The sequence below is a fragment of the Pituophis catenifer genome, unplaced genomic scaffold (assembly GCF_029215685.1).
Source record: "Pituophis catenifer annectens isolate HBS135680 unplaced genomic scaffold, rPitCat1.0.hap2 SCAF_7, whole genome shotgun sequence".
Taxonomy (NCBI): domain Eukaryota; kingdom Metazoa; phylum Chordata; class Lepidosauria; order Squamata; family Colubridae; genus Pituophis; species Pituophis catenifer.
Window position 1 is genome coordinate 7088663 of NW_027256887.1, and position 53555 is coordinate 7142217.

At 43.8% G+C, this 53555-nt stretch overlaps 1 protein-coding gene across 1 annotated transcript; it reads right to left on the reverse strand.

Annotated features, from left to right (window-relative positions):
- Window positions 1-298: 298 nt before the first annotated feature.
- Window positions 299-47624, reverse strand: DYRK4 (dual specificity tyrosine phosphorylation regulated kinase 4). Its single transcript, XM_070946933.1, has 18 exons — window positions 47353-47624; window positions 44815-44917; window positions 37758-37842; window positions 35242-35333; window positions 34431-34553; window positions 32557-32631; window positions 30864-31013; window positions 28545-28668; window positions 26299-26462; window positions 23179-23315; window positions 21419-21559; window positions 19477-19615; window positions 16992-17079; window positions 12293-12465; window positions 10978-11038; window positions 8462-8591; window positions 3622-3803; window positions 299-898 (listed from the first exon to the last, which is right to left on the reverse strand). Exons 1-18 carry the CDS (start codon window positions 47622-47624, stop codon window positions 639-641), a joined length of 2499 nt encoding a protein of 832 aa, XP_070803034.1. The 3' UTR covers window positions 299-638.
- Window positions 47625-53555: the final 5931 nt, after the last annotated feature.

Genomic DNA, 53555 nt, shown 5'->3' on the forward strand with positions numbered 1-53555 from the left:
ATCGAACTCACAGCCTCCTGATTGTGAGGCGAGAGCTCCACCTCTAGGCCAGTGCACCACTCCTTTAGATATGTCCTAATCTTTAACTTTATATGGGACTCCACTCCTTTGCAAAAAAAACAGCCAGACACATTATTTTGCTTGAAATGTTATTTGGTTTTTTGTTTTTTTTTAGTTAAACCATTTTACAGATGATATTTATCTTGAATTTGTAGCGCTATTTCTTCTTCACATTTATTAAACCTTTTTCTATTCGTCTACAAATCTATTCATGCCTTTGGTATGCGATTTTCGCTCCCTGATAAATTTTCAGCTCGCTTTAATGAACAAACCACGATTTATTGCTTGAATACACAAATTACTATATTTTCATAGCATGATCTTTTCTTTTCTTTTCTTTTCTTTTTTTTTTTTGGAGCCTGACAAGTTCCTTAGGAGTCCATGATTCAATATCCGGCACATGTGAATTCAGTTTATTAGAAACCGGGAGACCGGAGGTCTATAGTCCCATCTAAGGCCCAACACCGCCAATAAAAGTGCACAGACCACGATTAGAGAGAGAGAGATGCATTAAATTTCTGTTCTTGAACACGTTACAGCAAAATATTTATCTAGAAACTGTACGGAAAGAGAATCAATCACTGCTTGTACTTAATGGGTGGCAAGATGCTTATATTTTTTCGCAAGACCTTCCCTGGCCTGTGATCTCTTTTAGCCACTTTATCATTCAGAGGTTCTGTTTCCTTTGCTGGAGTATCTGGTTTAACTGACTCTTGATTTTCCTCTTTATTTATTTCTTCGGACAATGCAACGGGAGAAAGTTTTTGATGTGAAACCGGTAATTTTTCAGGTGGGTCGGATTTTACTTCTGTGCTGGACTGTTGCCGAGCGATGTCATCTGCGGAACAGGGAAAGCGCCAAATATTATTGTTGGGTTTGAAAACTAAAACCAGAGATCAGCAAATAGACATGCGAGTTGGCCGCTATCCAAGCTTTCAGATACAGGTAATCCTCGACTTACGACTACAGCTGGGAGCACGACTCCTATTGTTAAGCAAGGCAGTTGTTTAAGTGAGCAGGGCCTGATTTTATTACCGTATTTTTCGGACTATAAGATGCACTTTTTGGTCTCACAAAAGGGGGTGAAAATGTCTGTGCGTCTTATAGATCGAATATTGCTGAAGCCCCGCACACCCACCGGTCATTTTTTTTTGCCTCCGTATGCCTCATTTTCGGCTTTTTGGTCCATTTTTTGGAAAAAACGGGCCAAAAAAAGCCTCAAAAATGGGCCGAAAACAGCCTCAAAAATGAGCAAAAAAAGGCCTCAAAACATGCTGAAAAAAGCCTCGAAAATGGGCCAAAAAAGCCTCAAAAACAGGCCAAAAAAAGCAAAAAACAAAAACCCAAACAAATGGGCCGAAAAAAGCCTAAAAAATGGGCTGAAAAAAGCCTCAAAAACGGGCTGGAAAAAGCCTTGAAAATGGGCCGAAAAAAGCCTTGAAAATGGGCCCAAAAAAGCCTCAAAAATGAGCAAAAAAAGGCCTAAAAACATGCTGAAAAAAGCCTCGAAAATGGGCCAAAAAAGCCTCAAAAACAGGCCAAAAAAAGCAAAAAACAAAAACAAAAACCCAAACAAATGGGCCGAAAAAAGCCTCAAAAACAGGCCGAAAAAAGCCTCAAAAATGGGATGAAAGAAACCCTGAAAATGGACCGAAAAAAGGCTGGAAAAGGGCCAAAAAAAAAAAGGCACCAAAAAAGGGCTGAAAATAGGGCGCATGGAGGCCAAAAACTTTTTATTGTTTGTTTTCTTCTTCTAAATTTATAGAAGTCAGGTACATCTTATAGTCCAAAAAATACAGTAATTTTTTTCTGCCATGGTTGTTAAGTGAATCACAGGGTCGTTAAGCCAATGGGGATGCTGCAATGGCCATAAGTGTGAAAAATGGTCATAAGTCGCTTTTTCAGTGCTGCTGTAACTTCAAACGGTCACTAAATGAATGGTCATAAGTCGAGGACTACCTGTAATATTATTTTACTGGCACTCGCCTGCCCATCACAAGAGGATGAAAGCAAGCAACAGAATTGTGACAAACTCCGGTCTACAGCCATTCTCTGAGGACCATTTTTTAAATTCATTTTTTTTCTTTTCTCACTTTGAGTTTAGAGGGAATATCGTCCCTTTGGTTTGGTTTTTATTGATTTTAAATCTAACCTGCTATGCTTCCTGCCACCCAGAGAGAAGCCATAGAATCATAGAACTGTGGAGCTGGAGGGAACCAAAGGGATCATCTAGTCCAGCCCTCTGCAATGTGCAAAAAAAAAAAAAAAAAATCAATTAAACCACACCCCAAAGGCTGCTTCTTAAAAACTAAAAAGAAAGAAGTAGAGAACCCACCGATTGTGCCACTGCTGTACACATCACCAGGAAAATTTTTCCTTTATACAGGTAGTCCTCAACTTACGACCACAATTGAGCCCCAAAGTTCTGCTGTGAAGCGAGACATTTTTAAGGGAGTTTCGCCTCATCTGATGACCTTTCTCGCCACCGTTGTTAAGTGAATGACTGCAGTGGATAAGTTAGTAACCTGGTTGTTATGTGAATCTGGCTTCCCCCGTTGGCTTTGTTTGTGAGAAAGTCACAAAATGGTCATAACTATGAACCAGCTGTCAAGCGTCAGAATTTGGATCACGTGATCATGGGGAATCCTGCAAAGGTCGTAAGTGTGAAAAACGGTCATAAGTCACTTTTTTCAGTTGTAACTTCGAAGGGTGACTAAACGAACTGTTGTATGTCAAGGACTGCTTATACTGCATTTTAACTAATGCCACATCATAGCTCCTAAGCGAGTCACACCAGATTTTATGACTTTGGCCGCAGTCGTTGAGCGAATCACGCAGCTGTTAAGCGAATCCAGCTTCCCCTATTGATTTAGCTTGTCAAAAGTCTCCGGGGAAGTGGCGATTATGTGAGCCCAGAATGCTGTATCTGTTGTAAAATAAATGTGTTGTTGCCAGATGCCCAAATTTTGAGCAAGTGACTGTAGGGCAGTGGTGGGATTCAACCGGTTCGCACCACTTCGGCCGAACCGGTTATTAAATTGCTGGCTGGCCCCTCCCCTTCCCTCCCTGCCTCTTCCAGAAGTCCCCCCGGGACCGATGTTTGCTCCCAGGAGGCTGCAGGGAGGCCTACTAGGCCCAAAACAGGGTGCAGGGGGATGCAGCGCGGCCCCGTGGCCTGTTTTTGCTCCCAGGTGGCTGCAAGGAGGCCTACTAGGCCCAAAATGGTGGGGAGGTGTCCCCCCACGGCCCGTTTTTGCTCCTAGGGGGGTGCAGGAGACCGAGTGCTGCCTATCACACCCCCTGGCCACACCTACCATGGCCACGCCCACCCAGCCAGTCATTAGGGCAGAGAACCAGTTGTTAAATTATTTGAATCCCACCACTGCCTGGGGGGGGCTGTCGTAAGTGTGAGGACTGGTCCTCAGTCACCCTTTTTTTTAAAGCACTGTTCTAACTTCATACGGTCGCCGAATGGAACGATTGTAAGTCGAGGAGTACATGTAGAGCTTTGGTTATTATTATTTTTTTTAAAAAGGAAAGCAAGAATTAAAACTAAACAACCTCCTTTTTCTATCTGTGTATTTTTATGAGCGTTTTCCTTTTTCTTCTCCGGAGTGTAGAAAGTTGTCTCGCTCAGCTTCGTAGCCGTCTTGGGCTTCTGTTTCAGTCTGGGCGGCCACGGTTCTTCCATCCAAGTGTGGTGGATGGCTTCTTCCGGAATCATGCGCGAAGAAGGTTTCCATCTTGATATGAAGAGAGGATAATAATAAAAAAACAGATTAAGGCTAGACTAAAAAAGGCTAAAATAAAATAAAATAGACTAATAAAAGGGACGCGGTGGCTCAGTGGCTAAGACACTGAGCTTGTCGATCAGAAGGTCGGCAGTTCAGCGGTTCGAATCCCTAGTGCCACGTCACGGGGTGAGCTCCCGTGACTTGTCCCAGCTTCTGCCAACCTAGCAGTTCGAAAGTACGTAAAAAATGCAAGAAGAAAAACAGGGACCACCTTTGGTGGGAAGGTAACAGCGTTCCGTGCGCCTCTGGCATTGAGTCACACCGGCCACATGACCACGGAGACGTCTTAACTGAAATGGTATAGGTCCCTTCCAGATTCCTATTCTATTCTATTCTATTCTATTCTATTCTATTCTATTCTATTCTATTCTATTCTATTCTATTCTATTCCATTCCATTCCATTCCATTCCATATTTTCTATTCTATTCTATTCTATTCTATTCTATTCTATTCTATTCTATTCTATTCTATTCTATTCCATTCCATTCCATTCCATATTTTCTATTCTATTCCATTCCATTCCATTCCATTCCATATTTTCTATTCTATTCTATTCTATTTCTATTCTATTCTGTTTTCTCCTGTCCTATCCTATCCTATCCTATCTGACCCTACCCTACCCTACCCTACCCTACTCTACTCTACTCTACTCTAATCATGCACAACATCCTATGTTCAATGACGGGTCTGCATGGACGCAAAACAGGCAGTCCTCAACTGACAACAGTTCCCTTAGTGACCGTTCAAAGTTATAACGGCATTGAAAAGGGTTACTTACGGCTGTTGCAGTATTCCTACAGACCCATGATCAAAATTTGCACCCTTGGCCACTGACTCGTATTTATGACAATTGCAGCGTCCCAGGGTGACGTGATCGCCTTTTGCGACCGTCTGACAAGCAACGTCAATGGAGAAACCAGATTCACTTAACCACCAGGTTATTAACTCAACAACTGCAGGGATTCACTTGACGGGTGTGTCTCGCTTGACGACAGAAATTTTGGGATCAATTATGGCCATAAATCAAGGACTGCCTGTACTGAAGGAAGCAACTTCTAATCTGTGTCGGAAACTGGCTATTATTAATCCGGACAGTAAAGAGATTCTTATAGCCCTGTGATGGTGAACCTATGGCACGCGTGCCACAGATGGCACACGGAGCCATATCTGTAGGCACGCGAGCGTTGTCCTAGCTCAGCTCCAGCACGCACGCACATGCTGGCCAGCTGATTTTCGGGCCTTCCCGGCCCACCGGAAGTCAGGAAATGGGCTGTTTCCAGCCTCCGGAGGGCCTCTGAGGGGATGGGGAAGGCCGTTTTCAACCTCCCCAGGCTCCTAGAAAGTCACTGGAGCCTGAGGAGGGCGAAAAATGGGCCTACCGGGCCCACCGTGCCATTGCATGCCAAAAGCGGGGGGAGCACTGGGGGGGGGTCATGCGCACATGCGTGGGGGGGGCCGGGGCATTGAATTTTGGGCGTGGGCATGCGTGTCCCCCCGCTTTTGGTACGCAACGGCAAAAAGGTTAGTCATCACTGTTACAGCCTCTTCCTTATTTGGCCTTATTATGACATAAGACCTCATGTGATCAAAATTCAGATGCTGGGCGACTGGTTCATACTTATGACGGTTGCTGTGTCCCAAAGTCATGTGATTCCCCTTTGGCGACTTTCTGACAAGCAAAGTCAATGGGGAAGCCGGATTCACTAAACAATGGTGTTACCAACTTAACAACTGGCTTCGCTTAACAACTGTAACAAGAAAGATTGTAGAATGGGGTGCTTAGTAACAGAAATTTTGGGCACAGTTGTGGTCATATGTCAAGGACTACTTCGGGAGGGTCCGAATGAAGATCCGAGTATCTATTTAATACAGGTAGTTCTTGGCCTACAACCACAATTGGGACCAACATTTCCGTTGCTGAGCAAAGCAACTGCTAAGTGAGACATGCCCGATTTTGCAATCTTCTTTTACCTGGTTGTTAAGTGAATCTTTGCAGTTGTTAAATGAGTCACATGGTCATTAACCAAATCTAGCTTTCCCTGCTGACTCTGCTTATCAGAAGCCCACTGGGAAGGTTGCAAAAGGTGACCGCATGATTTCAGGATGCTGCAACCCTCATAAATATACGTTGGTTGCTAAGCACCCAAATTGTGATCGCAGATGCTGTCATAAGTACAAGGTATGGTCATGTCACTTTTTCCAGTGATGTAATCTTGAATGGTCACTAAATGAATAGTTGCACCTCAAGGACCATTGTGTAAAAAGAAGAGGTAGAGCTTAAAAAGCTAAAAATAAAGGAGTCCCAGCGGATTTTACTCTGCTACCCTGTTTTCCCCAAAATAAGACATCCCCTGATAATAAGCCCAATCGGGCTTTTGAGCGCATGGCAATAAGGCCAAGTGCTTATTTCAGGATTCAAAAAAATATAAGACAGGGTCTTATTTTCGGGGAAACATGGGTAGTCGTTGCCAACTCTAGGGAGCGCTGCTCATTTCCATTTCAAGGCCATTGAGCCAGCACTGACTGGACATATTTCCGCAGTCATGTGGCCAGGATGACATCATGGAATGCTGTTACCTTCCCACCAAAGTGGTACCTATTTATCTACTTGCATTTGCATGCTTTCAAACTGCTAGGTTGGGAGAAGCTGGAGCGAGGACGGGAGTTCACCCTGTCGCATGGCTCTCGGGTCTCGAACCTGGGCTGCCGGTTTTCCAGCTGACAAGCTCAGGGTCTTAGCCGCTGAGCCACTGCGCTGCCAGTAAAGCTTGGGTGACAAGGAATTCCAAGGGGAAAAAATACTTTTGCCATTTGTGTGTTCCAACCAGTTTGATTCCATCTTCCCATTTTATAGCTCTTTTGTGAACTTGACTCACAATGAATTTACAGTGGCGGCTTACAGATGTTTAATCTTAACAGCAAAGACCCTGCATAACATTTGGAAGCCACTAAGGGCACACTTTGCTTTAAGCAAGATCCTAACCAGACCTCCTTGCTTATTTTGTCATAATTGTGGTCACTGCAGACATCCATGATTGTGTGAGAACATGGAATATTATAAGAAAATTCTTCAAAATCCACAGGAAAGTTTTATTACAAAAGATGAAAGACTATTTAATGCACTTTCCAATTACTCATCAAATGCAACATGGAATCATTTCTACTAAGTGCCCGAGCCCACTGTAACAACCAAAAAGGCACTAAGAGTTGTTAACCTAATCTTGCGTAGCTTCTTCTCTGGTAATGTTGTACTACTAACTAGAGCATACAAAACATTTGCTAGACCAATTCTTGAATACAGCTCATCTGTCTGGAACCCGCACTGCATATCGGACATAAATACAATCGAGAGAGTCCAGAGATATTTTATGAGAAGAGTCCTCCATTCCTCTAACCGCAATAAAATACCTTATGCCACCAGACTCCAAATTTTGGGCTTGTTGTGGCTCCGACCCCCGAGCCCATCTTATCGGAGGAAGAAGGCTCCGAACATGAAGGAGAGGAGCCGGCCAGGCCTCCCTCTCCAGGCCCCTCCTCTCTGGCAATGCCAGAGGGAGAGGAGATTGACCAGGAGCCAGGTGTTTCCGATGACAGCGATGAGGGTGATAAGTCGTTCCTGGATCCACGCCAACGAAGGCGAGATAAATGTTTGCAGAAGATGAGGAGGCGTGCCAGGGATTAAGTTGAGTCAGTGGACCACACCCCACAGGCTATATAAGAGAGTGTGGTGGCCATTTAGACTCTGTGACGGACAAAGCTAACTTCTGGCTAGTCACTTTGTACAACGCCTAATCTGCTGAAGGTTTCATGTTTGAGCTGGACTGTTTTGAAAACTGTGTGTATTCGTTGGTGTTATCTGGTGGAGGAACACTCCCTCTTCTTGTAGTAAAGCACTTGGCAGACGGTTATCGTATTGCTGCCAAGTTCCTGATAACGAACCTTGTGTGTGCTGAGTACTTCTTTAACCCCCGGCTGGCTGTTTGTGTGTGTGTGGGGATGGGGACAGAACAGGGCTTAGACAACTTAGAACTACGTCGACTTTAGTCTGACCTAAGCATAGTACATAAAATTATCTGCCACAATGTCCTTCCTGTCAATGGCTACTTCAGCTTCAACCACAATAATACATGAGCAAACAATAGATACAAATTCAAGGTAAACCACTCCAAACCTGATTGTAGAAAATATGACTTCAGTAACAGATTGGTCAATGCCTGGAATGCACTCCCTGACTCTGTAGTTTCTTCCCCAAACCCCCAAAACTTTAATCTTAAACTGTCTACTGTTGACCTCACCCCATTCCTAAGAGGTCTGTAAGGAGGGTGCATAAGTGCACCAGCGTGCCTACCGTCCCTGTCCTAATATTCCTTTTTACTTACTCTTGTCATGTATTCAAATTATGTTTATACTTTTACCTGTTATCTTATATGTGCTTGACAAATAAACCTACGATTATGATTATAATTGACCAAATGGGGAATTAAGCTACCCAAGAATAACTTCTCTACAATTCTCCGTTTCTCTACAGCTATTTCTTTTTTAAAAGCATGGGAAAAATAAAAGCAAGGATTTAGCAAAATAATCTTGTTTCAAAAAATAATCTCACACAAGGCACTTCTTGAGAAAATCCAGAAAGGAGCCAACATGCGTTTTCAAGACGGTGCTTAGATCTTTGGAATTTGGGTTCCTTATTTTCCCTCTGGTGTTTGTGACGCTTTTCGGAACACCGTTGGAATCTACGAAAGAGGGAAACAGATTTTTACAACCGTGGGTACATTTCCACGTCAGCTGAGATTGTGAAACGGAGAGGCGTTTGCACGAACTGTCAGTCTACACCAGGGGTCAGCAACCTGCGGCTCTGGAGCCACATGTGGCTCTTTCATCCCTCTGCTGTGGCTCCTTGTCACCGTTCGGCTCCACAATTGATCGGGCTTTTGGTTAGGATAGATAGAGGAAAAAGGACACCACACTAGGAGGAGACTCTATGGTGGGGGAACCAGACTTCCAGTCGGCAGAGGAAAAAGGACGCCGCGCTAGGAGGAGACTCTATGGTAGGGGAACCCGACTTCCGGTCAGCTCCAGAATTGAACGCGAGCTTCTGGTTAGGACCTTTGTGGTTCTTTGAGTGTTTAAAGTTGCTGACCCCCTGGTCTACACAGAATAAAATTACACATATTCAGAGACAGCCAATGTTGCAGTCTTGCACACTACTTGTTTGTCTGAAATTGTCTGTAGAGCTAGAAGTTTCATTTTATGGCCAGCCAGCCAAGTAGGAATTCTTAATTACAAAATTAATTGGCTGTAGGCATAGAGGGTGGGTTCCATTTTTTACGCAGTGCATGCTACATTCAAAAAAGGGGCATCAGATTTTTTTCTACAAACACAATGTCCCTTGTAGCAGCATCCATCCATATGAAGGACTAGGGGAGACATGATGGCAGTGTTCCAATATCTCAGGGGCTGCCACAAAGAAGAGGGAGTCAAACTATTCTTCAAAGCACCTGAGGGTAGAACAAGAAGCAATGGGTGGAAACTAATCAAGGAGAGAAGCAACCTGGAACTAAAGGAGAAATTTCCTGACAATTAGAACAATTAATAAGTGGAACAACTTGCCTCCAGAAGTTGTGAATGCCCCAACACTGGAAGTTTTTAAGAAGAGGTTGGATAACCATTTGTCTGAAGAGGTGTAGGGTTTCCTGCCTGGGCAGGGGGTTGGACTAGAAGACCTCCAAGGTCCCTTCCAACTCTGTTATTCTATATTTTTCTTTTCTATTCTATTCTATTCTATTCTATTCTATTCTATTCTATTCTATTCTATTCTATTCTATTCCATTCCATTCCATTCCATTCCATTCCATTCTTATTCTATTCCATTCCATATTTTCTATTCTATTGTATTCTATTGTATTCTATTCTATTCTATTCCATTCCATTCCATTCCATTCTTATTCTATTCCATTCCATATTTTCTATTCTATTCTATTCTATTCTATTCTATTCTATTCTATTCTATTCTATTCTATTCTATTCTATTCTAATTATTCCATTCCATTCCATTCCATTCCATTCCATTCCATTCCATTCCATTCCATTCCATTCTTATTCCATTCCATTCCATTCCATTCCATTCCATTCCATTCCATTCTATTCTATTCTATTCTATTCTATTCTATTCTATTCTATTCTATTCTATTCTATTCATATTTTTCTGCCTTGGATCCACAGCAGGGCTTTCTGGCTGGCGCCAGCTCAAGCACTGTTGTTCAGTGCATCTGTTGCACTTCACTGTGTGACAGTGATAAGTGAACATGTGGGATCCAAAATAGCCCATTTGTGTAAAATAGCACCAGCACTTAGATTTACCATGTTTCCCCGAAAATAAGACCCTGTCTTATATATTTTTTGAACCCTGAAATAAGTGCTTGGCCTTATTGCCATGCGCTCAAAAGCCCGATTGGGCTTATTATCAGGGGATGTCTTATTTTGAGGGAAACAAGGTACATACCGCTTCACAGTGCTTTTACAGCCCTCTCTAAGCAGTTTACAGAGTCAGCATCTTGCCCCCAACAATGTGGGTCCTCATTTTACCAACCTCACAAAGGCCGAGTCAATCGTGAGCTCCATCAGGATCGAACGCCTGGCAGTGGGCAGGGTTAGCCTGCAATACTGCATTCTAACCACTGAGCAACCATGGCTCTTACAATTTATATATTTTATACATCTTATATTATATTTATAGCACCAGCACTTAGACTTATATACCGTTTCACAACGCTAAGCAATTTACAGAGTCAGCCTATTGTGCCCCCAACAATCTGGGGTCTCATTTTACCGGCCTCAGAAGGATGGAAGGCTGAGTCAACCTTGAACTGGTCAGGATCGAACTCATGGCTGTGGGCAGAGTTAGACTGCAATACTGCATTCCAACCACTGCATCACCACGGCTCTTCCCGTGATGAAGATGGGGGGGGGGTGTATTTCATCCTCCTATTAAATATTAAGTGGATAAATGCTTAAATCAGAGCCACATTCTCTCTGCATAAAGCAGTCCTCAAAATAGAGACTTTTTTCCTCATCATTACAGCCACTTAAGTGAATTGTTCAGTAATGATCAATGCTTACCAAAGAACGTTCGTTTTCTTGATGCAGTTTGTATGAAATCGGATGGTGGAAGTCCTAAGATCTTTAAAATGAAAGAAAAAAACAGAGACAGATAGAAACAGAGAGAAGAAAGACAGAGAGGGAGAGGGAGGGAGAGAGAGAGAGAGAGAGAGTGAGTTTACAATTTTTCTGTAAACCAATCAGTAGTTAATATAGTTGAAGTCCAAAGCTGAGCTGTGGATTGAGTGACCATTTCAGGACTTGGCTCAGAGTATCGTATTTTTCGGAGTATAAGATGCACCTTCGTTTTTGGGGAGGAAAATAGGAAAAAAAGCTGATTGGCAGGTGGATCGGCCTCCCGGAATACCCCCAATAAGCTGTTCCCAGAGGTGAATTTTAGTAACAGGTTCCTTGGTTGTGAGCTCTTTTTTTTGCTTTTTCTTCTGCCTCTGAAACTTCTGAAACTCTGTTTCAGAAAAAAAAAAAATCCTGCCTCTGAAAGCCTCCAAAACAGAGCTTCAGAAAAAAAGCCTCTGAAGCTCTGTTTGGGGGCTTTTTTTCTGAAACTCTGTTTGGAGGCTTTTTTCTGAAGCTCTGTTTGGAGGCTTTTTTCTGAAGCTCTGTTTGGGGGCTTTATTCTGAAGTTTTGTTTCTGATGCTTTTTTCAGCTTCTGAAACCTCTGTTTGAGAAGCTGGGTGGGGCTACATTCGGAGTATAAGACGCACCCAGACTTTCACCCTCTTTTTTGGGGGGGGAAAGGTGCGTCTTATACACTGAAAAATACGGTAAGTGACTGGATTTAAGGCCGCTCTATTTAACACTGTGCTAGGTTGTGACAAGGGATATTGCACTACTATAAATCCAGGTGAAACTACGTGGTCGAAGAGAACAGCGCTGCAATACTGCAGTCTAAGCACTTCGCCTGAATGATTTAGACAGCAATAACACCAGGGGTGAAATCCAGCAGGTTCTGACAGGTTCTGGAGAACCCGCAGCAGAAATTTTGAGCAGTTCGGAGAACCAGTAGCGGAAATTTTGAGTAGTTCGGAGAACCGGTAAATACCACCTCTGGCTGGCCCCAGAGTGGTGTGGGAATGGAGATTTTGCAATATCCTTCCCCTGCCATGCCCACCAAGCCACACCATACCCACCAAGCCACACCCATAGAACTGGTAGTAAAAAATTTGGATTTCACTACTGAATAGCACTTAGACTTATATACCACTACATAGTGCTTTTACAGCCCTCTCTAAGCGGTTTACAGAGTCAGCACACTGCCTCCAACAATCTGGGTCCTCATTTTACCGACCTTGTTAGTGATGTAACAGAAGGTACCTCCATAATGCAGGCAAGCTGCTCCACTTCATTTTCCCCCGGGAAAAGGGGGTACCCCGTGTAGAGCTCAACCATGATGCAACCCAAGCTCCACATATCGATTGAGGTTGTATACGGGTGGCCCAGGATGACTTCTGGAGAACGGTAAAACCGGCTTTGGACGTAAGTGTACACTAAAGCAAATAAGAAAGGGAGAATGGACACCGGAGGAAAAAATTATGAGAAAGGGTAGCTCAATCACCATCAAAAATGTTTCTTTCCCCCGCCACAGCATTTCTCTGATTTTCTCCACGACCTGACAATCTTTACTCCGGAAGTCACTATTTGTGCTAATAGATCTAATGTTTTGCTTGTTATTTTGAAGCAGTTGCTTCCATGGCTTATTCCTGCAATACTAACCTCCACCCCCATTCTACATCTGAATCTGTACCTCTGTCTTGACTGGTTCCCCATCCTCCACATTTGCTTTGGAGGACGCTGGTCTGTTCTGACCCAGCTCCCCAAACACGACCAACCCTCTGTATTTAAATCAATGATTCCTTTATTAGGAGCGCCAGCTGCCCCAGGACAAAGTTTCTCTCTCAACGCAGGCTAACAAGTCTGTCCGGCAGGGAGATGAATAGTTGTCTGCCACATCTATTCGTCTCCGCTCCCTGCCTTTTATCCCCAGAGCTAAGGTTGGGTTCCTTTAGCAGCAGCGGCTCATCTGTCCCAAGGACCAGCCCATAGATTTCCACTACTCTCCTCTCCTCTGCCTTCTGCACATCCATGCATCAGGCACTGCACCCAGCTGTTCCTCCTCTTCCTCATCAGCCACTTCCAGACCAGGGGGCTGTTGACTCTCCATCTGAGGGCTGATGGACAGCCCAGGCTCCGCATCTCTCTCTCTCTCTCTCTCTCTCTCTCTCTCTCTCTCTCTCTCTCTCTCTCTCTCTCTCTCTCTCTCTCTCTCTGCCAGCTCCATTCCCTCTTCCCCCTCGGAGCTCTCAGGTTGCCTTGATGCTGATCCTGACTCCCATGCTTCCTCCTCATCTGATTCGGCTGCTGGAGGGGCCGGCGGCTGACAGGCCACAATATTGCCAAAGATTTCTGACCTTGTTAGAAACACCCAATGCTTCTTCTGAGCCCCAAACTGGTGATATAAGCCAGGGATCCCCAACTCTCCAGGACGTGACCCATCTCTGGGCCTTAAGCCATTTAAAACCCGGGCTGCAGAAGTGGCAGATGAGCATGTGTACACACCCCCACTTGCGCAAACAGTGAGCGCATGCATGCATGTTCCATTTGCATGAGTGGGGGGCACGCATGCCCGTTGCTCACACAAATGAAGCTGCACGTGCTTACTCGCCACTCACGCGGAATCAACCCTTCTCCTATCCCCGCCAATCCACAAAGCCAAAAAGGTTGGGGAACTCTGATCTAAACTCTGATCCAGACAATGAATCTGTAGGAGGCGAGAAGGCAGAGCTGGGGGTGGTGGTGGTGGTGGAGTTAAGCATGTCATAAATTTAGAATCTTTACGTCGCCACAAATGGTCCAAATCTTGAATTCCACTGACCCTTATCTGGTAACAGTTTAGTACTGAACTTCAGTTGACTAGATTCTTGTGTAGAGGCGTGAACGATACATCTTCTGAATTGCAACTGACTAAATTAATGTCAGGGGCAAAAGGATCGCGACCATGTGTTAAGTTGCAGTTCAGTGGATTTATTGCTCAAGCCTATAAAACGAGAATCTAGTCAATTAAAAGTTCAATACTAAATTGGTTCTAGATAAGAATAGAATAGAATAACAGAGTTGGAAGGGACCTTGGAGGTCTTCTAGTCCAACCCCCTGCTTAGGCAGGAAACCCTATACCACTTCAGACAAATGGTTGTCCAATCTCTTCTTAAAAACTTCCAGTGTTGGAGAATTCAGAACTCCTGGAGGGAAGTTGTTCCACTGGTTAATTGTTCTGTCAGGAAATTTCTCCTTAGTTCTAAGTTGCTTCTCTCCTTGATCAGTTTCCACCCATTGCTTCTTGTCCTGCCCTCAGGTGCTTTGGAGAATAGCTTGACTCCCTCTTCTTTGTGGCAGCCCCTGAGATATCGGAACACTGTTAACATGTCTCTCCAAGTCCTTCTTTTCATTAAACTAGATATCCCCAATTCCAGCAACCGTTAAGGGAATTAAGAATTAATGGAATTCAGAAGGGATCGGACATGGACCATTTGTGACAACATAATGACTCTAAACTGATGACACACTTAACTCTGCCTCTCAGCTCTGCCTGCTTTTCTCCTACATTGACTTTCTGGGTGAAGAGATCTTTCAAATACCCCATTAGTACTAAATCCAAATGAATTTCAGAGGCCCTGCCCTGTAGCAACAGCCCCCTAAGGACAGCGTTCTCCTTGAATGGGGACCAGAGCTGGTATTCAGCCAGTTCACACCGGTTTGCCTGAACCGGTAATGGAAATCATGGGTGGGCTTGCCCACCCACCCCGGCTCCATGCCATCTTATTTAGGCACATTTTTGAGGCCAGGCACATGCACAGAAGGTGTCCATGCCAGAAAAGTGCATGCACGGAAGACCGGGTGCATGAGCACGCTCCCATTGGTGAACCGGTAGGGAAAGTAAGTGAATGCCACCCCTGATGGGGACCATGGTCCAAGGTCCATCCCAGGATACACCTGCCTTCCCCCAAAGACATGTCTGAACAGAGACAACTCAGAAACTGATCACGAGAGGCTTTTGATTCAGGATTTGCAAGTGCTCAATCCCAGAGTACAGGTAGTCCTCGACCTACGACCACAATGGAGCCCCAAATTTCTGTTTTTCAGCGAGACATTTTGTCAAGGGAGTCTTGCCCCATTTCACGACTTTCGTTGCCAGAGTGGTTAAGTGAATCAACTGCGGTTGTTAAGTGAGTCACACGGTTGTTAAGTGAATCCCCATGGACTTTGCTGGTCAGAAAGTCACAAAAGGAGATCACATGATCCAGGGACACTGTGACCATCATCAATATGAGTCAGTTGGCAAGTGTCCGAATTTTGATCACATCGTCATCGGGATGCTGGAAAAGGTCGTAACTCTGAAAAATGGTCTTAAGTCACATTTTTCAGTGCCGTCGTCACTAAAGGAACTGCTGTAAGTTGAGGACTACCTATACCTATCTGAATGTAGTTGACCTGTTATAAGAGCTGTTAAGATTTAGATAGGATCTAGGACTGTGATGGCAAACCTAAGGCATGTGTGCTGGAAGTGGCACACAGAGCCATCTCTCTAGGCACGCAAGCCGTCACCAGTTGCAGTTCTGGGTTCCGGCGCACTGGCCAGCTGGTCTTCACGCACGTGGGAGTCAGGGGTGGGTTCTAAAACTTTTTACTACCAGTTCTGTGGGCGTGACTTATTTTGTGGACGTGGCTTGATCGTCATGTGACAATTCTTTAGGATTTAGCAGAGGTACTGGTCTACCAGACTTTTAACTGCTTGCAGAGCTGTACCGGTCTACTCATTTGTTTTTGGAGGCACCAGTCTACCACCACACTGCCTTTTAACACTGATCAGCTGTAGGGCGGCCCTTTGAAGCCCCGCGGCAAGAGTTTAAACAGTTTTTTTCCTTCTAGCCAATCAGCTGGGACTCAGGAGGCAGCAATAGATTGGGGGTGGGGCCAAATAAAAGGTAAGAATAACATGGGGGGGCGGGGGGAAGAACCGATACGGTGATGTCATATCGTCACCGCTACCAACTCGGCAGAACTGGGTGGAACCGGGCGGAACCCACCACTGGTGGGAGTGCTGGAAACCAGAAGGCCGCCCGCCCAGTGCGCCTGAGCGCGCCGGGAAGACGAACTTCCAGTTTCTGGCACACATGTGCACGAAGACCAGCTGGCCGGTGCGCATGAGCCCATCGGAAACCGGAAGATCATCTTCCCAGCATGCACATGCGTACCGGGCGGCTGCTCTTCCAGTTTCTGGCAACCACGCAAGCGCTCCCATTTCTGCACTTGGTCAACACTGATCTAGGATGTAGATTCTGAGACACTGAAAGAAAACAGGACAGACACTTATTTTTCCTTCGTCAATATACAGGTAGTCCTCGACTAACGACAATTCATTTAATGACCATTCAAAGTTACAACAGCCCTGAAAAAAAGTGATTTAGGACTGCTTTTCACACTTACGACCATTGCAGCATCCCCATGGTGATGTGATCAAAATTCGGATGCTTGGCACCTGGTTCATATATATGACGGTTGCCATGTTCCGGGGTCGCGTGATCCCCTTTTGCGACCTTCTGACGAGCAAAGTCCATGGGGAAGCCAGATTCACTTAACAACCATGTTATTAACTTGACAACTGCAATGATTCACTTAACCACCGTGGCAAGAAAGGTCGTAAAACGGGGCAAGACCCATTTTAACATTGGGTCATGTTGTCAAGTGACACATTTAACAAATGCTTCAGTTAACAACATAAATGTTGGGCTCAATTGTGGTTGTAAGTCAAGGACTACCTGTATTCATGAGAAAAATAGCTACTCGGGCACGGACTCCCTTATATGAGCTCTAAAACATTGACCAAGAGAAGGAAATGCTACAGGATTGCCCTGTCAACATTTTGCATTCTCATTTACATCTATAGAATAAACAAAATCAATCCAAAGTATTAAAAAATAAATCAATTAAAAAATTGTATCTACTTGACTCCGCAAACCTCTTTGATGTTCGTAGCAGCTCGATCCAAAATCAATAACTTTGAATGAAATTTGTCCAGCTGAAGATTGGCTTATTAATATGTTCTCCTAAAGAATTTAAAAACAAAAATAATAAGAATAAGACCAAGGGAGAAAATATCAGTAAATTTTATCTATCAGGTTAACAAACTGTTGACATATTATTTTTTTTTTCCTATTCAGGTCACCAAGCTTTAACTGGAAACAGGATCCATATGAGAGTCTTGATTGCTGGGTGTTGATTGCTGGTGGAGGAGTGTTTTGGTCTTTTTCTTCCCTTTTAGGCTTGTTGATTGTCTCTTTTGCACAGTAGGTAGATGTCGTTTATGTCTATGTGTCTGTTGATGGCCAATTTGTCAGAGTGTGAGAGAAATAAGGATTATTCCTGTAAAAAGTATAACCTGAGCTACGCCATTTTAAGTGCCTTATTTTACCTTGTATAACCTGATTATATAATTTAGCTAAGAGAATAATAAGACTTAAGAACATGAGAGAAGGAACTGTGTAATTCCTGTGTATGATCTTAAATGCTGATGTATGTTCTTAGACTATGCTTGTTTTGCAGGAAATCTTCTTTTGGGTCAACGTGCCCTCATTAATAAGGGGAAGTACACATATAATAATATCACAAGCATAAGCAATATTTTTGAGTAGGATATTTTTACTGGAAAGGCGGGGATTTTCCAGGGGGCAGAACATGTGCTAAATATGTTATATAAGATCTGAAACTGGACTCTAGGGACATGCTCGTATCCTGTTGTATCAGACCTGTGTATTCTGAAAATTGTATAAAAGATCTGTAAGAAAAGGCTTAATTGCTTTTCTCTTCCTGTGAGAGAAAAGTCACTTTGCAAAGTTGTAATAAATGATCCTGTCTTGCATGTTCATAGTCTTTGTCTTCATTCCTAATAAGGTAAAGCTGGTTTCCTGAATACCACAGAGTGCCAGGCTTCCAGGAATTCTCTAGCATTTTAAATTAAAATTATGTACTAAATATTACATTCCTAAGCAGTTGTGTTTATGTGCGCTATCTTTCTAGGGTCAAAGATTGATAAGCTACCAATAGAAAACTCTAGATCAGGGGTCCCCAGACCCTGGTTTGTGGACCGGCACCAATCCGTGGCATGCTAGAAACCGGGCCACACAAACAAGCAAAGCCCCATCCGCAGGATGCAGGCAGCATGTGAAACCACGCTCCCTCCAGTCCACGGAAAAACCTCTCTCCACAGAACCTATCCCTGATGCCCAAAAGGTTTGAGGGCCACTGCTCTAGGACGTAGGACAACATAAAAGATATTTTAAAAAAGAAAATAACAATGAATTGTGCAGTTTATAAGCCACGGTGGTGCAGTGCTTAGAGTGCAGTACTACAAGCTACTTCTGCTGATTGCTGGCTGCCTGCAATTTGGCAGTTCAAATCTCACCAGGCTCAAGGTTGATTCAGCCTTCCATCCTTCCGAGGTGGGTCAAATGAGGACCCAGATTGTGGAGGGGCAATATCAGTGGTGGGTTTCAAATTTTTTTACTACCGGTTCTGTGGGTGTGGCTTGGTGGGCATGACTTGGTGGGCGTGGCAGGGGAAGGATACTGTAAAATCTCCATTCCCTCCCCAATCCAGGGAAAGGTTACTGCAAAATCCCCATTTCCTCCCGATCAGCTGAGACTTTGGAGGCAGAGAATAGATGGGGGCGGGTCCAGTCAGAATTTTTACTACCGGTTCTCCGAACTACTCAAAATTTCTGCTACCGGTTCTCCAGAACAGTTCAGAACCTGCTTAAACCCACCTCAGGGCAATATGCTAACTTTGTAAACTGCTTAGAGAGGACTGTAAAGCACTGTAAAGCGGTATATAAGTCTAAATGCTATTGCTATTGCTATAGTACCGTAGTTAAGGAAGTTATTTCTTGTATAAGGCAATGGAGACTCAAACAAGCAAGGGGTCCTTGGTGCTCTCTGAGCTTGATAGTTTCTTACAGTCCTAGGTAACATCAGTGCATTTTGTAAAATCTACAGCACAACAATAATAGCACGTAGAAGGCAGTGGTGGGTTTCTACCGGTTCACCCCGGTTCGAGCGAACCGCTTGTGGTGGTGGTGGTGGGAGGCTCCGCCCACCCACCCAGATGTCATCACGGACGCTCTGCGCATACACAGAAGGTTCTGCGCATGCAAAGAAGCACCCCACATGAGCGAAGCAAGCACACACACGGGTGTGCTCACAGTTCAGAACCGGTAGTGAAGGTAAGTGAAAACCACTACTGGTACAAGGGACTTGCACTAGGAAAAAAAATCATTTATCTTGAGCTTTAAGTCCATTAAGCATATCCAAAGCATTGACAATGCCTAACAAAATTAGAATTCCCATCTGTGCTGAAAAAAGCTTCCTTACACCAAAACGTTTTAAATTTCCAAACATCATACAAACATCATTGAAAACTTCACCGGTACTGAAAGGATATGTACTTACAGGCTTCAGATCACAGTGGATGATTTTTTCCGTGTATAAGAGTTGCAAACATCTTAAGATGCAATGGGTGAAACGGCGAATCAAGCCCAAAGTAAAACCTTGGAAATTATTTTTCTTGATTAATTCATATAAATTTAAACTGTGGGGTGAGAAACAGCAGTTTTAACCAACACGCGACTGGAGAGGCCACTGCACGAAAACAGCTGCAGTTCAATTATTTGAAATTTTTAAAGCTGTGATTCAGTTCAAAGTCTCTGAGACCATTCAGGATATTGTAGGAAGTCTCTCCCCTCTGCAGAATAAAACATTCTTTATTCTTAATATTAAGAAGAGGCAGAATATAATATTTCCCCTGAAGACAAAGAGGAGAGACATTTTAAAGGCAGAAAGCAGGCCCAATCTTCCTGCTATAGGAAAGCAGCCTCAAGCAGAAGCATGAAGAGGTTAGTCTTTAGGAATGGAGATTTTGTATCTGTTCAGAAAGACTGGGCCACTCTCAAAGAGCAACCAGAAACTCCAGATAAGCACCTAATAGGCAAGGAGCCAAAGCTGACAAGATTAGCTCAGACAAATAAAGCACCTGGATTTGCATTTTCCTCTTTTGCCTGTAGAATCAGGGTTATGGTGTAGTACAGGGGTGTCAAACATGATTTCATTGAGAGCTGCATCAGGGTTGTGTTTTACTTCGGGAGGGGGGCAGGGCTAGGGTTAGGGGTTAGGGTTAGGGTTTAGGGTTTGGGTTTGGGGTGGGGGTTGGGGTTAGGGGTTAGGGGTTAGGGGTTGAGGTTAGGGGTTAGGGGTTAGGGGTTAGGTTTGGGTTTAGGGTTTAGGGTTTAGGGTTTAGGGTTTAGGGTTTAGGGTTTAGGGTTTAGGGTTCAGGGTTTAGGGTTTAGGGTTTAGGGTTTGAGTTAGGGTTAGGGGTTGGGATTAGGGGTTAGGGGTTAGGGGTTAGGAGTTAAGGATTAGGGTTAGTGTTAGGGTTAGCGTTAGAGTTAGGGTTTAGGGTTGAGGTTAGGGGTTAAGGTTAGGGGTTAGGGGTTAGGGGTTAGGGCTTGAGTTAGGGTTAGGGGTTGGGGTTAGGGGTTAGGGTTAGGGTTAGGAGTTAAGGATTAGGGTTAGGGTTAGGGTTAGGGTTAGAGTTAGTGTTAGGGTTTAGGGTTTGGGGTTGAGGTTAGGGGTTAGGGGTTAGCGGTTAAGGTTAGGGTTTAGGGTTTAGGGTTTGGGTTTGGGTTAGGGGTTAGGGGTTAGGGGTTAGGGGTTAGGGGTTAGGGGTTAGGGGTTAGGGGTTAGGGGTTAGGGCTTGAGTTAGGGTTAGGGGTTGGGGTTAGGGGTTAGGAGTTAAGGGTTAGTGTTAGTGTTAGGGTTAGGGTTAGAATTAGGGTTTAGGGTTTAGGGTTTAGGGGTTAGGGGTTAGGGTTGGCCAGCTTGACATCACTCATATTGGGGGCGCCTATGGTGGCCCAAATTCTCTGCCAGCAAAAATGGACCCTTGCGAACTCCATTTTCGGCTGTGACGGCCTCCTGCAACCCTCTTCCAGTGAAAACAGAAGTCAGGAGGGCTACGTGCGGCTCTCCCAAGCTCCATTTTTGCTGACAGAGGCACCACTGTTTCCAAGTGGCCCCACAGACCAAATCTAAGCACCCTGTGGGCCGGATCCGGCCCTCGGGCCTTGAGTTTGACACCCCTGATGTAGTAGATTGGCTTTCCAAACTCTCTTGCTGCTGAGTCAACTCCCTTATATTTATTTGTTTGTTTGTTTGATTTGACCGACAACATTTGCATTCAGTACTAAAACTGAAGCTGTCTCATTTATAGCTGCCGATGCCATCCTGCCTAAGCTGTTAAGATGAAGGACTGCTAAGATTGAGAAAATAAGATCCAGCCAATTCACACTTAATCACGATAGAAAGTATTAACTGGAGATGCAGAACAGTGCCTTACCCTAATAATTCAAAGGAGATGCAGAAATGATTACGGAAGCAAAAATACTCTTTCATGTGGACGACGTTATATGTATTATCTTGGTCCTTTTGCCGTAGTGAATTTAAGATGCCAACTTCAACCAAAGCCTGACTGTGGAATCTGAATAGAAGGGAGAAAATGACACAATATTAGAATTTAGAATAACAGAGTTGGAAGGGACCTTGGAGGTCTTCTAGTCCAACCCCCTGCTTAGGCAGGAAACCCTACACCACTTCAGACAAATGGTTATCCAATCTCTTCTTAAAAACTTCCAGTGTTGGAGCATTGACAACTTCTGGAGGCAAGTTGTTCCACTGATTAATTGTTCTAACTGTCAGGAATTTTCTCCTTAGTTCTAGGTTGGTTCTCTCCTTGATTAGTTTCCACCCATTGCTTCTTGTCCTGCCCTCAGGTGCTTTGGAGAATAGCTGGACTCCCTCTTCTTTGTGGCAGCTCCTGAGATATTGGAACACTGCTACCATGTCTCCCCAAGTCCTTCTTTTCATTAAACTAGACATAATATAAAGCGCTAATGTAAGCAGACATACCGTATTGTTTGGAGTATAAGACGCTCCGGACTATAAGACACACCTACCATTTTTGGTGAGGAAAACAAACAAAAAAAGAAATCTGCCTCTGCCTCCCAGCAATTTTGCCTCATTGCAGCAAACAGCAAACAACCTGCTTTACTTTCATTTTTGTTTTCAGCATAGCTTGATTAGCACAAGGAAAAAAAAAAATCTGCTCCCAGCAAGATTTTTACTTCTTCAGGGTGAAATCCAGCAGGTTCTGACAGGTTCTGGAGTAACAGAAATTTTGAGCAGTTTGGAGAACCGGTAGCAGAAATTTTGAGTAATTCGGAGAATCGACAAATACCACCTCTGGCTGACCCCAGAGGATTTTGCAGTATCCTTCCCCTGGAGTGGGGTGGGAATGGAGATTTTGCAGTAGCCTTCCCCTGCCACGCCCACCAAGCCATGCCTACCGAGCCACACCATGCCCACCAAACCACGCCTACAGAACTGGTAGTAAAAATATTTGGATTTCACCACTGATTTGCTTCCTTGCAGCAAGCAGCAGAGGCCCTCGCAAAACAGCTGAGAGAAAAACAGCTGAGAGTTGGGAGGCCGATCCAATCAACTTGTGCTAATTAGGCTGTGCTGAAGCTGAAATGGGCTGTTTATTCTTGCTGCTTGCTGCAAAGGAGGTAAACTGCTGGGAGGCAGAGGCCAAAGGGTGGGGGCCAGTCGGTGGGCGGGGCTACATTCGGTGTATAAGACGCACCTAAATTTTCACCCCCTTTTAGGGGGGAAAAGGTGCGTCTTATACTCCAAAAACTATGGTACATAACCTGGCCTTTCTAACCCAATGCTAGTCGCCTTTTGCTTCCTTAATTGGCTTTTGCTTATGTTCCATAATCTTCTCTTTTTAATATTACATTTTCCTCTGCCATCTACAAGCGAAAGCTGAAAGCATTTATAAGGACTTAAATACACCCCCTAATATGTTTGGCAGAAAAATATAGCAACAAACTGTGTGAATGATTTTTCTTGGTTTGCTTGCTGCCAATTTTTTTCCTTTAATCTTCTGGTTATAAATTAACGCTCACATTAAAGACAATAAATCGTAATTAAACGAAAACCAATGAGGAATCAATCCTCTATTCAACTAGTTTCCGGTATTTTATTTTTTATTAATAAAACGTCAAACAAAACAAAAGGAACTCAAGACAATCCTACCTCTTTTTGTTCCTTATTATTTTCACTGCAACTTTTTCACCGGTCTTGTGGTCCAAACACTTCACAACATGGCCAAAGGAGCCTTTCCCAATTATAGCCAAGATTTCGTATCTATATGCAATATGATCGCTTAGTACCTACACAGAGTGACAACAACGTACAAAGTAAACCTAGCATATGTTTCCGCTATTTCTCATGCCACATTCACAAAACACGCAAAAAAGCAAAAATTGTCATTCTAGGTCCCAGTGATGGAAAACATTCAACTTCTGGAGACAAGCTGTTCTGATGGTCAATTGTTCTCGATGTTAGGAAGTTTCTTCTTAGTTCTAGGTTGCAGGCTTGGTGCAGGGATGAAATCCAGCAGGTTCTGACAGGTTCTGGAGAACCGGTAGCGGAAATTTTGAGTAGTTCAGAGAACCGGCAAATGCCACCTCCTGCTGGCCCCAGAGTGGGGTGGAAATGGAGATTTTGCAATATCCTTTCCCCCGGAGTGGGGAGGGAATGGGGATTTTGCAGTATCCTTCCCCTGGAGTGGGGTGGGAATGGAGATTTTGCAATATCCTTCCCCCAGGAGCGAGAAGGGATTTTGCAGTATCCTTCCCCTGGAGTGGGGTGGAAATGGAGATTTTGCAATATCCTTCCCCCAGGAGTGGGGAGGGAATGGGAATTTTGCAATATCTTTCCTCCAGGAGCGGGGAGGGAATGGGGATTTCGCAATATCCTTCCTCCAGGAGTGGGGAGGAAATGGGGATTTTGCAGTTATCTTTCCCCTGAAGTGGGAAGGGAATGGGGAGTTTGCAGTATCTTCCCCCTGGAATGGGGTGGGAATGGAGATTTTGCAATATCCTTTCCCCAGGAGCGGGGAGGGAATGGGGATTTTGCAGTATCCTTCCCCCGGAGGGGGGTGGGAATGGAGATTTTGCAATATCCTTCCCTCAAGAGCGGGGAGGGAATGGGGATTTTGCAGTATCCTTCCCCTGCCATCCCCACCAAGCCATGCCCACCAAGCCACACCATGCCCACCAAGCCATGTCCACAGAACTGGTAGTAAAAAAATAATCTGAATTTCACCACTGGCTTGGAACCTTCTTTAATGATCTTCCACCTGTTAGTTCTTATCCTGCCCAGAAGTACTTTGGATAATAGGGTGACTCCCCCCTTATTTGCGACAGCCCCTCAAACAGAGCGGTACCTTGGTATCCAACTGTTTTGAAACTCATTGAAGTTGTATTCAACCCATTTTCATCAGAGGTGGGTTTCACATACTTTTTACCACCAGTTCGCCGCGCACCGAAAATGTGTGTGCGTGCGTGCCTTCCGCGCATGCACCCGGCCTTCCACGCAGGCGCTTTGCTCGTGTGCATGAGAATTTGTTGGCGTCGGCTGCCTTGTGACTCGCTACATCATTCCTACTGGAAAAATGTGTTTGATACTCATCTTTTTTGATGCTCATCACGCTTTCCAGAGTCAACTAATGTTGATTACCGAGGTACCACTGTATTGGAAGTAGCTAGCACCTAGTTCTTTTCTTGGTTAGACTAGTGTGCTGCCCACTAACTGTGGTTTAGTGAGTTTATTAATATTCCCCAGCAATTCCCTTCACCAAAACCCAGAACTGTCCCCCTTAAGCCCAGCCATAAGCAGATCCAGGTTAGTCCACAGAACAATGGCCCAATAGTCCACAAAGCCCTTGAAAGTTGTTCGAACAAAGTAATTCCCGCAGACACAACTTAAATCCATCAGGCAAAGCTTAAATACACACACACACACACACACACACACACACACACGAGGCAAGAAAAGTCCAGAGGCTTTCCAACACACACAATTCAATTCCAAACACGGTGTCAATCCAGAGTGAATCAGGAACCACGATGAACAGAAAACACACAGCTAGAAAACAAATACGTTGTGCCTCCATCTGTCTGCTGTGATAAATAGCCAGCTTCTGGTGCAGTCCATCAAGATGGGTGGGGGGGCTTCCTCCTCCCGGGTAGCCTGGCTGAACTCTACTTGCTCCTGCCTTTTCTCTGGAAGGGATTTGGCTGAAGCTCCAGCTGGGAAAAGCTCGCAGTGGCAGAAGGCCAGCGAAGAGGAGGAGGAACTGCCTTCTGCACCTGATCCGAGAACACGTAGGGGCAGAAGGCAGTTCCTCCTCCTCTTCGCTGGCCGTCTGCCACTGTGTTCTGTCCCCAACCACACACACACACACACACCAACAGACGTTCAAGAGTTAAAGACCAAACCAGCCGACAAAATCCTTTTCCTTATGATAACGGCACTTGGCAACAACCTAGTGGCTGCCTGCCAAGAGTTTATTATTTACGAAGAGGAGAGATAACTTCTCCCCACTCCTGGTACATCAAAAGAAACAGCTCAATAATTACGGAGTCAATCAAGTCCAGAGATAATCCAGCAAAGTCTATAGCAAAAAGTCCAGCAATGCAGAATGGCGTGGAAGCTTTCAGCTTTGTTCGTCACAAGGTTTGACTGGCCACCACGCTCCCTTTTATATCCTGTGGGGTGTGGTCCAGTGACTCAGCCTAATCTCGGGCACGCCTTTTCTTCTGTTGCGCGCGCTTATCTCTGCGCCGCTGGCGTGGATCCAGCCAAGACTCATTACCCTCATCACTGTCCATCTGTGGCTGCATGGACGTGCTTGGCCCCGGCCCTATCTCTTGCCCTTTGGCAGACACCGAAGGCATTGCCAGAGAGGAGGGTCCTGGAGAGGGAGGCCTTGCCAACTCCTCTCCTTCACTCTCGGAGTCCTCTCCTGCCGATGACACAGGCTCCGGTAACGGAGGCACAACACACTGCGAGCTTTCCCCAGCTGGAGCCTCAGCCAAATCCCTTCCGGATGGCCGTTCAGAGCCATCAATCAACTCAATTCCTGACGTGCCAGGAATTGACTCATCCTCCCCCAAAATGACTTCTAAGGAGGTATCTAGGGAACTGTCCATGGGAGACATCAGAACTAGACATACCCAGTTCCTGTGAAACTTAAGACCACACACCTCCTTGGGCACCTCCTACCCAATTCCAGCTGCAGAGTTTTTGCCCTGTGGGTATTCTGCCATGATCTGGATGCCAAGCTCTACCACCACGGCAGCCTCTTACCTTTTTATAGGAACCATGGTCATCATCGTAAGTGCTGCTGTTCTCTGAATCAATGTAGCCCTCAATCTTCTTTGCGCCCAGGCCAAGAAACCACAGTTCTTTATAGTCCTTGATTTCTCGTTGTTCATACAGGGTGAGTTGGTTTTTAAAATGTTTCAAGGCTTCTGGTTTGTGAAGGAAGTCAAAGGGATATTAAAAGACCTGAAGATATCATAGGTATCTAAATCAATATTTAACATGTAAACTGTTTCTATGTCCCGTCCTCCGCCCTCAAATGTATCACCCGAGTTTCTGAAATAGTGTAGGGCCATGATGGCAAACTATGGCATGCGTGCCGGAAGTGGCACACAGAGCCATCTCTCGGGGCACGCCAGCCGTCGCCTGTGGCTCTTGCTCTTCCGGGTTCCAGCACACGCATGCGCGCTGGCCAGTTGGTCTTCGCGTGCATGGGAGCGCCAGAAACTGGAACAGAAGCTCCCTGGGGTGCATGCCCGCACAGGGAAACTGAGCTTCCGGTTTCCGGCATGCGCATGTGCGTCAGCCAGCTTCCAGAAACTGGAAGACCAGGTGACTGGCATGTATGCACACACTGGAAATCGGAAGCTCGGCTTCCAACCAAGTGGTTGGTTCTGACTTTCGGGATTTAATGTGGTTGGTTCTGACCTTTGCGATTTAAAGTGGTTGGTTCTAGCCTTCAAAATCCTAAATACCCTGCTTATCAAAAGTTCTGTTTCTCGGCTTAGTTTTCTGAACATTAAGATTTGTATTTTTAGTAGTATTCAAGAATGGACATTAAAAGTAGTAAATTTAGCAGAAGTGGCGAAAATTTCGGGCATATCTAAAGGACCATTCAAATGAGAAATATATGTTAGAATGGAGAAGATGGTATTGTGGCTCTGTCCTCCGAGCCTATCTTATCGGAGGGAGAAGGCTCCGAACATGAAGGAGAGGAGTCGGCCAGGCCTCCCTCTCCAGGCCCCTCCTCTCTGGCACTGCCTCAGGTGCCGGCCGAGGAAGAGGAGATTAGCCAGGAGCCAGGTGTCTCCGATGATAGCGATGGAGGCGATCTGTCGTTCCTGGATCCACACCAACGAAGGCGTGATAAACGGTTGCAGCAGTTGAGGAGGCGTGCCAGGGATCAGGCTGAGTCACTGGACCACACCCCAGAGACTATATAAGAGAGTGTGGTGGCTATTTAAGACTCTGCGACGGACAAAAACTAACTCTGGCTAGTCACTTTGAAAAAACGCCTAAATCTGCCGAAGGTTTCTTGTTTTGAACTGGACTATTTGCAAACTGTGTGTATTTCTGTTTATATGGTGAAGGGATACTCCCGTTTATTGAAGTAAAAGCACTTGGCAGTCGGTACTCGTATTGCTGCCAAGTTTCTGATAAACAAACTGTGCGTGCCAAGTGCTTCCTTTAACCCTTGGCTGGCTGTGTGTGTGTGTGTGTGGAGACGGGGACAGAACAGATGGATTGATTATATTCAAGGCAAATATTGGATTAAAAAATTTCAAATAGCTTATGAATGATCAAAGCGATTTTATAAAGTACTTAAATTTAGTTTAGTAAAAGGGGAGTTAAAAGTTCAAGAGGGGGATAGGAGGCCATAGATAATTAGCTTATGTTAGCTTATGATTGTCAAATGTTATACCCTGTTATTTTGCTCTGGGAAGTGGTGGGGGGGGGAGGGAGGGAAAGGGGAGGGTTGGAAGGGGAGGAGGGAGGGGGAAGGGGAAATGTCTGTAAAACTTTTTAAAACTTTTCAATTAAAAAAAAAAAGATTTGTATTTTTGGCCCCTAAAGAAACTTGAAGGATGGTTCTATAGGAGAAGTCAAAGAATACTTCAACTAGGCTTTTAGGAAAGGAGATACGATTCCCCCTCTTCAGCCAGTTGCTTTTAAATTATGATAGTTTCTTGGTTTTCCATGATATTATAGTCATCCCGTTTGGAGGGAAAAATCGTACTAGGGGTAAAATGCTATTGGTTCAGACCGGTTTGCCCAAACCGGTAGTAGAAAAAGTAAAAAAAAAAAGTTTCGAAGATCAGCTGAGCGACGCGCGATCGTCAGAATTTTTTTTTTTTTTTTTTACTTTTAAAAGCATTTTTAGCTACCGGTTCCGGAAAAGCCAGCGAACCTGTAGCAAACTGGTTCAGATTTCACCACTGGGTGGTACTATACAGAAATTGGATGGTTTCTCTGCTGTTTTCCCTTTAGCATTTTAGCCTAGGACTGTGTACCTGCTGAAGTTAGTGGGAACTTGAGGTTGTGAGTCTTCTCGATGTCTCCAGATTTACTGCTCAGCCCTCTGGGGATGTTTTCGGAGAGGGTGGGAGGAAACGGCTGGACTTGAGATCGGTTATCCTGCAAAATTGCGAGAGGTTTGTTTCTTTTTCCTGAAAGCCACTTCATTATTTTCGTGATTTTTATTAATTACTCTGCCAGGCTCAAAAACCAACTTTCAGGGGACGGTATCGCCGGGATAAAAAACATAGCATCAGTAAAGGGTACATTTGCTTCTCTGTCTTTTTTGCAAAATTAAAGTTGCAGAAGAATCAGGAATTTAAAAAATGCACTTTTGTCATTTTAGAGTTTACGCCCTGTTTCTCCTTCACCCTCCCAACTGCACTGTATTTAAGTCTTCTAAATGACTCAGAAAGGACCAGACCTCCATGGTTGTGTGGAGCCCCCTCTCCCCCACCCCCAGTGTAACCCCTTTCTCGTTCTAAGAGTCTTCTTTTGTTGGGGGTGTTACTTGGAATCCGGACACTAGGCCAGGCTACTGCTGTGGTCCGCCAGCAGCCTGCAGAGCTGGCAGCAGAGTCGGACAGTGAGAAGGTTGGGGAGGACCATGGGCCAGTCCTGGAGTCTGGGGAAGGCTCTGATGAGGGCTCTGCGTCGAAGGCAGAGAAAAGGCCATCAGGGAGGTACGTGCTGCTTCCAGAGCCTCCAGAGTTGGACCTCAGCGAGGCAGAGGAACAGGGGGAGCCTGTTCCCAGTGCGCGAATGCGCAGAGCTGCCAGAAGGCAAGAACAGTTGAAACAAAAGGGACGACTCAGGAGTAAGGCTTGGAGATGATTGGCCCTTCCCATAAGGCTTAAAAGAGGAACAAAGGTACGTGGGCCTTCGCAGGAAGCAACGTTTGTTCATTCAGTTGAGCTTAAAGCCTGAAGCTCTGTTTGATTCTGGACTCCGTGTGGCTTTGCCAAGTAGGTCTTTGGCAGCCTGTCAAGGGAGATAAAGGTGGGTGATTATCCCGAAGGACTTTTCCTGAAGGACTCTTTACAACTAATTGGGACTCAGCTGTGAATGAACAGAATTCATAGCTGTTGCAATAAAAGAGGTTTTTGGGACTACGTGTGTGTTTTAATGACTCAGGAAGCCAGAAAAGCTACTCTCTGTAACAAAGCCAACCAAGAATCGGGTTCATTATTTAGAAATAGAAATGGAGGAGTTCCATGTTGACTTCCATGCTGGGAAACAGCTCAGCTCACCTTCTTTTCTCATACCACACTTGTCCCTATGATGATGATGATGATGATGATGATGATGATGATGATGATGATGATGATGATGTTATCCATTCAGTCGTGTCCGACTCTTGGCGATTCTGTGGGGCAGGTCTTTCCACGTCTTCCGATCTTGCACTGCTTCTTTGAGTTGTTCTATGCTCTGGCTGGCATCAGCTTTGATCGTGTCCAGCCACCATGTTCTTTGGCGGCCTTTTACCGCTAGCTCTTCCAAGCATAATGGCTTTCTCCAGTGAATTCCTCCCAATGATATGGTCAAAATATTCTCTCTTTAGACATTGACCCTTTAGACCAGGGGTGTCAAACTGGCAGTCATGTGCAGGCCATGCCCACCCCAGCTCCGTGAAGGGGGGAAACATCACGAAACATCACGTGACAGCAACGTGACGCTGCATGTTTGACAGCCGTGCTTTAGACCAGGGGTGTCAAACTAAATTTCATTGAGGGCCGCGTCAGGGTTGTGGTTGACCTCGGAGGGGGGTGGTCAGGCTGGCCGACTGGGTGGGTGTGGCTGACTGGGTGGGTGTGGCCAGCTTGACGCCACTCCCCAAACTGCTGGCATGTTTCCTCTTCGCATTGGGTAGACCAGGCCGAAGCCACACTGGTCTGATCTTTCCTCTTCGTGCTGGGTAGACTGGGGCGAAGCTATGTTGGCCTGATATTTCCTCTTTGCATTGGATAGACTAGGACGGCCCCAGGGGCCAGATCTGAACACATTGCAGGCCGGATCTGGCCCACGGGCCTTGAGTTTGACACCCCTGCTTTAGACAATGCCAGTTTCCTCTAATTATGTCATCAGTCTCGAGTCCCTTTGTGCCCACAAGAGATCTAAGTCCAGCCCACCATGAATACCGTTGACTCTTATCTACCGCTAATTTGCTTTGACCGTTAGTAGCTCAGATTCTTGTAGAGCGCGTTAGTATACAATAAACGTACGTTCATTTCAACTGCCCGGACTCCTGTTTTCCTGAGCTTGATATTTTTATTCCCTTACTTTTAGGGCCTCAGTTCACCACGGAGGAAACTTACCGAATGCAGAGTTGTCATAGACTGAAAAGTTTTGGTGGCTATTTGTGGGAAAAGTGCATCTTGCTGTAGAGGCTTTAAAGTAGATGTCACCAAACTTGATTTGGCTGAACAGTCCAAGTGAGGGAGGGCGTTGATATTGCTGTTTAATTTCTGAGGAGGAAATACAGAGTTAATCCCAGAGTGGTGCATTGGCCTAGAGGTGGAGCTCTCGCCTCACAATCAGGAGGCTATGAGTTCGATCCTAGGTAGAGACAGATATTTCTCTCTCTGGGCACACTGAGAATATATCTCCTGCAAAACTCCGCATTGGCAAGAGGAAGGGCATCCAGTCAGTAAACACTCAGCTCCATTCAATTGCCCTGACTCCACCCCAATGCAAGGGATTACGGGGTCATTAAAAGAAAAAAAAAATACAGAGTTAATCCCAGCAGTCGGCTTTCATAATATATTATATGCACATTTTTGTAAAAGGTTTAGAAAACCACACAAAAGGTTGTCTGGTCAAGAGATCAGACAGTTTTCTATGGTCGCAGCAGCTGGCCATCTCTTTGGTCTCCTATATAGATAGTCCTCAATTTACAACAGTTCATTTAGTGACCAAAGTTACAACAGCACTGAAAAAAGTGACTTATGAGCATTTTTCACACTTACGACGATGGCAACATCTCCATGATCACGTGATCAAAATCACCTCAGGCGTTTGGCAACCGACTCATATTTATGAGTTGGGGTGGACTTATTGCGGGGTGGAGTCGGGGCATATTTTGCAATATCCCAGAGTCATGTGATCATTTTTTGGGACCTTCTGACAAGCAAAGTCAATGGGGAAGCCAAATTCATTTAACAACATTGTTACTAATTCAACAACTGCAGGGATTCACTCAGCAACTGTGGCAAGGAAGGTCGTAAAATGGGGCAAAACTCGCTTAACAACCATCCCACTTAACCACAGAAATGTTGGGCTCCATTGTGGTCGTAAGCCGAGGACTTCCTGAAAATGACCACGTAAGGCTGGAGGTGGAAGGCAAGTGAAGGTCACCTTTCCCGCCCACCCAAATGGCCCTTTGGGTTGAGGGGAAAAAATCTTCTTTCTATATCGGTGAGATGTGCAACAGATGAATTCTGGGAGTTGAAGTCCACAAAGCTTAATAGTTGAGAAACTACCGTGTTTCCCTGAAAATAAGACTCTGTCTTATATTTTTTTGAACCCCAAAATAAGCGCTTGGCCTTATTTTCAGGGAAGTCTTATTATTTTGGGGCACGTGGAGCAAGATAGGGCTCCTCTTGCCGTTTTACCTGATTTCCAGCTCTGCGTTTAAATATTTTCGGGAGGGCTTATTTTCGGGGGAGAGGCTTATTTTAGCGCATGCGCTCAAAAGCCCGGTTGGGCTTATTATCAGGGGATGTCTTATTTTCAGGGAAACAGGGTATGCAAACTATTGTTTGGGTCTCCAAAGAAACACTGCTTTAAAGCAAGGGTCTCCAAACTTGGCCTCTTGAAGACTGGTGGACTTCAATTCCCAGAATCCCTCAACCAGCCATGGATTCTGGCTGAGGGATTCTGGGAGTTGAAGTCCACCAGTCTTCAAGAGGCCAAGTTTGGAGACTCCTGCTTGAAACAATCAATGAAGACGATCTGAATCGGAAGCCATCGCAGGGGTTGTCTGTTGCCAACACATTCCTGCGCAAATACCTGTCGGAAAATTCTGTTGGCTCCACGTCGGCTACTCTCTTGAGACGGCAATTTAGGACGAGACAGCGCTGCTATCTGGGGAAAATGGAGAACGGCAAAATTAGCATGGAAAATTATTCCCTCATGACTTCAGTGCCTAGTACAGTTATGCTCATTAGATGTACCTAAATTATCAATAGGATATTCTTGTGTTTAATTATATTTTATTATTATTCCTAATAAGTCCAATTCAAAGTTTCTCATGTAACAGCCTTGACACAGGTCTGAATGGAAGGATCAAAATTAATATTCCAACAGGAGGAGGGATTGTCGCTGTTCGAAAGCGTCAAATGGAAGGAACCAACTAAGGAGGTTGCATCCAAATTTGCAAAACCGGAAAAAGCAAACGGGGAAAGTTATCTCAGGCCAGTGGTGGGATTCAGCCAGTTCGCACCGATTCGGGAGAACCGGTTGTTAACTTTCTAAGCAATTCGGAGAACTGGTCATTGGAAGAAATCTTGTTTTGTTTTTTTCCACTTTACAGGGCTAATCCTGTAAGGAAGGCAGGAAGGAAAAATTCTGGTGTTGTTTCTAGCCTAATCTTTATTGCCCTGTTTACAGAAACTGCCTCTCTGGTTAACCCTTATTACATTGTAACAGCTAAGGCGAAGCGCCCATCGATGTGAGTAACGTTGAGTTGGCCACACCCACATGGTCACATGACCACTGAGCCACACCTACTCAGTTGGTCATTAGGGCAGCAAACCAGTTGTTAAATTATTTGAACCACCACTGTCAACCACCGCATTATTATCCCACCACTGTCTCAGGCCCAAAATTATTCTTGAAGAGCCTCACTGGAAGGCTTTCTGGATTCCCACATGCAAAGGATATAACCCAATAGCAGGATAATTGTACCCCAAATTTATTACAGGTAGTCCTCAACTTACAAAGTTCACTTAAGGAGCCTTGCAAAATTACAATGGCACTGAAAAAAGTAACGTATGATCATTTTTCACACTTACAACCGTTACAGCATTCCCATGGTCACACAATCCAAATTCGGATGCTTGCAACTGATTCATATTTATGACGGTTGCAGTGTCCCCCTCATCATGTGAGCCCCTTTGGTGACCTTCTGACAAGCGAAGTCAGTGAGGAAGCTAGAGTCACTTAACAACCGGATTACTAACTTAACAACCTCCGTGATTCACTTAATAACTCAGGCCAGAAAAATCATAAAATCACTTTTTTCGAAATAGTCACTAAACACAGATGTTATTCAGCCGGTTCACACCGGTTTAGGCGAACCGGTAGCAGCGAGGGCCTGCCTACCTGCCCCATGTCAATTTGCAAAGCTTTCAAGTTACCATGAGCAGGAAGGAGGGAGAACTGATGGAGCTGATTGATTTCCCTAACTGAAGTGCATTCCATACATTCTTCCTGACAGCAATCAGAAGGAGGGTGTTGGATTTCACAGCCAGCCAAAGTGGTTAATTGGAGAATGTGATTTATGACATGGCCAGAGAGGAGGGGAGAGACAGGGTCATAGGGGAACGTAAATCTATGTGGGATTAGTTCTAACTGCATCCGTGTATTGCCGAAATGGTGCTCCTAATAAATGAATGCATTTCTTTTGAAGTTTGGCTTGTGGCTCATGAACTAAATGAATGGTAACGACCTGTATAAACTACCTATATCTAAGAACTACTTTTGCATCTAAACAAAAATCATTTTTTATAGGCAGAAGAGAGGATCTTGTATTGACAATGATACAGATTTCTCTAAATTGAAATATTTATGGAGAAAAGGAAAATCACCACATGAAAACCATTCAGGTTTTGTGAATATTTCTCACTTAAAGAATAGGAGGGTAGTTTAATTTGAATTCTCACCTTAGAATTTGACAGTCCTATGTTTCCTTTCTTGAATTTGTGAGTTAGAGATGTGTTTTCTTGGGAAATTAAAGTTGGCACCTCCCTCTGTTTTTGGACTAAGGTTTTTGGCTCTGGTAGAGGCTGCGATGATAAACCAAATATATTTCAACCTTTAATAGCAATAGCACTTAGTGTCAGGTTTCGATGTCATCTCAAATAAATTGCACTCCCAAACAATTAATCTTTGCTGAAATATTCCATTTATTGAGTACGACAGATCTGGCCCCGACTTCGTCGTAGCCAATACTAACCCTCTGACCCCCAAACCCTTCCCTTTCCGTTCCCCAATTCTCATCTTCTCATTGGCCATCTTCCAAGTCAGTCTCCCCAGCTTCTGACCTCACCCCACAGGAATGTTCCCCCCACCATCCCATCTCCTAGGGGATATTATCTACAGAGAAATAAGTAGGAGAAAAGTCAAGCCTCGTCTTTTTATGGCAGCATCAAAATGCTGACACTTAAGACTTATATTACCAGTTCATAGTGCTTTTACAGCCCTCTCTAAGCGGTTTACAGAGTCATCATATTGCCCCAACAATCTGGGTCCTCATTTTAAAAGGTAAAGGTTAGCCATCATGGGTATAGGGTCTCCGGCTTGAGCAGGAGATTGAAGCAGAAGACCTCCATGTTTCCTTCCAACCCTATTATTCTATGTTCTATATAGTTTGCATTATTTTGTCCTCGTGAAAATGCGTAGAGCTTGTAGTGGAATAGCTTAAAAAGCACTTAAAGTTGGTCAGGTATGTAACTGATAAATGTAATTGCTTACCAAACCTATTTGGGTGTAACTCGTCTCACATGATGTTGGTTCTAACTTGGTTTTGCTTGCTGTATAACATATGTCTCCTTTAGGAGTCTTTCCTGTTTTTAAAAAGAGAGAGAAAGAGAGAGAGAGGGAGAGGGAGAGAGAGGGGGGGAACAGTTACTATAGCTGCTCCATTAAACGTTACACAGGTTTGCTTAAAAATAAACTGCCACATTAACTGATTAATTTTTAATCACCCCATTAAAAAGAGCCCTGAAATTTTTCATCATTGTTTCTCTGCTGGAGATTTCGATCTAAATTTCGAGATTTTTTTTAATGAACCCAGAAGCCCTTTAAAACAGCCTTCCTTTTTTTCCTCAAAATTGGAAAGTATTACAAGCATTTATGTTGAGATTCAAATGAAGAGATATTTGATATTGTCTACATCGCAAATCCAGAGAACATTCTTTTTTTTTTTCCATGCACATTATTATTATTTTTTCAGATGAGATACTTTTTAAACAAATGATCTTCCACTTTGCTGGGCCAAATTATGGACTTTTCCAAACTCAAGTCCTATTTCAAACTCAGACCAGGCTTGATGATTCTGTGAGGTTTAAATGTTATAAACCAGGGAGTTTTGGATGCCATTTTACTATTTCTTACCTAAAATATTGTCTTTTTGTGATTTACATTTAAAAGGACACTTTTTTGAATGAATGAATGAATGAACAAGCAAACGAATGAATGAATTGGGGCTATACTAATATATTAACTTTTGAGGTGCAATTAAGGAATTATCACTTTTCCCTCGGCAAAAAAGGAGATTCCCATAGGGCAAGCTGTTGGAATGACTGCTTGGACTCTTCTTTCTAACCTTGTTTTTCTCCGCAGCTGAAGACATCTTTGAATAAAGTTTAGGATGCAGCCACTCCTTATTTTATTTTGGTAGGTTAAGGTTAAGATTAAGGGGAAGAAATGGAGGTAGTGACAGATTTTATTTTCCTGGGCTCCAAGATCACCACACATGGGGAATGCAGCCAAGAAATTAAAAGAAGCTTGCACCTGGGGAGGAAAGTTATGGCAAAATTAAACAGCATACTAAAAAGCACTGCCAACCAAAGTGCGTATAGTCAAGGCTATGGTTTTCCCAGTTGCAATGTAGGGCTGTGAAAGTTGGACCATAAGGAAGGCTGAGCGCCAAAGAATTGAGGCCTTTGAACTCTGGTGCTGGAGAAGACTCCTGCGAGTCCCTTGGACTGCAAGGCCATCCAACTGGTCAGTCCTAGAGGAGATCAACCCTGACTGCTCTTTAGAAGGCCAGATCCTGAAGATGAAACTCAGATATTTTGGCCACCTAATGAGAAGGAAGGACCCACTGGAGAAGAGCCTAATGCTGGGAACGATGGAGGGCAAAAGAAGAATGGGACGACAGAGAATGAGGTGGCTGGATGGAGTCACCGAAGCAGTCGGCATGAGCTTAAATGGACTCCAGAGGATGGTAGGGGACAGGATGGCCTGGAGGAACATTGTCCATGCGGTTGCGATGGGTCAGACATGACTTCTCAACTAACAACAACAACAACAACAACAACAAGGTTAAGGTTAAGGTTAAGGCTAAGGCAGATCGGCATCTATCTATCTATCTATCTATCTATCTATCTATCTATCTATCATCTATCTATCTATCTATCTATCTATCTATCTATCTATCTATTATAACTCAAGATGGGGAACATATCAAACACAGCTTCCTCCTCCTATTTTCCCAACAACAACCCTGTGAGGTGGGTTGGGATGAGAGAGAATGACCGGTCCAAAGTTCACTCAGTTGGCTTTCATGGCTAAGATAAGACCTGAACTCATGGCCTCCTGCTCTCTCTCCTGGTGCCTTAACCGCTCAACCAAATTGGCTCTATACCAGGGGTCCTCAAACTTTTTAAACAGGGGGCTGATTCACAGTCCCTCAGACTATTGGGGGGGGGGCGGATTGGGTGGGTAGGCGTGGCTAGGTGGTCATGTGATTGGGTGGGCATGGCCAATTTAACAGTCCATTTTTTTTGCCTTTCTCCTTCCTACGCTCTTGTTTAAATTATTTTCAAAGACTTTTAATTTAAAGCAGTACTTTACAAGCCCAGAACTGCTTTTCAAGGCTGCACCGCGAGATCACCCCTTAGCTGGCCCTCATAGTGAGGGGCGGGGCAAGGGGCGGGGCTTAATCACACCACTCTGCGGGCCGAATACTTTGCATTGGCGGGTCATATTTGGCCCGTGGGCCGTAGTTGAGGATGCCTGCTCTATACAATGTCCCGAGGCATTACTAGGGTAAAATGCCTCAGGATATATCATACAGAGCCCAAAGGCATGCTTGGAAATACTAATTATACTTAGGACTGTGAGATTCTCATTTTTGTTCCCCATGGAGCCAAAAAATAATCACTTCGGGGGGACCCGAAGCCTTCGATGATTCAAAACATTTAGGGAAGGTTAAAAATGAAAGTGTATTATCTCGATGCGTTCGTGATTCAAAATCGCCTCACCGCAGGGATTAACGTGTCCTGATCCAATTCTACTTTTTCCTCCATCTGGCTTGGAATTGTGAACAGTGGCACTCAGCTCCCTTTCCTAGTAGAAGAAGAGAAAGTACAATGCGTCAAAACGACCGAGCGGTAACATTTTCAAAACTTTGTTCAAAGGAACTGCTGGAGAAGCTTGGGTTGTGTCGTCTCCTGGCCTCCTTCGAGGTGTCTTTCTGCTACAAACCTTCCATGGGACGCCATTGTGTCTTCCGTCATTTTTCCTACCTGTCATGAGAAGGTGCCGCCATTTTGTTCTCTACCTTTGGAAGTTTGAACCAAGAATCTTTTGGTCAAATCTGCAGACCTGCCAAGCACTCTGGCCATGTTCTGGCCTGAATTAAGAAAACCATGTTTCTATGTTGGTTAGTCTGTATGTTACTACAGCACTGAACAAAAAAATAGCTCACTACTGCAGCAATACTCTAAAGAAAAATGTTGCAATATTTTCAGGATCAGACTCAATAATGATAATAAGAGTTAGAGGTTTAAATATATTTCTCTTTAATTATAACAGGCATTCTATATTCACTGAATATTCACAGATAGAAGCAAGGAAAATGGTGAAGGTGGCTCCTTATATATACAAGGGGTGGAGCCAAGAATGGGAGTGGTGAATTATGAATACATTAGGAACCAAAGAATAAGTTAACCCCCGATGTCCCATATATACATTATTTACACATTAGGGAATAAGGCATTTACATCTCACAAATCCCCCTCTAAATGCCGGTTCGCTATACAACACCAATTACATTCAGATTCAGGACAATATAAGACATATAATTTTGATGTTAAATATTTGTGCTGTTTAGAAGGTAAAGGCTTCGTCAATATGTCAGCTAATTGTTCAGAGGTATCACAATGCACTGCTTTGATAAATCCATCTTGAGACAATTGTCTCACATGCTTAAATTTTATATCTATATGCCTGGACCTTTGTCCAATGGCATCGGATCTGGATATTTCAATGGCTGCTTTATTATCTTCATGCATAACAAAAGGCAAAGCAGGTTTTTTCCAAACATCTGAAATCAAATCATTAAACCATACAAGGTTATTTGCAGCTTTGGACAAACAAACATATTCCGCTTCTGTGGTCGAAGTGGCTACCAGTTCTTGTTTACCAGTGTACCAGTAAACTGGACAGTCATTTAATAGAAAAATATAACCAGAAGTGCTCTTTCTGCATGATATATCTCCAGCCCAATCCGCATCTGCGTAACATGTAAGTTTTGGTTCTTTATCATTACTAGGTTCTAATACTAAGCAAAAGTCTAATGTACTTTTCAGATATCTTAGAATTCTTTTGACTGCTTCCCAATGATACATTGTTGGTTTGCTAACATATCTTGACAATAAGTTGAGTGGTAATGCAATATCTGGCCTGGTCCAATTAGATATATAAAGAAGTGAACCTATGACTGATCTATAAAATGTATTATCCTTGAATTCAGGGGAAGATTCATCAGTGTTTCTAAGGAAATCAGTTTGCATAGGAGTGTCACAGGGTTTGGCATTGTTTAAATTGCATTTGTTCAGAAGTTCAATGATTTTATCTTTCTGAGTAAGTTTGAATCCCCTTCTAGTTTTGTTAATTTGTACACCAAGGTATTTGTTTACTTTACCTAGAGATTTCAACGAGAAATGTTCGTTTAGCTTATTTACAAAGGTTTCTCTTCTCTCCTTGTGTTTTCCTATATATAAAATATCATCTACATAAATTAATACAAATTCAATATGATCATCACTCTTTTTTACAAAGAAACAGTTGTCAGCAGTGGTAGCGTTGAAATCCATGGTCTTAAGTACTTTTACCAAGCAATCGTACCATCTTTTGCCAGATTGCTTTAATCCGTATAGACTCTTGTTCAATAGCCAAATTTCATTCTTATTAGTGTATTGACTGTGTGGTGCTCTTACATATATTTCCTTATCTAGTTTTGCGTGTAAATACGCAGTCTGTATGTCATATTGAAATACATCAAGATTGAGTGCAGATGCCACTACTAGAGCTGTTTTAACACTCTCTGTTCTCACTGTGGGGGAGTATGTGTCAGTGTAGTCCTCCGGATATTTTTGTGCATAACCTTGTGCAACCAATCTAGCTTTGTATAGAGTATTGCCTCCTTCTAGATTCTTAATTTTATAAATCCACCTGGTACCTATAATCGTTTTATCTTTAGGTGCAATCGCAGGTGTAAACACATTTAATCCTTGCAAACTTTCCATCTCTTTTTTCATAGCTAGTTCCCATTTTTCCTTTTCTTCACGAGGGAGTTTTAATACTTCCTCATATGTATTAGGTGTCATTTGTTCACCATCCATATGCATTATGTAATCTCTGTATTTATTTGGTACTTGATTTCTATTGTTTCTAATAGCTCTTTCGGGTTTGCTATGGTTATCATGCAAATATCTTGCTTCCTTTTTTGTTAATGTGTCTGTCTTTATTTTGTGCTGACTATTTGTCCAAGTTTTGGTTTTGTTTTTATTTTTGTTGATATTTTGATTTTCTATTGTCCCTTCCTCACAAGATTTTGTATCTTTGCATTTATTTGGAAATATTTCATTAAGATGTAATTTAGACCAATTGGCCTGTTCATGGAACACAGCTGTTCTGGAGACTATAAATTTGTTATTATTATCAATGAATCTGTACCCTTTGGTGCCAGTTTCATATCCCATAAATCTTAATCTTCTGGATACGTTTTCTCCCTTTCTTCTCAACTGCTTAGGTATGTGTACGTCTGCAGTGACTCCAAATATGTGCATGTGTGCTAATTTGGGTTTCCTATTATACATCACCTCATATGGTGTTTTATTCACAATACTGGACCAGGTTCTATTTTGAGTGTAATTTGAATAATGTAAGGCCTCTGACCAAAATTGTTTGCCTAAACCAGCATCCTCTAATGTGCACCTAATCATGGTTTGTAGTGTGGAATTCTTTCTCTCTGCAATCCCGTTTTGGAACGCAGAAAATGGACTAGACGTGAAATGTAGCATTCCTCTATCCTTTAACCATTGGGAGAATTCTTTAGACATGAATTCACATCCCCTATCTGTCATAATTTGTTTTATTCTGATATTATGTTGTGTTTCTATACGTTTGTAGAATTCCTTAAATTTCTGAAAGGTTTCATCCTTGTGTTTTAATGTGTAAACAAAACCATAGCGACTGTAATCGTCTACTATTGTTAGGAAGTAACGTTTTCTATAAGTGATTGATGGAGTTAATGGACCAACTAGGTCCATATGTACTAAGTCAAAAATTTTGTTAGTTGATCTGTTGGATTTTTTTGGTCTGGGACTAGTTTTTAGTTTAGTGGATTTACATACTGAGCATTCCAAATAATTTTCACAATTTTTTATTTTGACACCTTCTGCGTGTTCAGTCATTTTTTGTACTACAGGAAAACTTGCATGTCCTAACTTCCTATGCAAGATGTGAGCACACTCATCATGAATTGGTTTACCTATTCTTGGTTTCTTCTCATTGTGTGTATTTGCGTGATCATGAGATATTTTACATTCATCATTGTCACTGTTACTAACATTTTCATCATCTGCCTCAATACAATCTTCCATATTTGAATCAATGTTATGTAACCATCTTTCTTTTGTTATTAGATAGGGTAGGCCTCCTTTAATCATCACAGTGCCTACATTTGTTTTGTCCTTCTCTAAAGTTGCTTTCCCCTTTGAGAAAACTATATTGATGTCAGAATCTCTGCTTAGTTTTATGGCACTTAGTATGTTATGAGGTATTTCTGGAATTAACAATACCCCCTCTATTTTTCCTAGGCCAGGCAAGGTCACATTTCCTCTGCCTAATACTTGAACCTTTTCTTGATTAGCTACCTTTATTACAAATTTATCTTCTGTAAATGAAGACAATATATTTTTGTTATTAGTGGTGTGGTTGGTTGCCCCAGAATCAATAAGCCAATTATTGTTCTCATTTTGTTGTGTTTTAGTGCTGTCTTGTTTATTTAGTCCATTCAGTGAACCAGATTTTCTCTCTTTTGAATTTTCTCTACCCCCTCTACTATCTCTGTAATTTGGTGGGCTTCTATATTTATGTCTATCTGTGGAAGACTGTCTATAATTGTATTTGCTCCTATACTCTGACCTATGTCTCTCCTTTGAGATTTTGGGACAGTCTCTTCTATTGTGTTCCCTGGACCCACAATTATGGCATTTAAAAGCTTCATTGTATTTTTCCTGGAAAGCTACCTTCCTAAAAGATTTGTGTTCTGTGTGATTGCTGGAACGATTTTTTCTTGAATTGTCTTCTGCTATCAATTTGTTAGATAGACTTTCTATGGATAAATATCCTAGATTGATGGTGTCTAAGTGTGACATAAAACTATCCCATGATGAATCAAGTGAATTGATAATAACACTTTTCATTGTTTGATCTGAAATCACTTCCCCCCTCAAATGCAGCTCAGCTCTTATTTTGTTTAGAGATATCAAATGCTCACTTATGGAAACCCCTGGTTTTACTCTGGAAGAAAAGAAATCCTTAGACATTCTTGTAGTGGTAGCTACACTATCGCTGTGAAACAGATTAAACATGCATTGAATTATTTCTGAAACAGTTAGGTTTGGTTTGATGCTATGATACATTGCAGGAGACACGCTAGATATTATTAAGAAAAATGCTCTATGATGTAAACAATCTATTTTTAAAGTCCAAGGTCTTCTTGGAGGACTAGTGATAAAGAATAGCAAATTTTCTTTCATAAAGACAACCTGGAGCTGTTGATACCATTCTTGCAAATTAATGCCATCAACTCTAAGTTTTGGGAAGTCACTGGGTAAGTTTCCCACATTATTTTGTCCATTACTTACAACCTGAGGTAGTCCGTGGTCTCGCAAGTGCAGGAAATTGCAAAACGGCATGGGGATGCTCGCAACGAGTCTGCGCGGTTCTCTGGCCAGTTCAAGTCTTTCCGGACCGTCTACGTAGTTTCGCACATGCGCGTTGCTCATTTCTTCTTTGGCGTCGTCGTGGAAGGTTCTCTCCATTGCAGCTCGCTCGCTCCGCTCCTCTTCAGACGAGTCGGTTTCTGGCTCGGTTTTAGGAGTTTTGATGGCGGCGACTGCTCTTTTCTTTCTTTTGTGTGCGTTGGTACTTGATCCGGTCTGCGGTGTAGGGCGGAATCGACATGGCTCTCTGGGCTCGGGCGTCGTCGCTCTCGAAGTCAGGATGGGAGCGTGCAGGTCTTGAGGTATCGGCTTGTTCTCTAGCTTCTTCGTTGTCGTTTTGGAAATTTTTAATTTTGGCCCAAATGCAGCAAAAAGCGTCTTCATTGCTGACTTTACTTGGGATTTCGTTAAATCGTCTTCGCTTTCTGATTCTGGTTCTTCTGAAGAGTTTGAATCTTCCTTTTCGCTTTCGTTGTCTGATAACGTTTTTCGCGCCAGAAATTTTGAACTGAGCATTTTGATTGGCTCTGCTTCGCTCACTTTGGAGGCTTGTTGGAACCAAGATGGCTGCCATTCAAAATTTCGCGCGGGATCACATCTTTTCTTTTTCATAACGACTTTCTCTGTAGTCATATCACTCACAGTTTTTTGGTCTTTGGGTTTCTCTTTAGCAATGTTTTTCTCTCTCGCTGCTCCGCTGTTTTTCAGCATTTCTTGGAGATTCGCGATGAGGCTTTCATCATTCTTCTGGCTTTTTAATAGTTTTAATATCTCTGACCTGAGTTCGTTATTTTCTATTTCGATTTCCTCCTGGTCATTATTTTCATTTATTAGTTCTTCTTCTTCAGTGGTGTATTCTTCGGATTCTCTCGAAATCGCGTTTGTGGATTCGTTGATTATTTCTTGTTCAGTTTCTATTTCTTTGCTGTAGGCCCTGGTGTTGGGCCTATCTTTCTTAGACATCTTTAAGTATTTATTGAGTCAATTAACCATCCTCTGCTACCAGCTTGTTGCAATATTTTCAGGATCAGACTCAATAATGATAATAAGAGTTAGAGGTTTAAATATATTTCTCTTTAATTATAACAGGCATTCTATATTCACTGAATATTCACAGATAGAAGCAAGGAAAATGGTGAAGGTGGCTCCTTATATATACAAGGGGTGGAGCCAAGAATGGGAGTGGTGAATTATGAATACATTAGGAACCAAAGAATAAGTTAACCCCCGATGTCCCATATATACATTATTTACACATTAGGGAATAAGGCATTTACATCTCACAAAAAAGGTTGTAAAATACTAATTGTCAAGCCCCCAAATTTTGATCCCAGGACCCTGGGGATGCTATGACTGTCCTGCGTGCGAAGATTGGTTGTAAACTAATTTTTCAGTGTTGTTGTATCTTCAAGTGTAAGTTGAGAAATACTGATAGACTTGAAGAACATTGGATAGCTGTGTTCAGAATACATAGGATGCAATAGCAATAGCACTTAGGTTTATATACCGCTTCATGGTGCTTTACAGCCCTTTTCTAAGCAGTTTACAGAGTTGGCCTCTTGCCCCAAACAATCTGAGTCCTCATTTTACTGACCTCGGAAGGATGGAAGGCTGAGTCAACCTTGAGCTGGTCAGGATCGAACTGCCGAATTGTGTTGTGACCCAGGCCCAAGTAGTTAGTATTAAATACAAACGGTTCGAAAACAAACAGACTTTATTAGAACAGCTGAGAATTAACTCATTCTCAGTGTAGTCCAAACTAAATTAAAGCAAATTCTTCAAAACACCATTCTACAGTTTATCACTGACCTTGGGATAATTAGGCAAACTCAGGGGTGAAATCCAAAATTTTTCCCTACCGGTTCTGTGGGTGTGGCTTGGTGGGTGTGGCAGGGGAAGGATATTGCAAAATCTCCATTCCCACTCTACTCTGGGGCCAGCCAGAGGTGGTATTTGCCGGTTTCCCAAACTACTCAAAATTTCCGCTACCGGTTCTCCAGAACCCGTCAGAACCTGTTGGATTTCAATTCTGGCTGGTGGCCGATAGGCCACAACACAGCTACTTAAAACTACCTTTGCTCACCTTTTGGATTAGAAGGTTGGGTTTTTCACCAGGTTTCAGTATAACCGGGAGAGCACTTGATCGTCCTTTCCTAATTTTTTCAGGCTTGGCACTAATCTTCTTTCTGGAGAAAAACCACAGTAGAATTATGATTACATTACAAACATTGAAGAAAACCTTATTTTTCAAAATGCAGGGTTAGGATACTCTTTCCTCCAGCTGTAGCAGATGAGATGTCATGTTTTTAAAAAAATCTTATTTTTCAAAATACAGAGTTAGGGTATTATTTCCTCCAGCTGTAGCAGATGAGATGTCATGTTTTTAAAAAAATCTTATTTTTCAAAATACAGAGTTAGGGTATTATTTCCTCCAGCTGTAGCAGATGAAATGACTTTTGTCATGTTAAAAAAATAAATAAAAATCAAACGCTTCAAGGAGCAACATTAAAGCATCATTTATGACCAAATAAAATAGAATAAGGGATTGGGAACTGTGAGATGTGCTCACCACGCGAACACATTAAAAATAATTTACATGCTGAGCCTCAGGCTGGCTTTTTTGAAAGGGTGTGTTTTATTTTCTACAATACAGGGTGCTTTGTTACAGTGCAATGAAATGAAATGAAATGAAATGAAATGAAATGAAATCTTGAGGTGAGGTGAGGTAAGATGAGGTGAGGTGAGGTGAGACGAGACAATTAGGGGTCACAATACATGTAAGGACACAGTTCATGTCCTGAATGCCAAAAACATGATAGGGGCCTTCTTTCAAAACAGCAATCCTGTCACAAGCCCTTCATTTTCCAGAGGTCAGCCTGGTAAAGCTGTTCGCTTTCACCTCCTCTTGTATTACATTTATTTTAGAAATAATGCTCAGGAAGATAAATCTATCTCAGCATCTACTTCTGTCCTACTATCGCAGCATCATTGAGAATGTCCTGACATACAGCATTCTTGCATGGTATGGGAGCAGCTCTGCAGCGGACAAAAATGCTCTACAGAGAATAATTAAAACTGCCCAGATTATCATCAGAATCCAGCTACCAGCCCTGGACGACATCTTCGAATCTCGCTGTTTGAGAAAGTTGTATAACTCTCTCAGAGACTCTTCCCATCCTGCTTACAATCTTTTTGGAGTGTTGCCTTCTGGCAGAAGATACAGGACAATTAAAACTCGGACCACACCTTTTCTGAATAGTTTTTATCCCAGAGTTATAATTGCACTCAACAATGAACTAAAGGGCCACCATCAAGTGAGCTGTTGGACAGCATTACTTGGTCTGTTGTGTGGATGTTTGGGTGGTTTAGGGGTGGGGAATTTGTGGTGGGTGGAAGTGTGTTTGGGGATTGTTGTGTGTGTTGGACCTGGTCTTTGGGTGTTAAGTGAATTTGTTGTATGGGTATGCTGTGTATACACGGACAATGACAATAAAGTTGTTGTTGTTGTTGTTGTTGTTATTATTATTCCCTTTTCCCTGCTGGTCACTGATGGAAGATAGAACTTGCCTACCATAAATATGGCGGCCAAGAAACATTTTAAAGCATTGTTTCTGGAGAAAAACTGAGGGCCTTTGGAGAGGTTTCGTCACTTCTGGAAATACTCTCAAGTATGGGTCAGTGTCAGAAATGGATTGGTGTGGCCGGGAGAGTCAGGAGGCCAAGGGGCCATTGACGGCTCACCCCAATCACCACACACAAAAAAAGAGCATCTGGTAAATGTATGTTCTTCAGTGGTGAAATTCAGCTGGATCTATCCGGATCGCGTGATGGAGTGATGGAGTGCCCGCAAAAGAATAGCCCAGACCTTCACCCAATGGAAAATCTATGGAGCCGACTAAAAAAACTTGTTAGTCAGAAGCGACCCAGCAATAAAACCCAGTTAATAGAAGCCATCCTTCCATCTTGGTTTCACATTATAACAGCTACAGAACTCAAAGACTTGGTTCACTCCATGGGAAGACATTGTAAGGCCGTCATTCATGCTGAAGGTTACCCAACTAAGTATTAACTGACATGGTGATCATTTTTGTATATCTCATTTTTTCTACGTGTTTCACTTTTCTTCTTTATACTGTAATTGCCATTCTAATAGCAAATCCTTCATAAAAGTTCTTGCATTACATTCTTGACTAAATTCTCTTTCCATTGATATATAATTTTACGGTACTACTCCAAAAAGAAAAGTGGGGTTATTAGCTAGTTTTAGAAAATACACTTTCCCCAAAAGGTTTCCACCATTTTGGCCACTACTATACTTTGGTTGAAATCTACAAGGGGTGAAACCCAGCAAATTCTGACAGGTTCTGGAGAACCGGTAATGGAAATTTTGAGTAGTTCGGAGAACCGGCAAATGCCACCTCTGGCTGGCCCCAGAGTGGGGTGGGAATGGAGATTTTGCAGTATCCTTCCCCTGGAGTGGGGTGGGAATGGAGATTTTGCAGTATCCTTACCCTGCCACGCCCACCAAGCCACGCCCACCAAGCCACACCACACCCACCAAGCCACGCCCACAGAACCAATAGTAAAAAAAAATTGGATTTCACCACTGCATTCCCCGCACCTGGGCAGGACGGGCTGGGAAGTGATGAACTGCGGCACCAACGAATTCCTCATATTTTCTGAGCATTCTTCCATGGACCTCAGGACCGAGAGGAAAGTCTTCCATGAAATTTCCAAGGGGTCACCGACTTCCACAGGGGGAGCCCCGGAAGGATTAGGACAAGCCACGGCACTCGGCTCCTGATAGTCCCCGGTTTCCAACTTGTGCTCCACAGCAGATCTTTGGATATTTTGCTCGGGGAGTGGCAATTTCTTTTTGGGGGGCTTTCCCATGGGCCCGGGTATTCACAGAGACATCCGGCTCCACAGAAGCAGACGTGGGTCAGCTACCACTGACGCCAATCAAAATGGTGGCCTCCCATTGCAGCCTTTCCCAGTTGTGAGCTCCCCCCTCACCTAATATTTGCTGCATTCTGAGATAACAATGGGAGACAATGGGAGGTGGCCAATGGAGTTTTGTAGATGGCAGGGTCTGTGATGTAACCCTCCAGAGTAGGAATGCCTGGTGGTGGACGATGCAGCTGCCTTAAAAGGCCGTATTATCCCACAGCCTCAAAGGGCCCTGTTGAGCTCTTTTCAATCTGCTATCTGGAAGAGCTACATTTTCTAAAATTCAAGATCACATGAAGTGCTAATACCACTTTATAATGCCTTGGTAAGGCCACACTTGGAATATGGCATCCAGTTTTGGTTGCGACGATGTAAAAAAGAGACTCTAGAGAGAGTGCAGAGAAGAGCAACAAAGACGATGAGGAGGCTAAAACATATGAAGAACGGTTGCTGGAATTGGGTATGTCTAGTTTAATGAAAAGAAGGACTAGAGCAGTGGTGGGTTGCTCCCGGTTCTGTCCGGTTCTTGCGAACCGGCAGTAAAAGTGGTGGGAGGCTCCGCCCACCCGCCTGGACGTCATAATGGACGATCTGCGCATGCATGTCCTCTCCCATTGCGAACTGGTAGTAAAGGTAAGTAGAACCCACCCCTAGACGAGGGGTGACATGATAGCAGTGTTCTGATATCTCAGGGGCTGCCACAAAGAAGAGGGAGTCAAGCTATTCTCCAAAGCATCCGAGGGCAGGACAAGAAGCAATGGATGGAAACTAATCAAAGAGAGAAGCAACTTAGAACTGAGGAGAAATTTCCTGACAGTTAGAACAATGAATCAGTGGAACAACTTGCCTCCAGAAGTTGTAAGTGCTCCAACACTGGAAGTTTTTAAGAAGAGATTGGACAACCCTTTGTCTGAAGTGGTGTAGGGTTTCCTGCCTAAGCAGGGGGTTGGACTAGAAGATCTCCAGGGTCCCGTTATTCTATTCTCTTGCTTGCTTGCTCCGTCCCCAGTGGGATCCAGCCCCTGCAATGGACGAAGGGACAAAGCTTCAGTGTGATAGTGTCAAGATCACGTGAAGTTTTAGCACCGTTTTATATTGCAGGAGTTCAGACCGCTACTCTGTCCAGTTTTGGTCAGAACACGATGTAAAAAAAAGATGAGGCGACTCTGGAAAGTGTGCAGAGAAGAGCAACCAAGATAATTAGGAAGTAATTATACTCTGGAAGATAAACCGCACGATGAACGCTGCAAGAACTGGGAATGTCTTATCTAATGAAGAGAAGGACTTGGGTGTGTGTGTGTGACATGATACCAGTCTTCCAATATTTGAGGGGCTGTCGCAGAGAAGAGAGGGTTGACCTACTCTCCAAAAGCACCTGAGAGCAAGTCAAGAAGTAACAGATGGAAACTTATTAAAGAACCAAGAATTAAGGAGAAATTTTATGGGAGTGAGAAGAATTAACAGGGATGTTAATCAACAGCTTGCCTCCAGAAGTTATGGGTGCTCCGTCACTGGAAGGTTCTAAGAAGAGATTGGACAGCCATTTGTCTCAAACGGTATAGGGTCTCCTGCTTGAGCAGAGGGCTGGACTAGAAGATCTCCAAAGTCCCTTCCAACTCTTATTATTCTGTATTCTTTACACCTGACTAGGAACTTCTTTTCTAGCTTAGCAGCTTTTCTAGCCAGGCAAATCTATCAACTAAGCCGATGGAAAGAATTAATATTTAGACAGCATGACACGTTTGAAGAATTCCTCCTATGTTTGCTCCCTTAAAAAAAAAAAAGGCATTTGATCAGGTAGGCCGGGGTTATAGAAGCCTAGGAAAGGGAGGAGGGAGATGGAGCAAAGGCGGCTTGTCTAGCACCCCTTTCTTTAAATATTTGGATTGAAAGAATTAGAGAAGCTTTGTTCATGAAGAGGGGGAAAAAAGAGAACACATGATCTCACAATAGAAAGAAAAGACAGAATTCTCTGAATGAAGGCTACCTATCTGGGATGCAGAGCCCTGAACCACCATTAGATGGCAGCAAAGAGAGAAAGAGTCAGGATTTGCTGCCATCTGCTGGTGATCTGGATGCTGCAGCCTAATATACCAGCCTTCCTTTTAACTTGGAGGAGAGGAATAATTTATTCTAGGGCAGGGGTGTCAAACTTGATTTCATTGAGGGCCGCATCAGGGTTGTGTTTGACCTCGGAGGGCTGGGGGGGCGTGGCCGGGGGCATGGCCATGGTGGGCGGGACACAGGACTCAGGTCGGGGGCACCTGTGGTCCCTGAGACCCTCCCTCACTCTCATTATAATCTCCTTCCTTCCCTCTTCTTTTTCCTTCCCTCTTCATTATCTTTTCTTCTTCCTTCCCCCCTTTCCTTATTTTTCCTTCCTTGCTCTCTTCCCATCTTCTCCTGTCGTCTTTCCTCTTTCCCTTTCTCCTTTCCTGTCCCTTCTTGCATGCTGAAATGCAAAAGGGAAACATTTCTCCTTTTGTTTTTAGTTTAATGGAGCTCGGTGTGTGTGTGTGCACAGTCCATCCGTCCCCCCCGCAACCCAATTTCAGCCTGGAGGTCTCCTGCAACCTCTGCCAGTGAAAACGGAGCTCTGGGGGGGGGAGCATGCAGCCCCTCTGAGCTTCTTGTGGCCCGCCAGCGGCCTGTGCAGCTGGTAGCTGATTCTGACAGCAAGGAGACTGGTGTGATTCGCCAGTAGCCTGTGCAGCTGGCGCCCGAGTCAGACAATGAGGAGGCTGGAGAAGATGTGGTGCCAGAGGTGGGGATTCAGCCAGGGCCTTCAGAACCTCCAGAAGCTCCCATAAGTGAAGAGGAAGAAGAGGAGCTTCTTCTCAATGCACGGGCACGCAGAGCTGCCAAAAGGCAGGAATGGCTCCTCAGGAGGAGGTCTCCTCGAGAGTAAGGCTTGGGGTTAATTGACCACTCCCTTAGCCTATTTAAGGAAGGACTACGACTGAGGCAATTTGCAGAAAACAACTTTGTTAATATTCCTTCGTGTATTGACTCGAGAAAGGTCTGATCGGCTCTTGCTTCTCTCTTGTCATTTTTCCTGCAAATTGCTTCTGGGCATTCTGCCAACCACAGTAAGCTTACAGTTATCTGAAAGACTGTGCCTCAGAATTGAATTATTATTCTTTGGATTCTTGTCGGCTGTTAATGAAGTTAAATTAACAGCCCTTGTTCAGAAAAGACTGATTTAAACTGTACTTGTGTTTGAACAACTACTAAGAAAGCTCATTACTAGTCCTTGGTTAGTAAACTAAGGTTTGTACGGACTTTGTGTGTGCTGCGTTCTTTGTGGTCCCTAGCCGGGGCAGAACAGAGCTCCATTTTTGCTAGCAGAGGCACTGTGGGCCAGATCTAAGCACCCCGTGGGCCAAATCCGGGCCACGGACCTCGAGTTCGACACCCCTGTTCTAGGGGCTGTAGGGCTTATGAAAAGGTTGAGAGGACTTAGCTCACTTAATTGGCAGGATCTTTGCACCTGATCTGGCGTATCTGACATACCCCTTTCTGATCCATTATCTTTTCTGGTGCAGGAAGATATCCTGGCAGAAATAAATATGATCGTCTACACCAAAAAAAAATCTTCATCCCACAACTTCACCCTACTGGGTTTTTGTTTGCTGTCAAAAATGAATCAAAACAGAATGAATAGCAGTTTTGGTCTAGTGGAAGGAAAGAAGGGAGGCAGGGAAGCGCTTGCGAATAACTGGCCTTTTATTATTGTGGTTCGTCACACCGTCAGCCAGATGTTTAGACTGGGCTTGGCATTTTTAACCCCCTCTCGAGTCCTTCCCAAGGACCTGGGATAGGCAGAGGTGTGGATTTTGGATGGTACCATCTCAAGATGTAAGCTGTTCGGAGTACAGCTGCCTTTCGCAATTGATGTGCTGGTGAATTTGTCAATGCCGCTGGTTGTTCCGTATGTTTTGGGAGGTGCCCGTTATAATTGTTACTAACTTTTTTATCAAATCTATTTGCCATGCGACTCTGAGAGGCCTACAAGCATAGTAGAGACTGAACCATGAGCCGTGGTGGCGCAGCGGTTAGAGTGCAGTACTGCAGGCTACGTCTGCTGACTGCAATTTGGCAGTTCGAATCTCACCGGGCTCAAGGTTGACTCAGCTTTTCATCCTTCCGAGGTGGGTAAAAATGAGGACCCAGATTGTCGGGGGGCAAGAGGATGACTCTGTAAACCGCTTAGAGAAGGCTGTGAAGCACTGTAAAGCGGTATATAAGTCTAAGCGCTATTGCTATTTGATTTTTCACTTTCTCTTGTCTTAGGGGATCGGTCCCCGGACATTGCCCTAGGCCAGGCCAGCCCTCGGAAGAGGGAAAAACAAAGGCAGGGCGAACCTCACTCCGGGAATTTTGTGTCAGAGAAGAAAAAGCAGCAAGGTTTTCCGTGAAAAATGGCTGGAATTCCCTCAGCAGGGACTTTACTTCAGACGTCAGTTGTCACAAAGTTGTTTTATTCAGGAGTTTGCCTTTTAGCGGGAACTATCTCCCCCCCACTATTTTGTTATTTTTTACTAGGTTTCTAGTCCTCTTTGATACACGGGGTTGAGGAGCAGATGCCTGGGAGGTGCATGGGGCAGACACTGAGCCAAAACCTCTAAGGTGCTTCCATGGCTGGGGTGGGGTGGGGCTGTGCTCCTGGTCCAGCAACTTCACAGTGCAAACACCATACAAACTAGTGTCTCATGAAGCTTTACTACCCCTAACTTTCTCTCTCTGCCCACAAAGAATATTTCCCGAAGATTTTTCTCTTCAATTAAGTTCTGAACTGAAATTTGTAAAGCCTACGAATTACAGTATAATTCTGCCACAACTGCCGCCATCTTGCGGCCTGTTGGGAAAACTGCGTGTTTTTTGCAAATTGGGTTTTATAGTACATGTATTTCTATCACTGTATTCTATCTGTCATTTGTCTACCATCTATCAGTCATCTCTTTTATCATGTCACCTATCATCTATCTATGGCAGTGATGGCTAACCTTTTCGGCGCCAAGTGCTGAAAGCGCTCACGCGCACACACCCATAATGCAATGTGTGTGCGTGCCCGTGACCCCCCCACATGCGGCCCACGCCCCCACACATGCACATGACCCCGCGTGCACCCGTGCATGCATGCGTAACCTCCCATGCATGCAACCCGCCCACCCATGCATGCACGCGCATCTCCCACTTGTGCCCCACGCAGAGACCCAAAAACCAGTTGACTGGCAGGAGGCGCATGCACATGTGCAGTGGAGCTGAGCTGGGGTGATGGCTCGCATGGCCACAAAGGGCTCTGCATGCTACCTATGGCACGTATGTCATAGGTTTGCCCTCACGGATCTACAGTATCTATCTATCTATCTATCTATCTATCATCTATCTATCTATCTATCTATCTATCTATCTATCTCTGCCATCTCTATCAGTCATCTCTCATCTGTCATCTATCCTATATGTCATTTGTCATCTATCATCTATATCCGTCATCTATCTATATCACCTATCATCTGTCCTCCACCCATCATCCATCCATCCTTTTGTCTTTGTCTTTTTTCCTTCCTTCCTTCCTTCCTATCATCTATCTATCTATCTATCTATCTATCTATCTATCTATCTATCTATCTATCTATCATATCTATCATCTATCTCTTTGTTTCTATATGGAGGCTAGACTTCTTGTTCGAGAAAGATAAAAGATAAACATATTTGAGAAAGATAAAAGTTCTGACTTTAGGATTTGATGATTGAAATCAAAGTTATAATAGAAACATTGCGTATTTTCATTCTGACTATTCTATGTGTCCACTGTATATTTTATGTTTGTTTAAATAGGAATAGGTTGTTTTTGTATAGAATTGTTATTGT

Bases quoted from the DNA above. Each gene is read 5' to 3' on its own strand.
- DYRK4 (XM_070946933.1), bottom strand. From the start codon at position 47,624: ATGGGAAAGCCCCCCAAAAAGAAATTGCCACTCCCCGAGCAAAATATC. The intron at 21,560-23,178 runs GTAGGATTGTCT...CCTTCTATTCAG, and splicing joins ATAATAAGGAACAAAAAGAG to ATTCCACAGTCAGGCTTTGG. The intron at 17,080-19,476 runs GTAAGTACATAT...TAAATTCTTTAG, and splicing joins TCCACTGTGATCTGAAGCCT to GAGAACATATTAATAAGCCA.